Genomic DNA, 72,089 nt, shown 5'->3' with positions numbered 1-72,089 from the left:
AGTACCTCACCAAAAACACAATAGTAAAAGGTGATTTGTAGCAGTCGCTTACGCATGGACTCTAAATACAATATCTCTGGAAGATGGACACAAAACCAGACCCGACAGCCTTAAAGAAATGAACAATCCCAGTGGTGCTTGAAGCATTGAATATTCTCGATACCAACTCTCCAAAGTGTATGGGGAAATCGGTATTTAAAAGGGATTGTATCTCGGCTGATGATCTCGCAACCTGGAGAGCAAACGTCTCTTTTGCGGATGTCAAGGCGACCTGTTTTTGAAACAATAGCGCCTTCAGTCTACTCAACTTGTCATAGTTCACATTAACATCTCTGAACGTTTTTTTTTTTTAAAACGTATTTTAACACACAGCATTTATTTTTGTCATTACGTACATTTTTTTAGCTTGAGTTTTCATTTTCGTTTTTTGGCTTTTTTGGTTCAGTAGCAGCTTTTTTAGCGCTTGGGTTTCCTTACCTTCATCATACCTGTTACGGCAATAGGGAGGGTGTAGTGAATCCTAGTTTGTTTTAGCGGGATAACAGGAGTTAGCTTAGCCGTAGGCTTGTAAACTCGTGCCCCGGTCACCCAGTGACTTTTAACCTACTTAGCTTGCTCTGTCATAGTCCATTTAATTATTTATTTCCTTTAAAATGGCGGCCTTGTTTATAGTTAGGCCACTTGTTATGGGTTCTATTATCAGTGTCATTGCGCCAAGGCGTCAAGATCAAGCACGAAAGACAAACATACAGTAGGCATTCACACTTAGGGATTTTCCCTCTCTATACTTTCGAGGGATTGTTGATATTAATTGCCGTCCCAAGCATGCCCGTTATCTATTGTTATGAATAACACTTATGTCAGGGGATCTTGTAGATCTGTATAAATACAACACACTTTTAGACAGATAATCAGAGGGATTCCGACCAGAGGGCATCGCCACCATCGCTGATACCGATGCTGCAGTCATCTTGACACTGATCCAGTCTTCGTGTCCCTGCGGAGTCTGTGATAGAGACCTCATTCCAAGGTAACAAGGGTTGGGGGCTCCTCTCATGGACACGGTTTTGGCAGATTAGGTTTAACGAACCCAGCTCTTCCTTTTTAGGTAGGAGGTTAGACCTACTCTCCTTAGGGTATTAGGGCTTATTCCATCTTTTACATATACATATATTTCTTTCATATATTGCATAATGGTGGGGGTCTTTATAACAATGACTCTCCTCTTTACAATACTGTTGCTTGGTATATTCATTATCCTAATCATTGCAGTTCATGCAACTTATCACAAATTGCAGTTATGTTGAATAAAAACTATTATAACTTTACTGCATCTGTGTTATTGCCTTTGTTTATATGAGACATCATAAATCTGTGAGAAAAGGGTAATTTCCGTTTAACCACGACAACCCTGAGATATTGTATTTTTGAGTCCATGCGTAAGCGACTGCTACAAATCACCTTTTACTATTGTGTTTTTGGTGAGGTACTGCTAGTAAGCCTGTAAGGTTTGGACAACAGTTACAAATAGTTGTAGGAAGAGACTTAGGGGGTCATTCTGACCCTGGCGGTAAAAGGCTCTTACCACCGGTCAGAAGACCGCCATCATTCCGCCGCGGCCGCGGTAAACCGCCACGGTCATTCTGACCCACAATTGGCAAACCGCCAAAAACCCGACATCCACTGAAGCCCGCCTCATCAGCGGTCAGCGATAAACTGGAGATGACCAAACCTCCACCGTCACGCCAACACAAACACGCCCATGCCATTACGACCCACGAATCCACGCGGCGGTCTTTCAACCGCGGTATTCCATTGGCGGTACACACCGCCGCGCTCAAAATACACACACCTTTACAAAACACAGCCACATTGGACAATTCGAAATACACACACCTGATACACATACACACACCACACCCACACCCCCATCACCATATAAAACACACACCCACATCACCCACAAACCCCCACAAATCGAAATTCAGAGACAAGGCGCAATACACAGAGAGAGAGCACAGGGAACGCAAAGCACAACACACACAGGAACCCAACATCATCACCCACACCACATCTACGCACAAAACACCACACACCACCACACTCATCACCACAAACACCACCCCACACCTCATCCACACCACCCCATGGCACCCCAAAGACACCCCAGGTTCTCGGACCAAGAACTCAGGGTCATGGTGGAGGAAATAATCAGGGTAGAGCCCCAGCTCTTCGGCACACAGGTGCAGCACACCACAATAGCCAGGAAGGCGGAGCTATGGCAAAGGATCGTCAACAGGGTCAACGCTGTGGGACAGCATCCCAGAAATCGGGAAGACATCCGAAAGCGCTGGAACGACCTACGGGGGAAGGTGCAGTCGATGGTGTCAAGATACAACATCGCTGTGCAGAAGACTTGGCATTTAAATGGGAGATGTACTGGTCAGCCAAACAGACCACCTGGACATTCATCGAATGATAATTTTTTCGGTTCCGGTACACCTGCTCATCGTCTTTTGGGGGAACCAAAGCCACATGGGTACCATCAATGGCACCAATGATATTGGGAATGTGTCCAAGGGCATAGAAATCACCCTTCACTGTAGGCAAGTCACCCACCTCAGGGAAAATGATGTAGCTCTGCATGTATTTCATCAGGGCAGACAACACTCTGGACAACACCTTTGAAAACATAGGCTGAGACATCCCAGATGAAATGGCCACGGTAGTTTGAAATGATCCACTGGCAAAAAAATGCAGTACTGACAGCACCTGCACTAGAGGCGGAATCCCTGTGGGTTGGCGGATGGGTGACATCAGGTCTGGCTCCAGCTGGGCACACAGTTCCTGTATAGTGGCACGGTTGAGTCTGTAGGTGAGTATGACGTGTCTTTCTTCCATTGTCGACAGGTCCACCAGCGGTCTGTACACGGGAAGATTCCTCCGTCTCCTCGCAAGTCCCAGCGGACGATGCCTAGGAAGGACAACATGGAGCACAGAGTCAAGCAACCCACAGGTAAGTGCCCACAGCATGCCCAGTACACGAATCTCTCGGGATTGAATGATTAGTATGATTGTCGGTGCAAGACCTAGCCATGTGTGACGCAGTAGGAATGAAGCCATGTGGGCCCTTGAAATGGCGGCTGCCTGACCTGTGAAGTGTGACAATGTGAAGTGAGGTCATTGCGCAAGCGTGGCACACCGTGGCGGTAGGCGGTCGCAGTCCGCGGCGCAAAGCCGCATTGGACAACATTGAACCCTATGGGTTTCAGGAGCCAATGGCGGTGAGCGCCAGCGGTCGCGGTACGCACCGCTGCGGTACGCACCGCCGCGGCACGCACCGCCGCGGCCGTAACCGCCATTTTCTCTCTGCTTGATCACACGAGACCTGAGCATCCACAGGAGAGGACCTATACTGCAAGTGCTGCTGTGACCTCGGTCTGGAAGTGACAATGGCTGCTGCGACTGGGGAAAGGGCCCCGCCTTTAGTTCTGAGGAGTTGGAGAAGCTCGTGGACGGGGTCCTCCCCCAGTATGCGCTACTCTACGGGCCTCCAGACCAACAGGTGAGTACACGGGGGGCAATGCATAGTGCCCAATGCCTGGGCTGAGTGGGGAGGATGTACGATGGAGGGGAGGGCAGCGAATGACGAATGCATGGCACGACAGATGAGAGCATGTGCCACATGGCAAGGTTGGGGAGGGGGGGCCACTCACATCGAGCATGCAGAAAAGTGATGATGTTTCTCTTCCCCCCCTGTACATGTCACATAGGTCAGCGCCCATCAGAAGATTGAAATTTGGCGTGCCATCGCCAAGGACGTCCGGGCCCTGGGGGTCCACACCAGAAGGGGCACCCACTGCCGCAAGAGGTGGGAGGACATTTGCCGCGGGAGCAGGAAGACCGCGGAGGCTCTGCTAGGGATGGCCTCCCAACCTAGGAGGGGTGCCAGTCGTACCTTGACCCCCCTGATGTCCCGGATCCTGGCGGTGGCCTACCCCGATTTAGATGGGCGCTTGAGGACATCACAGCAGACACAAGGGGGTGAGTACCAGCAAATCCAGCTATTTTGCGCGCAGTGGAGGTGCCTGGGTGGGGGAGGAGGGCTGTGGGTATCCCTAGGACAAAGGGGATTTCTGTAGGATAGGCCCGTCCATGAGGTATGGTCCTGTGCCCCCGCCCCCCACCTCTGTAGGGTGCCTAGTAACGCGATTCATGGACCAGTGTATACTGTGTGGGCAGTTGTCGCCCATAGGCTTGTAGGGCATGTCCCAGTGAATGAGTAGTGTACCCCAAGTGCGCAGCGTAGTGCAGGGGGCTTCTGTGTCTGTCCTCTCCGCCAACGGTGTCCCCAATGCATGCACTCAACTTGTCTTTATGTTTTCCACTCCCCCCATTTTCTTTGTTTTTCTGTGAATGTGTGCATTAGCATCATCAGGCGGAGGAGAAGTGGCATCGGCGCAAGAGGGAGCTGCATCTCACATGGCCCCGGAGGGCCATGCAACGGACTCCGACATGACCAGTGAGACGGAGGGCGAGGGGGGCTCCACCACGGGGACCCGTGGAGACGTCAGCGACACCGACACGTCCTCGTAAGGGAGCTCCCTTGCGGTGGCGGCAACATCCGTGCCCACCGATCCTACAGGTACAGCCGCCACCCAGTGCACCAGCTCCGCCCTCCCAGCAGCCTCTCGGCCTTCGGCCCGTGCCCGCAAGGCCAGGAAGCCGGCCATCTCCTTCGCCCCAGGCACCTCAGGCCCTGCCCCAGTCACCCCTGCTGCCCTCAGTGAGGAGGTCATTGACCTCCTGAGGACCATCATTGTTGGGCAGTCTACCCTTTTGAATGCCATCCAGGGTGTGGAGAGGGAGGTGCATCAAAGCAATGCATACCTGGAGGGCCTTCATTCGGGTCAGGCTGCCCATCAACGATCGTTCAACGCTCTGGCCTCAGCACTGACGGCAGCGATTGTCCCTGTCTCCAGCCTCCCTCTTCTGACTCCCCCCACCCAGTCCCACTCCCCTGTTCCTCTGCCTATCCCATCCACACCTACAGACCAGCCTGCACACACCTCAAAACCCAAGGCCAGCTCATCCAGACATAAGCACCACAGGACACACAAGCATTCACCCAAGCAACATCCAGATGCAGACATGCCAACAGTCACTACCTCCTCTGTGTCCCCCACCTCCTCGTCTCCCTCCTCCCTCCCTGTGACGTCTCCACACACACCTGCAAGCACACCACCATCAGCCATTGCACCCATCACCAGCACACCCTCCAGACCAGTCCGCACACGTGCAGTCCCCACCCCCACTGCCATGTACACGTCCCCTGTGTCCTCTCCCAGTGTGTCTGTCACCCCCGCTTCCCAACCACACAAACGCAGGCAGGCACCCAAACAACAGCCATCCACCTCACGTCAGCCTCCTGCCCAAGCACCTGCACCCAAAGACAGCACACTTGACTCTCCTACAACCACATCCTCTTCCTCCACTCCCATACCCACTCCAGCCACCCTTCCCATGGCTCCAAAGAAAATTTTCCTCTCTAAAGTGGACCTCTTTTCCTCACCTGACCCACCCCCTCCATCCCGTAAGAGCTCCACAAACACCTCAGCCACCACCAGCCCAGCAACTCCCAAGAACGTCGTGCCTGGTTTTTGGAGTCCGCCCTTTCCTTGGGCTGGGACATCGTCCAGCAGCAAAGGCACAGCCAGCCCCCCCCCTGGGAAGAGGACCAAGAAACTGAAGGGCAGGCGCAACAGGCCTGATACTCCTACCCCCAAGGAGGGTAGCCTTGCACGTCACCTGCCACATCGGGTAAGGGAGCCAAGGGCCATGGACAGTCTGCCAAGGAGCGCAAGGGCAGCAAGGAGCAAAAGGCAGGGAGCAGCCGCCCTGGCCATGAGGGCCCCACCAGCCCCATTCCGGGGGTATCGAAGGAGAGCCAGGGCCCCAGGACTCCATCACAGGAGGGCCCCGCAACGGAAAGGTCCGATGCAGACTGAGCGGCAAGTATTGGCCAGGTGTGGTTCACTGGAAACACAAGACAGGCACCGCTGAACAGGGCCCCGCCGTGAGGAGCACCGCTGAACAGGGCCCCGCCGTGAGGAGCACTGCTGAACAGGGCCCCGCCGTGAGGAGCACCGCTGAACAGGGCCCCGCCGTGAGCAGAACTGCTGAACAGAGCCCCGCCGTGAGGAGCACCGCTGAACAGGGCCCCGCCGTGAGGAGCACCGCTGAACAGGGCCCCGCCGTGAGCAGAACCGCTGAACAGGGCCCCGCCGTGAGGAGCACCGCTGAACAGGGCCCCGCCGTGAGGAGCACCGCTGAACAGGGCCCCGCCGTGAGGAGCACCGCTGAACAGGGCCCCGCCGTGAGCAGAACCGCTGAACAGGGCCCTTCCTGTCAGGCACCGCTCCGCTGGGCCCTTCCTGTCAAGCACCGCTCCGCTGGGCCCTTCCTGTCAAGCACCGCTCCGCTGGACCCTTCCTGTCAAGCACCGCTCCGCTGGGCCCTTCCTGTCAAGCACCGCTCCGCTGGGCCCTTCATCTCAAGCACCGCTCCGCTGGGCCCTTCCTGTCAAGCACCGCTCCGCTGGGCTCTTCCTGTCAAGCACCGCTCCGCTGGGCCCTTCATCTCAAGCACCACTCCGCTGGGCCCTTCCTGTCAAGCACCGCTCCGCTGGGCCCTTCCTGTCAAGCACCGCTCCGCTGGGCCCTTCATCTCAAGCACTGCTCCGCTGGGCACCGCCGTCTCAAGCACCGCTCCGCTGGGCCCTTCATCTCAAGCACCGCTCCGCTGGGCCCTTCCTGTCAAGCACCGCTCCGCTGGGCCCTTCATCTCAAGCACCGCTCCGCTAGGCCCTTCATCTCAAGCACCGCTCCGCTGGGCCCTTCCTGTCAAGCACCGCTCCGCTGGGCCCTTCCTGTCAAGCACCGCTCCGCTGGGCCCTTCATTTCAAGCACCACTCCGCTGGGCACCGCCGTCTCAAGCACCGCTCCGCTGGGCCCTTCCTGTCAAGCACCGCTCCGCTGGGCACCGCCGTCTCAAGCACCGCTCCGCTGGGCCCTTCCTGTAAAGCACCGCTCCGCTGGGCACCGCCGTCTCAAGCACCGCTCCGCTGGGCCCTTCCTGTCAAGCACCGCTCCGCTGGGCCCTTCCTGTCAATGGACTCGATCTCGTGTGTGGGCTTTGCCCATGTGTTGCTGCACATTGGCCCACGGACATTTGGACTTTGAATGACTGGGCCAGACTTTTGCTACTTGTATGGATATAGTTCTAGATGTGTATTCATTCTTCATATATTGCTAAGGTCGCTATACTTTATTGTTGCAATAATATGGTTCTACTTTTACATTCATTGCCTTTTGTCTTAGTTTTTTTTGGGGGGGGGTTGGGGGTGTCACTCTGAATTTTTTATCTGCATAGGTGTGTAGGTATTTCGGTGGGGGTGGGTGTGTGGCGTATGTGTGTGCCCGTAACCTTTCCTCCTCCCCCCTCCCCTGTGTCGTAGGTGCAGTACTCACTGTTGTCGCCTGCGGCGAGGTTCGTGATCCTGGAAGAAGAACAGGAAGGCAATGGCTGGGAGGATGTGGAGTTCGGGTTCCATGCTGTTCCGATTCCGCATGGAGTGTGTCGAGGTAAGCGTTTTCCATTGGAGATGTCTGTTTCCGCCGTGTTTTTATCGGCGGGGCTCCCGCCCCGGAAAAGGTGGCGGATTGGTGAGTCGTGATAGGGTGGGCGGTACATTGTCTGCCGCCTGCCTGTTGGCGGTGACCGCCGCGCTGTTTGTTTGTACCGCCGTGGCGGTCGGAGTGTTAATGCGGCGGCCTGTGTTGGCGGTTCCCGCCAGGGTCAGAATTCATATTTTTAGGCCGCCAGCCTGTTGGCGGGTTGGCCGCCGCTTTAACACTGACCGCCAGGGTCAGAATGACCCCCTTAGTCACCTACAAACGAAAGTACTGTCATCCTGAGACCAGCAGTCTTGCTCAGAGCAAGAGTCCAAACTACGACAAATCCTGAAGTTCATGTGGACCTGATACACAGTCCTACTTAATTCGTGGGGACCGTACAACAATACAGTACTCAGGAGCAAGCAGTAAAAAGTCCATTTTGGAGCCAAAAGTCCATATTGCAGTTCTCTCAGGATGCATAGCAATCCACATCAGGTCCAATAACAGTGTAGGAGCAAAGAAGCAAAGAGGCAAGTAGGTTTTGGTGAGGAAAAGGTAGCATAGATGGCATGTGAAGGCACTGGAAAACATTAATGGAAAGCCTATGACTAGATTATTCTTGGTATTTTGCACTGGACCGAACTCTGAATCGGCTTTGTCAATTTATCCAGTCAACAGAGTGAATGAGAGTACACCTCTCTTAGGTCACTATGTTGTGTAGCCATTTTAGCTATAGTTTCACACACGTTATTTTAGCAAACTAAGCCTGCCGCTCTGCACTTTAATATAGATATGTTTTATTTTAGCTTCATTATATTATTTTAACAATAGCCACATTTGCGGTCTTGTTTTATTTTCTCTATCTAGCTGTTCTTTGCCTAAGTCAGCACTGCATTCTTAAAGAAGACATTTCTTTCAATCTGCTTTTCTCAAGGCTGCAGTGAGATAGGTTGCCGACAAAAGTGGTACGCTTTGTCTCCAAATTTCACAGAAACGTACAGACTCTTACGTGGGGATCCTTTCTTGGAACATCAGCCCTTTTATTATAAAAACACTACTTTGACCCATGTACATTAGAGGGAGATTCCAGCCAGATGACCACGACTGTATGCTGATTGCTGATCGCTTCGCTACAGCTGCTTATGTAGACTACAGGCCTCTTTCTCAGGTTTGAGGGATGATGTCTTCCCAGGAGAAACCTGAAGGGCAGAATTCGAGCTTAACATGCTGTGGTCCAACATAGCCTAGGTAGGAACTATCCTTAACAATCTTACTGACAATATGGTAACGTTATTTTTGTGTTTTACTCTCCTTGTCACAATTGTAATCTTGTTGTGCATTGTCATCCAAGTTATTGCAATACGTGTCTTATTTTCTAAGATATAGTTACTTCAATAAAAACCTTATTGAACTATACTCTGCCTCTGATTGTCCTTATATACGCGAGGCTAATATAACTGAGAGAAATGGATGAGATCTGAGTGACAACGGTTTCCCTGAGGGGTCATTTATGTCATGCGCCCGGTTGCCCCAATCATCCCTGCTCTTAGGTGGAGATGAGGCACTGCTAGTTAGCTGGAACAAAACCCGGATTAGGAAGACAGGTTTCACATGGTGCTGAATCAGACTTAGTGCCCTTCAGTACAGGTGATTCTGCCACCCGAATCCAGTAGTCTCATTAGGATAACGAGAACCTATGTGACATGGCACCACCAACGTTTGGTCAGGCACTAATTTTCAGGTCCTCCTGAGTATCTCTGTCTCACTACATGCAAAGACACCTCAGTACTATTTATGGAGATGTCTATGGTATTGAGGATTTTTCCTCCTCAGCTAAGTAGGGAGTACCTAACTAACGCTGTAGGTTGTTCAAGCTTGAACTCTAAAAGGATAATCCCCATTTGGTGTGCTTATCTCTTAATGAAATTTACCATTCAACATGGCGAACCCGCAACAGGTAGCAATTGCAGTTAATATTCGACCACCCCTCACGGCACATTTACTGGCACATGGCGTAACGGCCCAGGGGGGCCCAGTTGCATTTGTTGTTGAGGCTCATCCAGCCTATAAAACAGAAACTTTCTATTCTTGGATCACATTGCCAGCAGCTGATGGGAGCACAAATGCATTTCATCGCTTTACAACTGCAAACATACCTGCACAATATAGAGCATATGCAAATTTAGAAATACCTCTATCTTATCAAAATCATGATCATTGGCTTGATTGCGCCCTACCACATATAATCCTACATGTTAGGTTAGGTCCTTTAAGTAATGATGGTCCAACCTGGCCTTTATTGGCCACATATACACCGCACCCTGAAGCAGCAACTTTGACGGTAGCTGAGGTTCGCCGCTTATATGCTGAACTTAAGGCAATATACAGACTATTAGTACAGTTTGTAATGCAAACATAAAATACAAACCCAGCATGTGCTGCCCCGGCACAACCCCATGCAGCAACGCCAGCCATTAATCCTACGACTGTACATTTGATTATGGATACGGTACCCGCCAAAGGGGAAGAGATTCCATATTGGTTAGCTAAAAAAAATAAAATGCACTGTAAGCAGTATTTCCCAATACGGAACCTCAGGATAAGCATAGAATATTAACTATGTGCTTGCCATTTGGGATGGTTCCCACAGTAGATAACTGCAATACTTGGGGCCCGGTATTGGCCACGGTCTATACTACCGTACACGGTACACCAACACTTGCCAATCTATCAGAAGTGTTAAAACAAGATCCAGATGAAATTGGGGCTGCCCCGGCCCTGGACCTGGGGATGCAACTTATGGGCAATTTTACCATAGTATCTTCAAATATATTAAGAAACAGATGAGATCTCAGTGACCACGATTTTCCTGAGGAGTCATTTATGTCATGCACCCAGTTGCCCCAATCATCCCTGCTCTTGGGTGGAGATGAGGCACTGCTAGTTAGCCAGAACAAAACCTGGATTAGGCCGACAGATTAACCATGGTGCAGGATCAGACTCAGTTCCCCGCAGTAGAGGTGATTCTGCAGCCCGAATCCAGTAGTCTCATTAGGATAAGGAGAACCTATGCAAAAATTATATTAGTTGTGGATTTCTGTTCTTGAGACCTGGGGGAGGCGCATAAAGGCCTAGTCACTGGAGGGTCCATAAATAGTAGAAACATCATCTTTTCACCCCATTTTTCCAATATAATTTTTCAGCCCTCTGAAGTGGACTCCAGGTTGTCAAGAATGATTTGCACGTGGTTTGGTCCAAACTGGAATTGCATGGTGAGCAAAAAAAAATGATGGATTTATGCACAGATCTGTGACAGGAGGAATGTTTTACATTTTTTCAGCATTCTGTCCATCATCTGTTCTTTTTGCTAGCTTGTTTACTGCCAATGGTGTAGCTCAAGCAGGGGCATGTGGAAGATATAGGTAAGGATCAAGATTTTCCAGGGGGCTGCTGGGGCATCAGTTCAGCAAGATAAGATTAGCCATTAGGGTTAGTCAGTCAAGCGGCAGCTGCATGTTCCAATATGGTTGGGGCTTTGTGTGAAAAAATGTTACACTGCAGCACTCTTTTGGACAGCTCTCTAGCAGTGAGGGGCCACCTAGGCTGGGTGGCTACGTGTGCTGGCACATTTAACTACATCACACAAAAGTGCTTTGGAATAAAAGGTTGTAGACAGTGCCCAGTTTGAGTGAATTTGATAGTTATATCGGATACAGAAGAGAAAGAGGGGGAGATAGCGTCAGCGAAGGCATTGGAGCTGTGTACACCCTGATAAACTAAATGTAAGGCGGATGCAGCTTGAAAGAAAAAGAATAGGGCTAAGGACTGAAAACCCTCCAAAAATAAGGCACTGACAATCTGAGGACTATAAGTCTGATGTTCAATAAAGTAGAGATGTGGGCACTAGATAACAAGGAGCTAGATAAATGATCACTAAAAAGGGATACTGAGACGATCTTATTGAGTGCTGAAGAGAGAGCAGTGGAACAGAGTGAGAGAGTTGTAAACAGTAGTATAGGTGCAGGAAAAAGAAGATGGTTTAGGTATAGTAGAGTGGGCAGGAGTTAACACACATAGCTCACCATAGGGCCTCTGGTGGGGCCTCTGCATGAGATGTTCCATCAAGGTTAGGCAGCCGTGACAGATATGCCTATACAATTCCTGCAGGAGAAGTAGGAGATGTATTCTGTGATTCTGGCCACATGTCATTATGAAAAGCTTGTGGATTGAATTAACAAGCGCTTTGAAAGATGACAGTTGCTGGAAGAGGTGCAGGGAGACTGTGAGGTGCAGCTAGCTGGACTTTGTAGTTTAGAGCTAACTTGCAAAGAATAAACTCTTGACTGAAAAATCATCTGCTTCCTTGAATCTTTCCAACAGTGGAGACGATCAAGAGGGAACCACATGAGAGGTACAGGAATCCTTTTGTCTAAAAGATCACAACACAAAGTAAGAATTTATGAAGGAATCTCTTTGGGCATAAACAGTAGCCCATTTCAGATAAATTTTCAAATGACGAAAGCAGTGCATGCACCAATGACACGCACCACATTAAAATGCATCAGCGCTATATTTGGAGCACTCTGACCTCCCACGTCATGCTTAGACTGTGAGGCCATTGAATAGAATGTGTGTGGATTGATATAGCGAGCACTTTGAAAGGTGACAGTTGGTAGAAGCGATGCAGAGGGACTGTGAGGTGCAGCTATCGGGGCTCTGTAGTTTGGATCTAACTACAAAGAATAAACTATTTACTGAAGAATTATCGGCTTTCCTGAATCTCTCCAACAGTGGCGACCATCAAGAGGAACCACATGTGAGGATCAAGAATCCCATTTGCCTAAAAGACCAGAATGCAAAGTAAGAATTTATGAAGAAGGAAGTTTTGTGAGCGTAAGCGGTAGACTGTTTCAGATACATTTTCAAATGATCGAGACAGTGCATGCATTAGTGACATGCACCACATTAAAATGAATTAGTGCTTCATTGGGAACACCCGACCTCAAACTTAATGCTCAGACTGTGAGACCATTGAAGATCACTGGAACTTGTGCATTAAACCATATGAGAGTTCCATTGAAGGGGTGTGATTTTGCACTTAGCTGCCAATGTCATAACCATAAACTTGAAGGAGCAGTGGAATGCCAATTTGTTCTGCTACAGGAAGCAAAATGTTGTTTTGGGAAACAATAAAAAAACAATATTAACAGGCTTATTTACACAATATTATCTATTATAATGAACATCTGAAATATTTTAACATTGGCTAATGTCCTTCTAAGGAGATATTGACAACAGTATCCACCTTCATCATTTCCATTTATTACTTTTACACAAGACATCGCTGACTATATTATGTATTTTAGATTATCATTTTATTCTTATTAACACCAACGTGACAATAGAAAATGGAGGAATTCAATTTCCTCCATTTTTGCCCATTTCCAGGGAAAACATTGATCAATTACAATGTTTGTTTTGACATGTTCTTAGATTATGTGGAAGCACATGGAGGCGAAGACTGTGTCTATTAAATAAAATAATCTCTTGTTAAAAACACACTGGGTGGTGAAGATTTAATACAATTTAAATCGTTACCCACTAAAAAAATGCTGCTAATTTGAATGGTTTTTACTAAGCTGTAAAACAGCCACAGCTAAGATATGGCAAGAAAAGCAATACAGTGACGGAACAAAGGAGCAGGAAATAGATGAAAGCATAGAAGATTATGTAGCAGTTTTAAAAACCCTAGCAGCAACTTGCCAAGTTGAAATTCTAAATTATGAGCAGGTATTAATGTACCATATTTTGATAAGAACAAAAAAGATACAAAAAAGATTGTGGAATACTCTCAATTTAACTCTGGAGGGTGCAGTAGAGTTACCGAAGTGTAGCCTCATGAGACCTTGGAGAAAACTATGGATAGATACTGTCAGTCCTTTCAATGCACCAACTGGTAGGGGATCATATGCAGTTGTTCTTGTAGATCATTCCACATAGTTGAAGTTAGAACACTTAACAGTATTACATCTGATGTGTTAATTAGTTTTCTTGAGTCCATTTTTTGTCACAAAGGTCTTCCAGAGACTATTGTTTCTGACAACGACACACAATTCACAAATTCACCACAGCCAATTTGTCACTTATCTCAAGAGGTGTAGGATTCAGAAATAGAATATCTGTGGGACATCCTGAAGCTAACAGGTAACTATTTAATTGGGTTGATTCAGTTGGCTGGTGGTGGAGGACTGAATTAGAGGAAAGCAATACACGCTACTCTATTTTCATACAGAATCACACCTAAAAATGTGACAGAGTTCTTCCAGTTTTAAATACATGGGGGACATGATTCTGAATCCTTTCTTGCTCTTGATCGACCAAGAAAAAATAGGTATTTCTGGATCCTTGACTGGTGGTTTTCTTCTGTTTATGAGACTGTATATCAGAGACTTAATGAGTACAGAGAGAAGGTGTTGTTTGATTTGGTCTACAGAGGGACAAGTCTACTACCAAGGTGACACAGGTTGGTTGGTTACTTCATGTTAGACTACCTGAACCAAGGGTGGGTCTAGCCAGAAAGTGGTCCAAACTGGTAAGAGTAATTGAAGTGCTTAATGATGCTATGAGAGTGGAAGGAGGTATAGTGTGGAGCTTAAACAGAGTGTCAATGTGTACTAATCCTGAGCTTGAGCCTTTGTATAATATGGAGAGCGTGTCTGATGCTGATTTTTTGGATCCAAGAATATCTGACCAACCTAATTGTGGCTCGAGACTGTATAATGAAGGGAGAGAGAGACTTATGGAGGAACCAGTGAGTAAACCTTCAGGTATGACTGACAATGCTAATGGGACTTGGCTATGTGAATTAGGTGAAAGATTTAGGGCCAGATGTAGGTAGGTATAATTTTTCTACTTGCAATTTGCGAGTCATAGCGACTCACAAATTGCAACTCGCAAAACCAAATGCAGAAAGGTGTCTCAGACACCTTCTGCGACTCGCTATGGGGTCGCAAAGACCCACCTCATGAATATTAATGAGGTGGGTCGCCGTTTGCGACCCCATAGCGAGCCCATGGATTCACAGGGATGGTGACCTGCTGGAGACAGTAGACCTCCATGTCTGTGACTGCTTTTTTAATAAAGCAGGTTTTTTTCTATTTGCAGCCCATTTTTCTTAAAGGAAAACGAGCTGCAAAAAGAAAAACTTCCGAAACCATTTGGTTTCGGTTTTTTCAGAGTAGGCAGTGGTCCATAAAAAAAACTCTGAAAAAAACAGTTTTTTTGGCATTCACAAAGGGGAAGGGGTCCCATGGGGACCCCTTCCCTTTTGCGAATGAGTTACCACCCACTTCAAGTGGATGGTAACTGCGAGTTGGTTTGCGACCGCATTCGCGGTCACAAAGCAACTCAGCATGGCGATGCGGTCGCAAATAGGAAGGGAACACCCCTTCCTATTTGCGAGTCGCAGCCTCAAATTTGAGGTTGTGCATCGCGTTTGGCCTTTTGCACATCGCAAACTGCGTTTTCCGCAGTTTGCGACGTGCAAAAGGCTACCTACATCTGGCCCTTAGTGAGAGATGGAGCATGAGACATACATATCTTCCTAAAAAGTTAACTAACTTTACATTATGGGATGTTGTTATATTTTCCAAATATTATCCTCTATGGTTTTGGGGACCTCATTTACAAGGTTTTGGTACAGGGCAGTGCCACAAGGCTTCTTGCTGCACTGCCCTGAGTCAAAAGCAGGAAAGCGCTGTATGTATGAGATATGGCACATTTCTGTCCTTTCCCCCCTGCTGGTGCACAATGGGCAGCCATGCGCCAACACAGGAACCCTTGCAGCATGGTGCAAGGGTTTCTGGTTGCGGGGATGATTGTTTTTGTGCACACAAACAATCACAAGAGGTGCTTTCCTCTTTCTATGTATGCTGCAGATTTACAAAATCTAGTAAATCTGAGAATGTGTCAAATGCCATAGGTGTTACGTGGGAACACCCACAGTAAAAGTGACGTTCCAGCCACAAACAGGGGCTTGTAAATAAGCCCCTGAGTGTAGAAGATTCATTTTAAAAGTGATGTGTTACACCATTTATTGCTTTTGAGCTATGTGCTATTCTTATTATTACTTTTTTCTTTCCTTGTTAATTTTACTATTTGTAAACAAAGAAGGTTTGGGATGCCGGCTGCGTGTTATCCATAGAGTATGTAATGCTTAGTGTTCAGGTATGGAATGTTTGTGGATTGGAATAGTCAACGTTCTGAGATGTGACACTTGGTTTCAGAGCAGAGAGATCATGAATGCAGCAAACAAGGGTATGTAGTTTGGATCTAACTTCCATAAAATGAACACTTCACTGAAGAAATATTGGCATGCCTGAATCTTTACAACAATATCTATGCACAGGCCAAGTCTGGAGCCATTTGTAGAAGCTGATCCAAAATGTAGCTAGTGTCAGGTTGACCACATTAACAGCAAAAGCAGCAAAGAAATCTTGGTGACTGGACAGTGGTGGTGTAGACAACCATTACCAGTTACCCAGCATGGGTTCAAAATTTTGTGGTGTGCGATACATGGATGAAATGCTCTTTGAAGAGGATTTGGATTATGATGAGGTAGTGTATGTGTTAGAGGACGATGAGATGAATGTTTGGCTGACAAAAAGTTAGAAGGACTGCCTCTGGGTAGTCAGGTCAAGGAGAAAGGAGTTAACAAAATAAAGAGCATTGTTACTTTACAGGTTTCTGGCAAGCTACAGAACGAATGTAGACAAATGTCAGACTCAATCAAGAAAGGGTCACAGTACTCTGAAGGGTGCAAGGAGTAGCTGAGTGTGGGAAATGGTGGGCCCTGTGACATTCGGTGGTGAGAGGAGAGCAATTAAAAGTTTAAAGAGTGGTCTCTGTTTGGATGGGTGATAATTTGATGGACTACAAGGGTATATATGAGGCAGCAGGTAAAAAGGATAAATCAGACAGAACAGAAGACACAGAGCAAGATATGTCAACCACACATGGAGTGACGCAGCATAATATTTATACACATGAATGTTGTAAGGCGAGGACAAATTGATTATGGTGGTATTTCCTGGTTGAGGTCTAATGAGGATTTTGGGGAGAGAATGTCAGTGGACACTGATAAACAATGGAGGGAGGTAGAATAGGAATTGTGGCCCTGGTAGATGGCACCAATAAGACCACTGCAGTTGGTTGATACTGCCAGAGATTTACCAGTAAAATACATTCCCTCTCAAGATCACTACACCGAGTTTATGGTGAGCAGTTTTGAAAAAAGTCAGTTGCCACACAATGGAACCTGGTGGGCATTTATAAGGGGAAGATATACCAGGTTACAATGCAAATGTACACATGACTGCACAACATGTGGGGGCAAGCACTCTGTGATCCAATGCTTGTGGCAGTTGACTTTTGGATTGCAAATGATTACAGGTAATTAATGAAGGGAATACAGGTTTTACTACCACATCTAAACTGTGCTTGCAGAGTGGTAAGACCTTGTCCAGGTGTTTACATTTCAAAGTGTCAGGAGTGGTTTTGCCGCACCTCAGTTGAAAGAATACAGGCTTGAGAGACGACTACGGTTTAGATAGTCCTTTTGAAGATTTCCAGTGGTGTGACGTGCCAATACAACATGAATTGCCATGGCAGGTTCAGTTTTTTCACTTGCTGCTGGTTCCATGGGATATGTCCTTTTTGGGTCTACAGGTGGTGCTGGGATCCTTGGCACGATGAATGGTTAAACAACAGACTAAGTATAGACTTTTTGGATTTATTTCCATTGTTGTTTCCCATGCTTTTATGGATGAATCCCTAAGCAATCAGGAAGGCTGTTGTTAATGTTGATAAGTAAACTGTGGTGGCATTGGTGAACACACAGAAAGCAAAAGATGAGAAAGTGTTGAAGATAGCCTGTCTAGCCTGTGTAGAGGGGACAATAACAACAGATGTACTCTCTTTTTCACAATGGGAGGGATCCCATGGTTTAGTCCCAGGAGTAGAGAGAAAGAAAATCAAGACGTAACAAGACATCTGTAAGGGTGGGTATTGAGGGAGCTGGAATCAAACAAAAAGTCTTTGCCATCATGCATTAGGGAAGTTTACATACAAGCTTGGAGGGAATTTTGGGCAATGCAACAGCAGGGAAAGGTGTGACTCAGAGATAGTGGGAGAAGAGACATTACTCTACCAGTTGCTTCATTATGGGGCAGATTGGGAAGAGTTTGCCAGGGGTTACCATTTCCAGAAACTTGCTTAGAATGGTGCTTTATAGTATGCCACGTTGACAAGTAAGGTCGGATGTATGATTTTGGCAGGTTGGACTGGAGAGAGGGAAGAGAGCAGTGACAGAAGAATACCAATTTTGGCAGCCCTGCTAGTGGATATCTTATCTTCGCTACAAATGTGTTGCTTTTTTTTAGTCATGACAATGCTATTTTAGTTTTGTGTGGTGTGGATGTTTTTTGGCACATTAGGAATGAAAGGGGGGTTGTGTGTGAAGAAAATAAGTTATTGCTGAGCAAAGCTGTAAAACATTTTAGTTGAGAAAGAACAAGACATCGGTTGAGGAGGGGTTAAGGAGCTCTTTTGTGCAGTTCAGAAGACGAGATAAGGTGTCCACTTATGGCGTGGAACACATAGTTAGCAGTGAGGAAAGAGTTTCATGGTCGGATTTTCAACATTGTGCCTGTACTTTGTGGACACAATTTCAGGTGTTGTAGATTCTGTGTGAGGTTTTGTCTATGATGGGGTTCAATGCAAGAGATTTTGGGGAGCATTCCAATAGGACAGCAGCATAAATGGAAGCAACAAGCTTGGTTTGTCAGCAGAGAGGTTCAGGAAGCTAGGGATGTAGACGTCAAGGTGTTGACTGAGGTACATGCAGTTAGAGATGTTTTGAATACAGGTGAGTAGAATGTTTGTTATTTCTTTAATGGGTAGTGTATTTTGTTCTACTTGCTTCATAGTTGCATGGCAGAAATTTATCAGCTTTTACCATGATCTGGATTCTGAGGTACAAAGCTGTCTGGTAAGTCTTGAGGTATAAAGCTGATCCCCAATGTCCAGTAGGTCTTATCAGGGCTCATTTGCCAGCTTAATACAACACTGTACTGACTATGTTTATGGTGGACTTGCACCCCTGTGTAATTTTATTGGAAGCACAAGTTGACCCATTTTCTATTGCTTGTTACTGGGTTGTTGTTGTTCACTGTTCACACACTTATGATTCCTGGTACTACCTATGGATGATTAGAAAGAAGGATTGAAAAAGTCTGTTCCGGACAAAACACGAGTAGGCTATACAGTATATGGAATTTCATTGCAATCTGGAATCTACAGACTTTTCATTATTTATACTTTCGGTGAGTTTGGAAATAAACCCAGGCGTACCATATTGGACTATTTATTTTCGAAAGGAAGTGTTATTCTTTGCTTTCACTTCACCACTTCACCCTTCAGCATTCGCTGCTTTGGAGTGCTCAGGTGCAATCCTACGGTTGCAATTTGGTCAGACCTCAGCGGGGCTACGATATGTGACACCCACTAGGTAGCAGGATGCTGAGGCACTGTATGTAGCACTCAGTACAAATTGTGAACCTTTTCATAAAATAAATAAATATCACCGTGACTCATTAACCCTAAACGATTTCTCCAGGGAAGTGCAATTGAGATATTCCCTTGCCACCTTTCTTGTATCTGCTTATTTAAGCACGAACGGGTTAATTTGTTTTTTGGGAGAACATTACTGGATGGAGTTGAAGCTGATGATGGTACAGACTTTGGTTAAGCACTATGCGGTTAAATGGTCATAGGTGAAGGGGTCAGGGAATGGGGCACGAAGACACTTTGGCTAGGTTTCCCTGTTTGACAGAGCAAAACGTCAGTGGTCAACATCGTGGTATGCATAGTAGGGGTTGTTACCTGGTGAGCCACAGTAGACTGGTGATGGTTGATGCTGATCTGTGATCAAGGGGCTGCGATAGGTGGGGGCAAAAGGGAATGCAGCGGCGCCTTCACAGCAGGGTCGGACTCCAAGGTTGGTATATGTGATATGGGTCTTGTTGTGATAGAGTTGGTGAATTGGAGTGGGACTGTTACAAATTGTCATTGTATCAGTGAGGCAAAGTTTAGTCTTTAAGGAATTTGCTTAGGTTTATGCTTATTGTGTAGATTTGTTCTATTAAAGCAGCCTTTTACACTTCAGTAGTGGTAGAGTGATTAATTTGCAGTTAATATTGGCCTGACTGATGAGCATGTGTTTTTTCTAGATCTGACAGCGCTGGATCTCCATTCCTATTTAAAAACACTGCAAGCTTATTTGATTTTCTCATTTTCAGATCAATCGATCACATGATGGGTGATACTAGTCTTACAAACTGCAGCGAGGAACAAATTCTACATACTTTCACCTGGAGCATTACAAAGCTAATGATGACCTGGGTACAGGCATTCGAAAGAAAAGTTGTTGCTGCACAGAGAAGAAAAGTGAGTGATTAAAATAATGACAACGGTGAAGCAGGAAAGACCAGACATGCGACAGTCAGTAGTCATTGCTGCATCGAAGGGGTTTGGGGGGGGTGGCACAAGTCGTGTTATAGCACATCCTTGCTAGTACAAATGCTACAGACTAAGTATACCATGGCAAGCTTCTGATAAACTGTGAGTCGCTCATCCTTTTACCGTCAGCAATCCTCCATCACGTACATGGCAGACTCTGGTCGCCTGCCATAAATTAATTGGGAACAGCATATGCTTTGTCAAATTGAAGGCGTGCAATGTTCTTTAGGTGACATGACAACACCAGGGAAATCAGCAGAAGTGACTGACTGCACAGTGCGACCCAAACACAGCTGCAAGACGATCGCATGCCATCCTCCACCACGCTAGGTGACATGTGTGAGACAACACAAGCAAAACAGATCAACATCAGCTCCTGCGGAGCGGGCTGGGGTGGGTGTATGGGCATTCTTGGTGTTTAAAGACGAACGGGCTTATTTGATGGCTATTAACTTGATGAGGTTTATGAGAAATATGAGAAATATGAGAACACATACGTGAGAATAAGTGATTGCATGCACAAAGGCCAGTGGCATTAACATTCTAAAAATGGTCGAGTTTATGCCCCGATATGTTGAAGGGATTGTTTGGTTGTAAAGCCGGAGATTCGCAACATTGCAGGTTTGCAAAACCTAGTAAGCAAACACAAAGTACAAGTCGCCAATGTCTTTGCCACTCACAATGGACGCTTTGTGACTCATTAGGATTTTTTTTAAGGAAATGGGAATTTGAAATGGGCACCTCCTATTCTAGCAATTTACAAACCAATTTAATATCAGTTTTGGAGGCAAACTGTTAATTGAATATTGACTGCACACAGGAGGTGTAATCTATTTGCAAAACAGAAGCTGTCTGCGCTTTTCAGCTTCTGTTCGGTAAATGTGGGCTTCGGGGTGTGTGAATGCACTGATGGATGGCCTTTGTCTCTCCCACGCCTCTATCCCTGCATTCACAATCCTTTCAGTAGCATTAGCAAACAGAATCTTTCTTCATTAATATGATTGCTGAAGGATTGTGCAAATGTGCACATTAGTACCTATGTCCAAGAGTAAAAATATTCTTGAGACATGACAGACAGGGACTTCTGGGTCCCACTGGTGGTGGTAGAGAAATGTTGGCCCTCGTGTCGTGGGTATATCCTACTGTCACTCTGCAAACCGGGCCAAGTACAGTCAATTCCACATTTAACTCACAGGACAGTCCAGGGAGGCAGTGTGTGTGTGTGTGTGTTTGGGGGGGCGGTGGGAAGGTGGCATTGGGTGAGGGGGTGGAACAAGTGGGGCAAGAGCTTACACCAACAGACACAATAACGTCCATCAAAAAAATGGTGAGGTGCCCACTATGTAAATGTGATTATACTTCTTCGAGTCCGTTTTGTCTAAAGACGTGGGTTTGATCAAACAGAACTAACGTCAATATTAGTGTTGCTCCAAACCCAGTTTGTTTATTTGAGAAAGGCAAAAAGTACGCAGTAGAAATGTAGACACTCATAGGTCCAAAGGAATATGAATGAGGCCAGCCAACACGTGTTTCGCCCCACAGGCGCGTAGGCCAGGGCTTTCTGAAGGCATTTATAGTAAGTAGTGTTCTAAAGGTCATTGACAATCAATCATTTAGAAATTAGGTCAGCTGTTAGCCCGTTTTTTATTGGTGTTGAAAATACGGTGAGAAGGTATTGCTATCCGTCGCCTGCAATAATGTTAGAAAAGGAGGCCTCTACATTTCTACTGCATACGTTTTGCCTTTCTCAAATAAATAAACTAGATTTGGAGCAACACTAATATTGACGTTAGTCCTGTTTGATCAAACCCACATGTTTTTAGACAAAACGTACTCGAAGAAGTATAATCACATTTACATAGTGGGCACCTCACCATTTTTTTGACTTACGTTTTCCCATGGAGGACTAGGGTCCAATGTCCTCTGGTGAAGTTCCTACGCCTTATAAATATCAATAGGCATTCATACACAGGGAGTTTTGTGGTTTCTTTGGACCCCCCTCTTTAGTAACAATAACGTCCATGTCCATCACAGTTTTTCTGTTTTAGTAAAAATAAGTACTTTAATTATGCATCTGACTGAATACAACACAATCCAATTATGCTTAATCACATAGGGTTGAATCCTGGATGCTTTCTTTAGGTGGCACTACACCCTCCATCTCCAATATTCTCTCCATGCTTTGGTGGTATCTAAATGGCATATTCCCAGTACTTACAGGCCGAGGCACAAATTAGGCACAGGTGCAGATTATCAAACTTCACTGGGGGTTAGAAGCACAAATCAGTCATTCAGTCTTACTCTTGTTTTACTTCAGGTACAAAATCTCAGGTCTGCGTGCTTGTCTTCTTTCAACCAAGTGTCTGCCTGTGTGCTCCACTAGAGGGGAATCCACATGGTGCATGTACACTGTTCCTTGCAGGTTATGCAGTAAGACAAGTTCAGCTCATGCACCCAGTAACCACTTCCTGATATCCCTGAATGGTTGCTATATGGGTGTGAGTGTCATGGAGGCAGCCTCTTTGACTGGTCAAGCTCACAGCAGCAACTTGCAGGTACAGCTCCTAGGCTGAACAGGCTCACAGTAGCAAAGGTAGTTGCAGCTTCCCAGGCCAGTAGGATTCACAGTGATCCTTTGAGGCCAATCAGGCTTTCAGCTTCCCAGGGCAATAAGATTCACAGTGGCAAGGTGCAGTGGCAGCTGCACACAATGATTACTGCAATGGACAGATAAATTGCAATGAATGATTTATGCAGTCTTTTGGAATGTTCTCAGGTAGGAACTGTAGAGAGGCCAGGAGAGCACCTCGCAATGTGTCTAACTTCTGGCTTCACTCTCTGATGGTGTCTGCTTTCTCTGGGATCGCCACACATCGGGAACATGCAGAGTGTTTTTTCATTGCTAGGTTGTACAGCACACTCCTTCCACCTCTCAGCAGGCAGGCTGCTAGGCATCTAGAAACCAGGTAGAGCCCAGGCTCTGTGTAGTTCTCTCTCAAGTGTCCTTCTTAACCTGCTCTCCATTCACAGCTTTTGTGTAAAGCAATGCTTCTCACATCAGGTAGCATGGGGCTCTCCCCAAGCAGGAGCACCCACCATTTGGGCACAATGAGTTGTGAGATCTCTGCATCTGGCTGTCTGTCATCATCCTTTCTAAAGATGTAATCACGGACAGACAAAGAGCCAAGCCTAACCTAGAAACATCCTCACCTTGAGCAACAGAAACTCAAGTTCCACTCTTTATCACTACAATCCGCTAAATGCCAGGGTTCAGCAAGAATTCATTTGCAGCCTCATGCTGGCAAAGTCTTCATAAAAGTTATAAGGTTAGTACTCTGTCCATCCTCCTTACTTCAGTGACTGGACCTTTACCCTCCATTTATAATAAATGCAAGCTGTACACTTCCACTGTCTTGAGAAGCTTTCCTCCATCTTGATCCATGCTGAACCAGGGCATCGAAAAAGATCCTACTGATTTAAGTACTGAGACTCACTCACACAGAGTCCTACTACTATTCATGCATCCCAGGCTCACTTAACACGCACAGGCACTTGACATATATACTTGATTTGAGTGCAAGGTTCTGGGGTACATATAGCAGTGGAACTTTACACGAGAGGTATCAGTATTTAACACTCTCATTGACACAGATAAAAAGGTCTGGCCATGCTATAAATCAAAAACATGGGAGACTGTCCCATTGCTTTCTGCATTGTACATGAGGCTGTTCTTGGTGCAGCCCACCATTTCAAAGAGCAGGTCCTGGACCTGCGTTGTGGGTGACTGGCCAAGATCTCTGTAAACAGGTTAGATTAGCATGATGACAGGGTCAAAATAAAAGTTAGGAAACTAGTTTCACATGCATTCAGCACTCAATGCAGAGGACCATGCTCGTATTTCATGCAGGGTGCATTCCCTTCCCAAAAGGTCAAAAACCAGTTGCTGTACAAAAACAGCAGCCGCTTTGCAGCCTTGAGGGGAACAACAGAAGATACAGAGGGCTATTGAGGAGGAGTAAAACAATAAAGGTAAAGAAATAAGGTATTGTGTGAACTGATATGAAAGTGAGAGTGTTGTAACAACTGCTGCTGCTAGACACTTCTTTTCTAGTCTCATGAGTATTTAAAGAGCTCTACCTTTTGTGACCTGGAAGTGTCAGTATGACCTAGCAGGCCTGTAGTGGTTGGAATATGTGCAATTAGCAAAGCCCTGGAAGTGCCTGTCTGTGTGTGTAGTATCCACCATCCTGCCCTCCATCTTCTCTATGTATGAAGTTTCCTGAGCCTTTTCTGCTGAGCTTTTCTTGGAGATCTGACAACTTATAATAATCTCACCTGTCTACCATTTAAATGTTGCCAAAAAAGAATAATAAGATCTGTGGAACATGCTGCTATACCAGCACACATGCAGATTAAGTGGCAGGCTGATGGCAGCAACCTAAACAGTGAGGTTTATCCACATCACCCACATGATGTTTTATGATTTTATGCAATGGGTACTTGCATGAAAGGGTATAGAAGTAGAGGTTGGCATATTGGTAACACATCTTGACCATGCAGCCTACATCTCATTTTGATGTCATGACATGGGGGAAGAGAGCAAATATCACTAAAAACCAGGCACTGCAAAATATGAAAAATTGTGATAACTTAGCAAGACCAGTAATAAAATGAAGAGCTCTGAAATGCAGGTAACATTACAAATGTGTACTTTGGTAGTGAAAAATGTGTTAATCTGTGCCACAATATTCTTGGGAGTCTGCGGCTTCTACAGGAGGATGAGTAGAGGAAAGAGAGATGCCTGCTTGATGTGATACTTGGGTTAAGATGTGGAGGTTGATGCCTTACAACAAGCAAAACTGCTTTACACTTTTCACTTCTAATTTAAGACATGGTAATTCTGTTGATAATATTTTGATTATGATATTCTGATCACATGCCTGCTAAGCATTTTTAATGTTTCTCACTTGTGTTTCTACTTTTTATAATGTATTTTGCACTACTTTGCCAGGGATATGCAATTTAGAGATGCAGGCTTTGAAGCAGTACACCCCTGTAGCTTTAGATCCCTTCTGGGCAAACAGCAGGAGCAAATAATATGGATCAAACTTTAGAGTCTTAACAACCTGTCCCCACTCCTATTTCTTTCCCTGACATTGCGATAAGGAAAGACCAATGATGAGAAGCCCAAAATATATTTTGAAGTTGTTTGAAACTTCCATTTGGTATATCAATGAGTACTCCTTTCTCTAATTATTCTGTGAACCTCAGTAGGCGTTTAATTAATCTATTCATTATGGTAATTTTAATTGAAGATTTTTATTTAATATGTTTAGGGTGTTTAAACTTAATGAATTATATAATTTAAAAATGTAGTTATTACATTTTAAGTATGTGCTATGGGGTATATTGTGGGAATTGATGTGCAGTGCAGTGCAGTGTTTGCACTTAAATTATAATTAAACAAAAGGCTAAACATATCAATTATAAAAAGAGTAAATTATTTTCTCTGGTTGTGAATGTATCTAAATTGTATCAGTGGTCTGCTGTTTAAGGCCTGAGGTTGTGTAAAGTTTAATATTCGCTTCCTTCTCATTTCAGATTACCAGCCATAAGGGTTTATTCACCAAGGTGTATATTAATAGATTCATAGTAAGCTATCACATCAGAGGTGGAGCCTATAACACAGAATTAACAAATGTAGAGTTTCTACTAGTAACATTTCATACACAGTTGGATATGGGAAAGTAAAGGGGACATTTTTTAAAGTATTTTATTCTTTAAAACAATAATCACATATTTTAGGTAAAGATGTAAATGCAAATTAATTTAAAATATCTTTCTTTAACCTAGAATGATCAAAACATTTTACAGAACATAAATACATCAATTAAATACTTATTTCATAATTGAAATAAAGTATTTAATGTATATTTTTTTTAAAATAAGATTCAAAACATCTCACCCTCAATAACGTTTCTCATTACATTTAATATTTACAATTATTTTTATATATGCATTCAATTATTTGAATCATGTTTATTGTTTTAATAAAACTGGAAAAGTGTAATTTATTTCTAGGTTTGTTACATGTGAACATAATAAAATAATTAATTATTTTATATATATATATATATATACAGTATATGTATATATATATATGTCACCAAATGGCCGCATACCAAACTGCGTGCTCTTACTGCCGGTGCTGATGTAGGAGTTAGCGGCCAAACTTCCATAAAATTCTTCAACAAAATTTTGACATCGCACTCCAGGAAGTCCTTTTATCAGCTTTTTATTTGAAAGAAAAAGTGCTTCCACCACCGACACGTTTTGGCCAACAAAGGTCTTGATCACAGGTAGCCATTGTCTCTATCTACCACACTTTATAAAGTCCTCTCTTTCTATCCTAGTTGTTACATTCTGGGTCATGTGGTTTTTCAATGTTATTTTACTGCTTTTAATTTCACTTTTCACCAATTTTCATAATTCTTAGTACTTTTAACATTTCATAATACTTATCACATCCCTTATATAGCATTTGTTAAACATTTTTTAACCTTTAACATTTCAAATCTCTCACCATATATGACTTAAATGCCGTATTTTTCCACATTATTTTCATTATCATTTTACTTTACATTTTGTTATCCTTTTTCTCTCTTTTTGGACTGCTTTTTTTATTATTATTTCATCGTTAAAGTGAGAGGGAATTCAAAAACCAATTATATATGTCCAAGATACCACCTGTTGACATAAATACCTTTCCCTAACTTACTCACTTTATATCCTCATATACAATGAATAACACACAAAAGCAAATACCTTTTTAAGCTTTGCTCTTAATTTAAAACAAGTAGAATCAATTTTTTTATGGCAAATTTCTATATAAGTGTGGGAACAGACGACAATATTGTTACCATATATCCCCAGTGTAGTTTACAAATTGTGATTTTCCTTTTTCTAAGCACCAAAATATACAATTTATAAATTTATTTATTTTCACTTTCACTCGCTATCAATTTATATATATCTTAAAGAGATTATTGAATAGTCTTTCCAGTTGTTTCTTCCTTCTACTTATTCTCCACTTGTTTCCTCATAAGTGTACAAAAAGTTCTCCAGTGGCAATCAAACCAAATGGAATTTTAGACCTTAATTTAATAATATATCTGGATTCCAAACAAAGTAATTTCAATGTTCTATTGCCCCCACTTTCATTGTCGGGGACATGAGCTACTCCAAAATACCACATTGCCTGCCAGTGTGTTTCATGACACTGCCTTTGATGTTTCACCATTGCATTACTCAAATCATTGTTGTTAACAGCTGTGACATGCTCTAGTATTTGTTTTTTTCAATGTACAGATTGTACTTCCTACATATTTTAAACCACACCCACATTTCAATACATATACCAAATAAGTTGTCTCACATGTAATTTTATGGTTGATCTTCAATATGTTTCCCATGGTATCTTTTACTATTTTTCTGTTCTCACCGATTTGACAGGCCTTACATTTCAGACACTTGAAAAATCCCATATTATCTTTATTCAACCATTTTTGCGGTACTTCTTCAACAAAGTGACTTTTCACAAGTTGATCTTTTGTAGAAGGTGCTTTCTTATAGGTAATCTTTGGTCCTGTTCCTACCAAGGATACAATGTCTGAGTCATTGCATTGTAAATTTCAATGTTTCTTCAAAATCTTTGAAATGTCATTATGTTCTTTATTGTATGTCATTATCATTCTTATATCGTGATCTTCTTTTATCTGAGAATGTATTTGTACTTTCTTTATGAAGGTATGTTCTCTACATGTTTTTTGTGCTTTCATCATCCCCACTCTGATATGTTGTTGTTTATATCCACTTCTCTCAAATCGATTTTTTATCTCCTCACATTGTTCTAACATTACAGTATCTTCTGAGCAGTTTCATCTTACTCTTAAAAATTCACCATAAGGTATACTTTTCAATAAACTTTATGGATGAAAGTTCATACCTATTTGTTTTGTGTGTGAATTTTAAGTCAATCTCATTAGTATTCAAGATCTCAAAATATTCCTGAAATTCACTGTCTGTTCCCTTCCAAATAATGAACAAATCATCAATAAATCTTAGCCATAATAGTATTTTCTCCATATATTGGTTGTTATCCTCTCTCCAAGCCACTTCCCTCTCCCACCAACCTCTGGGACATGTGGTTGAAAAGAGAAAAGTTAAATTACATGCAGTAAAATAACATTGAAAAACCACATGTCCCAGAATGCAACAACTAGGATAGAAAGAGAGGACTATATAAAGTGTGGTAGATAGAGACAATGGCTGCCTGTCATCAAGACCTTTATTGATCTAAACGCGTTGGGTGGTGTAAGCACTTTTTCTTTCAAATAAAAAGCTGATAAAAGGACTTCCTGGAGCGCGAAGTTCAAATTTCGTTGAAGAGATATACATATATATATAAAACAATACAAATATATACATGCACATATATGATTTAACTGTCAAAACAATTGTATGTATTTAACATTATTTCCTATGCAGTGTAATTTTCCTGTTTCAGTTGTTTTTATGGCAGTGTGTTGCAGTACCAGTGAGTACCATTGGTTGGCTGTATATGATGCTTGCCTTAGGTCAAAGCTGGGCTGGAGTATATTTACATTTGCTTTGACACCTGTAAGGCTGTAGTAACTTTAGAGGTGGTCAATGCTCTTACTCTAATGTGGGTGTGTGCTTGTCTTAGTATGTCACTCTCTAAACCCTCTCCTTATATTTTCCTAGATCCCCTCCCCTTTAATAGGAAAGCATTCCCATTTTCTAGACACTGCCCCTTGTCCCACCTACATTTACTTGAAAATGTATACCAAAGCATTCACCGATCTTCTTTACTATGGCAGCAATAAAAAAAAGAGAGGGCACAGGCCTCCGCCCGTAAGTTTGTGAATAGGATTTAGTAGTATGTGACTTTTACTGCAGTCCAACTTTACTTACTACAAAATGCAGTTCATTTAGTTGGAGGAGACAGGATGGAAAAATCAATGGAGGGGTTGGCAGAAATGAAGTCAGGTTTTTTGTAGTGGCCTGTCAATCAGGGTCAAGAGCTGCAGCACAATCCAATGCTCTCCAGGGAGTGACTGTTGACTTCCCAATATTGTTTGTAGTGTTTGTAGAACTTAGATCCTAATTTAGAATATGTAGGACAGCCTTCCAGTCCATCAGGTCAACAAAGATATATTCTCCACTGACTTGACAGCAGTTCGACTGCCATATTTAGAGATCTCCACTAGGGAGGTGGAGATCTCTTCAACTTCAGCAGAGCCGCTGCTCTATCTCCATTGAAGACACAAGCTTTGCTGAGTGAGAGCTATTGGCAATGCACTTACACTGCAAATGTCACTATTGAAAGCAAAAAAGAAATGTTCCTGACACTCTGGGAGTTTTTTCTCTTCATGTGTAACTCATTTCTTTGGTTTCCTGTTTTTAGCCACCTGAATTTTCTGAAGCTCTTAGTGCCTATCCCGGTGTTGAGGTTTTGCAAGTTTTGAAGACTCTGGATCCTTTATCATCATTGTTAACAATACCCCACACCCAGAAATCGTTATTGGGGTACAAATACTCAAGAAAAAATAGCATTGCAATGTAGAACAAGAAGGTTTCAACATTTGTTCTGGTTGCTGAATGTCATTAGGCAAAATAGAACGGTATACTTCTTATGTAAATAAAATTGGACTTTTAGCATTTGCTGCTTCTCCGCAAGGGTTAGTGAAGAAGCGATTGAAAAGAATAGTGTTTTGACTTTCTACATCACTGGCAAAACACACATGTTTCAGTTTAGATGATACAAGTGCGAGGCCTGTTATTCAGGCTCATGGAGCTTTCAGAATGTATTCCCCCCGCAGATCTTCGACCGCACTATTGGATGCCTAGTGATTTTTTGCAAAAATAATTCCTTAGTCTTGGTGGACAGATGCTGCACATCGGGGATTAACTACTTTGTCACTGTGGTGACATCATTACGGATACTGGGGATGGATGCTTAGAATTTTTTTATTTAGCAACCAGACTACTTGCTAAAAACAAATGCATACTTTTCTCTCCAGTCATGAGTCTATCTGTAAAGGTCAGTGCCTTCAAGAGTCAGTTTGTTAGAAACCTGTAAAGTACATATATAAATATAAATATTTAAATAGTTTTATTGTTGATTTGTGGTTGCATTAAACAAACAGCTAAAAGTGTAAAGTATATTTTGATTTTGAATTTTAGTCATGTGGCTCTCACACGCGAAAGTCTGTGTCATGTACTTATACTGCTTCTGTCATTCTGGAAGCTGCTGGTCTCCCAAATTTAGGGCCAGTATTATTAACAGCTTGTGCCGGTGCGAAGTCCTCAAAAGTGCAGCAAACTTGTGCTAAGTGTTGATTTGTTGGGCACTTGAAAGTTGCCTAGAAATAAACAATGTAGCGCTTTGCGTTGCTCTGTGCTACTTTTTTTCAAGGGAGGTCCAGTTAGTGGAACATGTGCATTTCTATGCACCCATCCATGTTGTTTATACAAAGCCCTATCTAGAAGAGTTGGCTCTTGCCAAAAATTATGCCTTCTTGCAGCAGCCATAAATTAGATTTTTTTTTTCACCAAACTTTTACATCACACATAGAAAGAGGAAAGCCTTTTTTTAAGTATGTCTGAGCACAGTATGTTTTTTACTGGACGGGCACTCTTTCAGTACAATATATATGTTAGACCTCATACACACTTTTACACCATGCAAGGTATGTGCATGGCAGAAGAAAGCTTGAAAGTGCAAAAGCACTTGAGACGAGAGCAGCAGCAACTTATCATAGTGGATATGGTGCTATCCTACTCTCTTCTTCTCACACAAAGAAGCATAGCAACTTTGGTGGCTGTGCTGTATTGCATAAGATATTAGTTAATCTGCCCAGGTTTACAGTGTATTGAAGGGTATTGTTCAGCTGTTTCAGCTCTCACCTAAGTGGCTACAGCTGCTTCAGGGGCACAGTGTCCATTGTGGCAGGTCCTCCAGGCCATGGCAGCATGGTGGAACTGCCATCCCAAAATCTGAGTACTGGAAAGAGGTAGTACGTTTCCACTATTCACATTTACAGTTAGCCTGACATACTGTGAATTTATCTCAGGTTGTCATGACCATTGATATGTTTTTTTTTTGCAGGGTCAGTTTGCTTCACATGGTAGTCTTGCACAGTAGTCTCACCACCAAAAATGGTCGAAGGTCAGCCATCCTAAATTGATCAGGTGGCTCGCCACCATTTCCAGTAGTGTTCTGGCTCCCAAGACCCTAATATTGATGGTAGAACTGACGACACTTTAGTAACAGAGCTTTTGCTGTTTGCAGAATTATGAGGAGGATGGTAGGACATCTATCTTATTTTAGTGGACATTCAATCACTTTCCCATTGTAGCACCCATGGCTTTACAGTGTGTGTTGTTGAGGAACTATATTGGGGATTCACTTTATGCCTCTGTTGGAAGGAGATTCTTTTACTTCAAGTTCATTTGCAGGTACAAATAAAGCCAAGGCCCTGGTCAGGGAAAGAAAGAGAAAGGCAATGAAAGAGAGAAAGACTGAGATTATAATTCCTGTGTGCCAGGGGCAGACTTACTTCTAAACCTCATCCAGGGGCCTCTTTTCTGCTGATCACGCAATGGGCTCTATTGGTCTTGTCTTGACTAGGCAGGATGCTAACCCACCTTCATGCTAAAATGTTGGACTAGTAGATGTTCTCATATACATGAGGAATTCAAAATCTCCTAGCTATCCTAACGGAAATTTTCAATTCTGTTAAGGGCACTGAGGCGAGGATTGTTTTATAATCTTTACTTTGCTTAATATAAATTTTAACACAACCATTTTAACAGCAACTTCAATATAAACCAATATTGCCAGACGTCCTTGGGATTTAACAAAAATCAATAACCAATCAGAGTAATGCAGTCCCAATATAGTCTATTGTTAGTGTCCATGCTGCCTCTTTTCTTCATGTGAATCACGCTACCATTCATTGCTCACAAATCCTGTTTGGAATCATCATTTCCTATAAAGGTATAGAAAGCAAGATAATTTGAACAGAGTCTCTCAAGAGAACTAGCAACTCACATCAGTACAAACAATAATGAGCAAAAGATCAGACATAGACAATCAGTATAGACAAGTCAGAATAATCAACTATTTACTTCTAAATGGAGAGGGAAGAGACCGTGGATTTCTCATGGGGTGGGATAATCCTAGCTTCCATGTCCTTAACAAAATTGAAACTTTTCGTTATGATAGCTAGGAGATTTTTCATTCTATGTCAGGACCAGAGGTGAGGATTATGCTAGGTTAAAGCTTGCTCACCACTAATTATGCTACATTCACCACTGGCTTGAAATAGAACCTCTTAAAAGTGGAGTCCAAAGGCTGGTTCGCTGCATTCATGATGTACTCCAAGTGGTCACCCAGGTGAAAAGCCTTTGAGGCCATGTCCCTCTCGCTGAGAGTGTCCTGTACACTCCCACACTGATATCTTTCTCCTGCATAGCCCAATGCACATATCAGGTGATTGTAGGTGAAGATACCGCACTATGTAGGATTCGTAGAGCAATCAGGAGTTGTCTCCTCGCCAGTAGGCGGAGTTCCTAAGTCATATCCTCCTATGCTTTCAAGCACTGTACCACACACAGTGTAGAGGAATCAGAAAATGCTGGTATGAGATGATGTGAGTGTGGGACTTGGTCAGTCTGCTGACCATGAAGGAAACCCCATGTGTGGAAAATACTCTATGTGTACCATCCAGGGCCCGAATGTCGGAGATCCTGTAACAAGATATCAGGCACAGCAACATGGCTAATTTGGCTGAAAGTTCTTTCCACAAAGGTACTCTGTTAGGTTTACAGGAGAGAAATATTTTAGGGACTTGGTGAATGTCCCAGAGAGATGAGTACCGAGGCTCCAGAAGCCAGGAAAGCTGTATGCCCCTTAACAATTTCCATACAAAAGGATGGTCTCCAACTGGGGAGCTGTTAATGAGGGCATGACCAGCCAATATGGTGGAGTCAAAGGTGTTAATAGATTGTTAGACCATACCCCCAGATGACAGGTCAGAAAAGAAGTTGATAATCAGGAATATATCTGATGCCATGGGACCCAAGCCCATCCTTCTTTCCCAAGCTGATCTGTACCGCTTGACAGTGCTGTCTGACGAAGCCTTGGACAAGAGGATCTCAGCTTGTCACAAAAGTGGATTCTCCACCATTGTCTGTAATCCACCACACTATCAGATGCAGGGAACTCTCCATCACCAATTGTTGTGGCACCTATTTTGGATCAAGGAGGAGAGACTGAAATAGGAGAAGAAGGATTGGAGAATCCCAAGAGAGTTCCATCAGAACTAGGAACCAAACTTGCAACCTTCAAAATAGTGTCAGCAAGACCACCTCCGCCAGTTGCCGCCACACTTGGGCTGAAACCATTGTGATCAAGCCCTATTCCTGAGTCCAATTCTGGAGGAATGCATCCCTCACTAACGCCATGGGATCCAGCTGAAGAATGGGGCTACTTGATGGTCCTGATGGGAAGTGAACAGGTCTACTGAGAAAGGGCCTCATCTGTCTGAGATCATCGAGAACCCCCCGCATCTAGCTTCCAGAGGCGCACTTTGTGGAGATTGCAGGACTGCCAGTCTGCCACCTGATTCACTTGACCTGGAAGATACTCACCCATGACAGATACATGCTAGTCCAGACAGTGCTGCTATAAGTCTTTCACCAAGTTTGACAGGTCTTTTGACCTGGTCTCCCCCAAGATGGTTGATGTAGCGCTGATATATTGTGCATCTTGAGGAGGACACAAGTCTGAATCCCGTCTGTGGTCCAGCACCAAACTACAAAGGACCCTTCAAGGAGTTCCAGGCAGTTCATGCACAACTTCTGTTCTGTAGTGGCCAGCTTCCTCCTGTGGAAAATTCCCCACATAATTCATCCCGGCGTGATCTTCTGGCTTTGCTGGCTTCTTTCTTGATAACCAGATCAAGAGTTGATCCAAATATCACTCTCCCATTTCAGGTCTCCATGTGGGGGATCCACAATTGAATTTTCTCTCTTGCTTCCTCTGACTAGGGCACTATCTTAGAGTATGTGAGGCCCTTCTGCAAGTGATTGGCTTTGAGGCGTTGCAATGCACGATAGTGCAGAGGTCCCAGGAAGACTGCCTCACTGGAGGATGATAGCAATCCACTGGACAAGCTATCTGTTGGAGAGAAGTCTAAGGTCTGGATAGGGCTTTCTTCAGTTAGTGACAAATATTTGCTATCTTCAGGGACCAAATACTCAGTGTGGCTTTTGAGGAGTCTATCACGAAGCTGAGGAACTCGATAGGAAGGGTTTAAGGAGATATTTGCCTTCATTTATCACAAACCCAAGACCCTTCAGGAGGTTCACTTCCATCTGCAACTGCGTAGATAACTTCTTGGGTCATTGGCTCATAATGAGCATGTTGTGTAAGTAAATTATGCTCTACCACTGGTTTGAGGACCTTTGTGAAGCACCAGGGTACCGAAGGCAGTCCGAATGGAAGGGTGGTGAACTCAAAGGCGTGTTCCTGCTGGAGAAACTGAAGGAAACACGTGGGGTGGAAATATCAGAATAGTCAAGTAAGCGTTCTCCAGGTCCAGATGCACCATCTAATCTAATGGCTTGAGGACATATCATAAAAGATGTTTTCCTTCCATCTTGAAGTGGCAGTACACCCGCCACTCATTGAACTCTCAAAGGTTTATTTTAGGAAGTTGGCCTCCCCATAGTTGAGCAAATGGCCCCTTTTTTGAGGAGGGCCTCAACCTACTTGTCTATGAGATCGTTCTCTCTCATGGAAAGGTTATAGGTCATGGGCATGCCAGTTGCCTTGGCGAGCCATAGAACTAGAGCTGAAAACCCTGGACAGTCTGAAAAATCCATGCATCCGTCATGAGACATGCCCACCTGTGGAAAAATGTCACCAGACGGCCCCCAACCTTTTTGTTGGGAAGAAGGGAGAACACTCACCATTGTTGGAGGAGTTGGAGACCTGTCCCCTGGAGCCGCCTATACCATGGAATTGCTTGCAGCTGGGGGGATAGAAGGTTGTAAAATGGGACTGGTTTTGATACTGCCCACACCTGGAGACTTGTCCCCAGGAGGAGAGTTGGGAGGGCACCTGAGCTGAGCTGCTCCGGCCATGCCCAGTTCCCTGGAAAGCCATGGATTAAATATACTTTTGATGGACGTTTGTGGACGTTTGGATCTTGTTGAGAAACAGGAAGGTCGCCACAGTCTTTTCCAGCTCCTTGATGGAGGGAACACTAAAGAGGCCCACCTGGGCCATCAATCCCCCCTCTGAGGATGCAGAATCACCCAATTTAGGGTCCACTTTGATGCGCAATGAACAGCGACCCTCTGTGGAAACGGCACAGTTAGCATTCCCTTAAAATATGATGGCTCTCCAGGCCCAGCCTGACTTGACTTCCAGAAAGATCAGCGAGCCAGATTCCTTGGCCTCCTCTGCCATGTACAGGATCTTTGTCACAGGACCCATTACGTCTAGGAGCTTGTCACTATCTTGGGGTCTCTGATGAATTTAGCCAGAAAAGTGGCCATTCATGCATCATTTTCAGGGGTAAGTGCTACCTTCCATTCCAAAGAGGGCCAGGGGCATTCTGCACAGAGACGGCGCCATGCCTTCTTCTCAAGAGGCTTGCACAGGAGGCCTGCAATGTTATTTTGCCACCCTAGTAGATGGGACATATTACGCTAAACCGGGGTGGACTATATTGGGGTCCAGCATGTCTGACAGTGCCTCAGAGGGGGGCTAGTTAGAAGTGTCACTTTCGGTGGGAGAGCAACAAGGTCTCAAGGGATCTGCATCGTCTTCGGAGTCCCCATGGGAGTTGTCACCCTCTCCCATGTCCAGGGTAATAAGTTGGAGGAAATCCAAAAATCCCTCAGCTGACCCGAAGGTCCCACAGGGTACTGAGTCTGTTCTAGGAAGGCCCATTTGAGGTGCCTGAAGGCGTCCTGGTCCATCACTGGACGTTTTCTTTTTGGCCCTGGGAGCTTCGGTTGCGGGGCAGTCTGTGAGATAAAGGACATTGTACATCCATCCAGCACCTATCTATTGAGGCATTGCTTCTCCGGGGCAATAGCTTCTGCGACCGCAAAACTTGGTAGTGAAGACCCAAACTAACTCAAATTAGATGTAAATATATATGAAAGTTGTCCTGAGTGAATGCTGGGGCAGTGGCATAGAAAGGGTGTCATGGGCCCTAATATAAGTGGGTCCCTCGCCCTTGTGGGAAAGGTCACTTGTGCACTCATTATAGCTAGTCCCCACCAAATTATGGATTTCTGAGTTCTTCCTTCTACTGGTCCTTGCTCTCTTTCCCCATTTCCATTTCCATCTCTCACATCTCATGTCTTTTCTCCCTTTCACTTTCTCCCTCACCTATCCACTTCTAGTCTCTGTTTACTGCTCTATTTTGTGTTTATGTTAACATTTTCTTATTTTCTTGCTCAAACTTTATATTCTACTCTATTTGTTTCTCCTTTCCTTACTTTCACCCTTCTTTATCATTGTCTCTCTTCTATTGACGTACTGTTCTTCTTCCTCCCTCAAACTCCCATAAAATTTCCTATATGCTGTAGCGTATTTCCCCATCCTCTCTTATATCTAAATCTTGTCCATGATTTTGGCTTATCTCTTTCCTCCCAGTACTTTTCAATTTCCTTATTTCTGAAACCTGACACGATCTCCTCCCTACCCCCTTTTTCTGCTTTCTCCCTAATCTTTATCTGCTTTGCACTTTCTGTCTTTCTCATGTCTTTGATAGTTTTTCTCCTATCGTTCCTCTTGATTTCTCCCTTATCCTCTACTGCCTATTTCCTCGTTGAACTGCCTATTATACCTCTATAGTTCATCTTCTTTTTTCTTTCTTGCTGTGCATGCTCCATTGATTCTTACGTCTACCTCGCTCCTTTTGCTTTATATCTCCTTTCTCCCTGCCATGTCCTGTTTCTTTGTATTATTTTTGTCCTTCCCGTTTTTTATACTTTCTTTTCCTCCCATCCCTTCTTTTTAGGTTGAGTCTTCCAAACAACACAAGCTGGCTGGTTGTGAAAGACCTAGTTTGGCTTACCAAGAACTTGTGTGTCACTCACGTTTGCTAGCTTACTATTCAATGGTTATGTGTCCCACCCTATCCATCTTGTGTTTATCCCTCCCCTTGAGCATAGCCTTTTTACCATCTCTCTGACCGACTGGCTTTCACACTACCACTGCTCACTTGTAGGGAACTTTTTTCTTTTTTGCTTAAGCATTCCATGAGAGTGTATGTATTTTCCAGCTCTCTCCTTCAACTCCCTCTTGTACTTCTCCTCGTAGCTCATTTCCTGCCCCCACCCATTGTGTTGCTGTCTTTCGCATCTGGCATCTATCTTTTGTGCTACTTTTTTTTATTACTTACTGAGCCATCTAAAATATGGATATGAAAAAATCTATGCTTGCTTCATTTTGTAGGCTTCCATGAATGGTGATGCATCCCCGCACACATCATCAGACATGTACGTGCCTACAAAATGATCCAACCTCTGTGCAGTCATGTCATTACACTTTTTTGTGCTTATTTTTTTATTTTGCCCATGCTGCACGGGATACAAGAGGGATTGGCAAAGCCAATAGGTCCAAAAGGCATGGCCTATTGTTTTTCCCTAAGCTTGTTTCGATTCTCTCTATTGTTCTTATCGTTTTTTCTCATAAATATCATCTTCTCAACATGCCTTCCCATTTCTACCCTCCCATTCTCTCTCTATACTCATATCTCACTTATCCGTTGCTCTTTCTGCTCATATTTCCTTCCTCGCATCCCATCTGTGTCTCTTGCCGTTATTTTTGTAGTTCCTATCTTTTCTACTGTTTTCTACTGTCCTGCCTTGTTTTTTCCATTCCTTCCTCTCTCTATTCTGTTTTGTTGGTCCCCTCTGCCAATTTTCTCTTCCTGTCTATTTCCACCTTTGTTCGCTCTCTTTCCTATTGCACTGGTCCATTTTTTCACCCACCTGATCACCGTCAACTTTTTTTCTCTCTCATATCACCACCATAATTTTTCAATTGCCTTACTAGCTGGTCTTGCCTTTATATCACCTCCTGACCTGTTTACTTTCTAGGCTCTACCACCTCCTCCCTTCTTACTATCCTCGTCCTCGTTATCTCTACTGCCTTGCTTTCTTTTTTGTCCTTTATATCCTTACTCTTGTTGCCCTTTGATAGTTCCATTCATCTCCTTCTCTCTGTCTTCAGTCATCTTAATCATGAGGCCCCCGATGAAGTGTCAACACTGAACCAGATACCAAGGAGGTACGTGCAAAAAACATTCTGAGCGAGAGTGACAGCCTGTTATATAAACTGCAGTTGCTGCAGAGCACACAGCCTCCCCCCTCACCACTAGGCCCTTCTGCCACAGCACTGGCTGCTTCGGGGATATCCATGCCCCAGTGTTGAAGGAGTGATGGTCTTGACTTGGTACAGTGAAAACTGAAATAGAAATCTGTGAGCCAGAATTCAGGCATACTGTGTCATTCCTCAAAATGGAAGATCACAGACCCAATAAGTCTTGGTCAGAGCTTGGAGCACAAAGGATGTCCCCAGCTGATACATATTTAAATGAAGTTTCAATCACCCTAAGGGATAGATAGACCAGGCAGGTACATAGTTATCAATGGGGGCGCCTGCACTCAGTGTCAAAGGGCCCACTGCGACTGATTTATAGCTGTTTTTAACTAGTGAACAAGATTGGGGGGAGGGCCTTTTCCTTACCAGCATTAGGGTTCATGGCACACTTACTACACCACTGTGTAAAAGTGGATTACTTACATTAGCTTAGAGATTCACTTATGTCAGTGTCGCATTCATAGTTGAGGTTATCACCATGTAAAACGTTGTAGATCATGATTTAGTAGTAATTTTCAAATTAGGACACATCTCAATTTCTTATTCTAAAATGTACGATTGCGTAACGGCTACAAAGTATGCAGAATATTTGCAGTCGAAAGTTTCACATGAATGTGTTAAAGTGTGAACCTTCTCAACATTGCCTTAGTGAGCCTAGTTTGGTGCTGCACAGAAAGAAGTGCAAACAAATAAACCATGCTGCCATGACACATGTTGTGCATGTTTAGCTAAAACGGAATCAAAGATATTTCTCAAACATGGCAATGTATTTAGTCCTAAACATGGAAATTATCTTCCATTGAAAGAACCTACACCTACGATTATTTACAAAAAGGCATGTCCAAAAATATCTGGACGTTACATTTCTGTTCATAAGTTTTAAAACCTGGAGGCAATGCATACATAATGCATTGTACTGCATTGTTTATCGTTTTTAAAGCAAGCTATTAGCCTACTAGGCTCAGCAAACATCAAACATTGGCAAAGTCAATATGTGTTGCTTTGCCGTTGCCGATGCCGTCGGACGGCCAGCTTGTAATACTGTCTTTTGTAAGGTTTACTATAGTTATACCATTCCAAAATAGCCACCACATTGCACATTTGTGGCATCACATTACACGTAACTGCAACAGGTGGCCACATTTGAATGGAATAACTATAACAAGCAATAGACAAATAGAATTCCAACCAATGTGGAAGCTATCTTGGGATTCCATTTTTCTAGAACTTATTAAAGACTTTCAAGATGGCTGTGATGTGACACATTGTGGTGGCCATGTTGGAATGATATAACAACTTTAAAAAATGTGAAAAGCAGACTACCAACGTAGCCACCTGAGGGGATTGAGTTTGCCAAAGCGTGTGCTGTAATTTTACGAGCACTGACAAAAACAATAGCGATAGTGGGCAACAATGGGCAAAACCTACCCATGTGGAAGAGCACATATAGGTTAGCGGAGGAAAAGCAAGGGGAGAGAAAGAAGCGAGGTGGCAACACAAGACGGGGTAACAAGCGACAATGGGGAAGGGACATGATGACGCAGAGAACAAGCAATCAGATAGAAGAGAGTGAACAGTTGCTCTAGAGAAAAAGCAAAGACTGACACACAGGGGAAAGAGGGAGGAAAAGCTAGATGTGACGAGAGGAAAGAAGAAGAGTGTTAGAAGTCAAATGCTGTAGAAAATGCAAAAGGAAAATAGCTCCCTGATGTAAGCAGTGGAAAGTTACAACTCCCAATTTTTTGGGGGCAGGACAGACACAAGAACAGGGACGAAAGCCATTGAGTCAGAAGTAGGGAATTGGAATGGACAAAAAGCCATCTAAATATGAGCAAAGTGCTGACCCAAACCCTAATCCATGTATTGGTTTAAGTAAGTATTAGTGCTTGTGACACACAGCTAAAGCTGTCTGTAACGAGACCAAAATAAAACAGACAACAAACAGGTCCAAATAGTAATACAGAGGTAGCACAGAATTCAGTGACCATCAAAACAGCACGTTGAAAGGTGGGGTATTGTAAGAATATGACATGGGAGTTTTGATTTAAATTAGTAAGTCAAATATTTCCACTATGTACAAGAGTATTCCTTTTGCATTTGTGGATTTCAGACTGCTTTGTAAATAGGTTCATGGTTCATGGGTTTCATGCCTTTGTACAACGAAGAATGCATGTGCTACAATCTGTCATTTTCAGCAAACTTGGTTGTAAATATAACTATCAACCATCTTCTGACCTCAAAATTGTCACACAAAGGATGAAGGCAACTTTGTACACAAGAACACAACTAAGAAACATTTTAAAAAAGAGCTTGCATAGGCCAACAAAGCATTAGCACAGACAAAGGCTAGCACAACATTCTCGTACTGTAAAAACCTTACTGACTCCCTAGAATGTTTCATAAACAAACCCTGTCCTGGTTTACACATCCATACCAAGACAGACCAAGGGCATGGACACAGCTATCACTTGCTACATACCTGCAAGAGTACTCTGGCACTAAAATCAAAACATTGACATTCTTGCAGAAATCAGCAAGGGCTTGGAAGATTGAGGACAACTGTGGGGAAACTACTGAGTTGTTTCCCTAGAAGACTATGACTTTTGTAGGCTAGGGCTTAATGAATAGCAGACCAGCTCAGGTCAGGGAATGGGGTTTCCAGATTATGCCAGGCAGCAGTGCTATTTAAACATCCTCAAGGCAAGTGGCAGATGCCAGGCAACTTTCCATTTTGCACTGGTGTTTTGCTTGACATTGAGTTTCTTTAATGCTCCTGTCCCTCAGCTGTGCTATTTTCTCCCTCTACGGTTCTCTCTGTTATGTGATCCTTGCCTGTTTGACTAATTTTGCTCATTTTACAGCATTTTGGTTTTGTTGTATTGGTGTGTTCTTTATGTGTTCCTTACATTTTGCAGCCGATCCATAGATTATTGCTTGATTGCTGACTTAACGGCTGTACTCCTGCTTAGTTTAGGTTCACTGTGGTCTGCCATCTTGAAGCTAGTGAGAATACTACTGTGTTGGTATACCGTCATTAAAAACTTTTCATGATGACAACTGATAATACATTATTACTAATGCCTCTCCTTTACCAGAGAATACACATTTATAACCTTGCTGTAACACACGATGTAATTAACAACTTAATGAGTGGTGCCTAAGGAGATCATAGGGTGCTGCTTTTTTTTTTTTTTTTTTTTAATTTGTTAAGTGCTAACGTTAATCATAAAGGTATCTTGGAGATATTTACTTCAGACTGGCATAAGAGAAACAGAGCAAAGTATTCAACCCTTCCTTAGTTCTAATTACATACAGGGAAGTCACCGGATTTTCAGATCCTTCCTAAACTTAAAAACGGCGGTGGTACCCCTTAAGGAACTGAGACTTGGTGGAAACTACTAAGGAGGCTCTGCTGCCAATAGCGACTTGCTTGAATATGGGCTTAGTTCTCAAAACTTTGATCACCGTAGATGATTTTTTGGTTGGTACAGCTGAAAACGCTGAGTTGGGAGGAGAGCTGTGGATAACAGTGAGTCACACCAACAAGGGGTAAATGGATTTAAAAATGACAGGTGACCAGTGTAATGAGGCCACAGCAGGTGTTATGAAATGTGATCTTTCAGTTTAAGGACAAGGCTGGCTGATAAATTCTGGGTTAATTGTAATTTTCTCAGTGCTTTAGCTGGCCAAGAGCGATAGACAGCACTACAGTAGTCCAGTCTAATGGCAGTAAAGGCATTTAAAATCTGAACCTTATGTGCGAACAAAAAAAGATGAAAGAAATGCTTTAGCACATGTAGCTGGAAATAACAAGAGCTGACTAAAAGTGTTTATCTGAGGTAAATGAAGGCCCGTTTTAACCTTTACTCCCAAGTTCTTAGTACATGATACTGTCAAAAATTGCTCACATAAGCATTCTGCCAAAAAGGTAACTCCCCTACTGAGGAAGATCTGAATTGAAGTAGGAAGTCTGTGTTCCATCATTTTGTTTAAACGGGTGATTTCATATCCATGCACCGACTGATATATTTCGTAGTGATCATTTTATAAATTCTGGAGAACTCCTTGAATTTCGTACAAGGAGCTTAGGAAATGACCAGGTGAGCAGTAGTAAAGATCCTTGCTGGGATTCTTAAAGGCCAGTTGTAAGACTCCTGTGCATTTCTAACTGGAAAACAGTAAGCTTTAAGAATAGAGCTCCAGGGTGAATTTGTAACATTATGGAATCGTTTTAGACAAGTACTTTTGACGTGCTGTATTGAAAATTGCTATGCAAATAACATCTGAGTTGCCATAGACTTCTGATTTCCCATAAGAAACTCTTAGGATGAATTCACATGGCTTCCTCTCCCACTTTCTCCAATTCACAGGCCAGCCCACGTTCCATCCACGTGGTAAAGGAAGATTGGTGTTGCAGCATGATATCAGAAGCCTGAACAAAGTGAGGACGGAGACCTTTGGCCATGCACAAAACATGCAGTCTTTGCCCCTGTTTTCTCAGGCTCCCAGCTGGCTAAGAAAGAAGTGGCAAAAGGGGGTTATCCGGGGTGACAAATGTAACCATCTCTTCCAACACTGAACATTCCTTAACGTCCCTTATTTGATGGTGTATGTTTGGGTTTTGACGGCTATTTTATGTTTCACCAGAGGCTCTCCCTAAGCAAAACTCATTCTTTCCTTCTAGAACCCCCGTGTTTTTTAACGTCCAAGAATACAATTAAGGCACACATTTAGTGAAGTATTACATGGGTGCTTGTGTAAGGCACTGCGATACAAAGATAGAGTACATTTACTAAACATTTATTCAGGCCCGCGTGTGCAGCGCTAAATTGTATCAGTGCTAACTTTAGTTAATGTGTGTGGCCGACCTCTGTCCTCTTTGTACACATTAGCCAATATATCTCAACATGCAACGATAATATTAGTTAACATACCCCTATGTCTTTTGTAGATGATGGACAAGTCTTATAGAAATACAGCCGAGTCGGTGTTCCTTTCAAAGCACGCTTCTGAGCTGAGTGCGCGCGAGGGGCATCAGTACTAAAACGAAATAACTAAGAACATACAATTGCGTGCTTTCTTCTTATTGTTCTCTGCATTTGAATAAACCCAGAAGGCCGCAGCAATTAAAGCTAAGGCTATTGGAGTGAATGGAAACCGCTACGATGTTTTCTTCACATACGTTTTGAAAGCTAGAAAAACAAATCCTTACAAACTCAATTAAGATCTAGGACAATTGTCTCAGGGTATTTATAGACATTGTGACGTTTTTGCAGCCACCGATCTCAGTTTAATCGAAACATTATGTTTCAGTTGAGCCTGTCTCTCCAAATGTTCACGGTAAACTGTAGATTTTAGAAATCTAAGCTGCTCCCATAATTTTATTTACTCGAATGCTCAATTGCTCTACAAACCCTTTGTAGAGGACGGGATATGTTCGGATGCTCCCTGTGAGGCCCATTAAACACTAGAGCCGTTATCGACTAGGCTGAAATATGTATTGTTAGCAAAAAACACGTGCCTTGATGTAAACTTGCTGCATGCTGTTTACTGCTGGCTGCTAGGGTGTTATATACCTGCTTATGAATAGTGGCGGCTGGCGGCATTCGAAAGTGGTGGTGCCAAAGACTTTAGAAGCAGGCATTGTCAAAACCAATAGGTCTCACCGATACAAGAGCTCTTGGCTTTGGTAGTGTGTTTTGTCATGTTCACTAGTGGGGCTGCTGTTCAGCATGGCTAAATGTGTCAGAGAGAGTTGTAGAATGGGGTGGAATAGGGTGGAGTGGATTGGAGTGGACTGAGATAGTGGGTTGGATTGGAGTGGGGGTGGGATAGATTAAAATGGGGTGAGGTGAATGGGATTGGGGTGGATTCAAGTCAGATGAATTCAATTGGATGGGGTGAATTGGACTAGAGTGGGGTGGATTGGACTAGAGTGGGGTGGGTGGATTTGAGTGAGATTTGGTGGATTGGATTGGATTGGGGTGGAGGGGCTGGATGGACTGGAGCAATAGGGTGGTGGACTGACCTGGGATGAGGTGAGGGGGACTGAGGGCGGGGTGGTTTGGGTTGGATTGGAGTGGGGCAGATTAGATTGGACTGGAGTGGGGGTGGATGGATTTGAATTGATTGGAGTGGGGTGGGGTGGGGGCTGGATAGATTGGAGTGGGGTGGGGTAGAGCGAACTAGGATGAGATGGGATGGGTGAGGTGGATTGGAATAGAGTGGGTGGATTGGAGTAGAGCATGGTAGATTGGAGTGAGTGTGGATTAGAATGTGATGGGGTAGATTGGGATGGATTGGCTTGTAGTGGGGTGGATTGAAATGTGGTGGGATGGATTGGATTGGAGTAGGGTGTGGTTGAATGGATTGGATTGGGGTGGTTTGGAGTGGAGTGGATTGCATTCTGGTGGGGTGGATTTGAGTGTGGTGGATTAAAGTAGATTTGATTGGATTGGAGTGGGGTGTATTGGAGGGGGTAGGCTGGATGGATTGGATTGGATGGAGAAGGGCTGAACTGGGATGGGGTCAATTGGGATTGAGTGGGGTGGAGTGGCCTGGGGTAGATTAGAGCTGGGTGGATGGGGTGGTGTGGAGTGGAATGAAATGGGGTGGGGTGGATTGTGGTGAGGTGGAAAGGAGTGGGTGGATTGGATTAGGGGATATTGGATTGAAGTGGATTGCACTGAGGGGAGAAAGACTCAATTGGCGTGGGGTGAAATGGACTGGAGTGGGATGCACTGAGTGGGGTGGATCAGATTGCACTGTATCGGATTGGGGTGGGGTGAAGTTGATTGGATTGGAGTGAGGTGGAATGGATTGAGTGGGGTGGACTGGACTGAGTGGGGTAGTGGGGTGGGGTGGATTAAGGTGGGGTGGATGACATTGAGAGTGGTGGATTTGTTAGGGGTGGATTGCATGGGGTGGGGTGGATTGGTTTCAGGTGGGGTAGGTTGGATAGGAGTGGAGTGGATTGTGGTTGATTGGAGTGGGGTGGATTGGATTGTATGGGGTAGATTGGATTGGTGTGGGGTGGATTGATTATAGAGGGGTGTACTGGATTTAGATGGGGTAGATCAAGGTGGATTGGTGTGGGGTGGCTTGGACAAGAGCAGAGTAGATTAGTGTAGACTGGTGTGGGATAGATAAAAGTGGATTGGATTGGATTGGATTGGAGTGAGGTGGATTGGGTAGAAGTGGACTTGAATGCAGTGGAAAGGATTTGATTGGAGTTGGATGGGTTGGATTGGAATAGGGTGGATTGGAGTGGGGTGGGATGAACTGGAGTAGGGTGACATGGATTGGGGTGGGTCAGACTGGACTGGAGTGGATTGGACTGGACTGGGGTGGGGTGAATTGGAGTGGAGTGGATTGGAGTGTGATGAATTGGACTGGGGTGAGGTGGATTGGATTGGAGTGGGGTAGATTGGACTTGGCTGAATTGGGGTTGATTGGATTGGTGTGGGGTGGACTGGATTGTAGTGGGTTGATTATGGTGGATTGGAGGGAGTAGATTGGATTGCAGTGAGGTGGATTGGATTGGAGTGGGGCAGATTGTTCTGGATTGGAGTGGGTTGATTGGGATTGGAGTGGGGTAGGTTGTTTTGGATTAGTGTGGGGCCGATTGGAGTAGAGCAGATCACGGTGGGGCAGACTGAAATGCATTGGAGTGGTATAGATTGTCTTGGATTGAAGTGGGACAGATTGGAGTGAGGCAGGTTGCTCTCGATCAGAGTGGAACATACTGGAGTGGGACCGATTGTTTTGGATTGGAGCTGGGCAGACCGATCCCGCATGTTGTTTTGGATTGGATTTAGGCAGAGTGGAGTGGAGCATTTTGTTTGGGATTGGAGTGGGGCAGATTGTTGTGGGCTAGAGTGGAACAGATTGCAATGGGGCAGACTGGAGTGTGACAGATTCTTTTGGATTGGAGTGGGGCAGACTGGAGTGGGGCAATTTTGGATTGGAGTGGGACAGATTGTATTTGGGTGGATTGGACTGGGGTGAATTGGGTTGGTGTGGGGTGGATTGGATTAGAGTGGGGCATATTGTTTCAGTTTGGAATGGGGCAGATTGGAGTGGGGCGGATTGGAGTGAGAGAGATTGTTTTGGATTGAAGTGGGGTGGATTTGAGTGGGACAGATTGGAGTGAGGTGGATTCTTTTGGATTAAAGTGAGACAAATGGGAGGGGGTGGATTGCAGTAGGACAAATTTGGAATAAAGTGGGACAGATTTGAGAGAGGTGGACTAGAGTGGGGCAGATTGTTTTGTATTGAAGTAAGGCAGATTGTTTTGGATTGGAGTGTAGCAGATTATAGTTGGGCAGATTGCTTTGGATTGGGGCAGATTGGAGAGGTGCAATTTGGAGTAGGGTAGATGGGAGTGGGGCATATTATTTTGGAATGGAGTGGGGCATAATGTTTTCGATTGGAATTGGAGTGGGACAGATTGCTTTGGAGTGGGGTAGATTACTTTTGATTAGGGTTGGGTGAATTGACGTCAAGCAGGTTAGATTGAGGTGGTTCGGGAAGACTGGAGTGAGGTGAGTTGGAGTGGATTGGATTGGGATGAGTGATTTGGATTGGAATGGACTGGTGTGGGGTAAAGTGGGGTGGATTGTAGTTGGTGGATTGGGGTATACTTCATGATCATGTGTTAAAGCATCATTTCAGAAATGACATATAATAACAAAACAATGTTACTTGAACAAGTTGTCATCTTTGAGATAAGTGCCCAGGAGCAGAAACAGAGGAACACATGACTGGAAAGTGACAAAAGAAAGCTTGACAAAATAAAAGAAAGTTAGCTTTAAAAAATAAAACTTTGCAACTTTGTTTGCTGGGCACGTTTTTGCCAGATAGAATCCTTCTGTTTGCAGGGCACTAGGAGTTAAAAAGAACAAAATAGTACCTTGATCACGTCTAGAGCTGCGGATGGACACTAATTACATTGAATCAATCAGTGCTTGGTCCCTGCTCCACACCAAGGAACTCAAATTATGCTAGGCTTGCCCTGACGAATTATGAGGCTGTAAAGAAGAGCCCCACGCAAACCATCAAATGGTGAGCGACAGGCATTAAGCCCTTAACTGTACACAACATAGTCTTGCAAGCAAGACACATGCGCTACCACATGTACTCGCTGGCTAAACCCTAAAAAGAAAATTCAATGCAATTGGGTTGGAAAATGCACGTCTTTACTGTGTTTTTGAGCATGTTTAATCCACAAACATAAAACACATGTAATATAAACAATAACTAAATTGCTGATGTATTCCATTAATGTTTTAAAGTTAAAATGTTTAACTTGAAAACATTAATCAAATTCATTTCAGCAATTTAGTTACTGTTCATATTGCCTAAATATATATTTTTTTAAATGGATGTTTGCTTACCCATTAGCCGCACGTCTTGTGGTCCTCTGTGTTCTTCTCCCAGCGTCTGAGTGCGGGGTCCCAAACCCAACTACCCTAACAAATCCAGGAGCTGCTCCAGTGCTGCTAACCAGCATGATGGAAGTGGAATGGCTAAGCATTCATTTAGACACTGAGGGCCTGTACCTGCTCTCCACCCAGATGGCTAAAACAACTCGGGTTGGAGAGAGTGACGGGGAAATGGATCCCGTCGATGAAGGTGAAGGACCGGAGGCGGCAGAATGGTGCCCCAGGGGGACTACAGGGAATCATGCGTTGCCAACGTAGGGGGAGGCACGCAGGCAAAGAGGTGACCAGAGAGCCAGAAGTGGATGCTGCAGGAGAGGAGGGGGAAGACGCCATCAGAGAGGAGGAGAGAGATGCGATCAGAGAGCAGGAGGAGAGCGCGGCTGGAGAGCATGAGGAGAACGCGGCTGGAGAGCTGGAGGAGAGCGGGGCCAGAAGGCAGGCCGGAAAGGAGGAAACAGAGAACAGGGCAGTAAGGGAGGAGACAAATGTATCAGTCAACGAGGAAGAAAGGGGACACGCTGGAAGAACCAACCAAATGGAGGAACAACAAGGTTTTTAAGAGTCAGGACCTAGAAGCCCGCCACATCCCAGGAGGGACGTGGCTATCCAAGGTATGTGCCCAATTGCAGGCTTTGGCATCCTCACAATTGAGACGAGGAAAAAAGAAGTCGGGAGAGACAGAGAAGTCACGGGGAATACCTACACCTAATACATAGGCTTGAGCAATGGGAGGTACAATTGCAAGCACCCGAAAACCTCACTGGGGACACATGCTGGCTGGTGCACAGAATGAATCACAGTGCATGCAGTCACCCTTATTCTTTGTGCACTAGTATCCACCCTCCTCACTGGATATCCAACCCCACCTTATTATTATTATTATTACAATTATTATTATTATTATTATTTTTCTATTAATAGTTTGTCTAGTTTCTATATAAGAAATACGTCACCTACCGATCAATAGACTTAACTGTCATTGGTCCTCTCTTTCTTATTTCCCACACGACCGAGCGCTTATTTTCCCCCGACAAACGGAACCACCTGGGAAAAGAGACAAGAAGGAGAACAAAGTGACGGACTAAACTAAAAGTGTGACCCATTAGAGTCAAGACAATAAATAGCTTCAATAAATATTATTGTCACCCCATCCATGTTTTGTTATTTGTCCTAAACATTTCTAAAAGTCAACTGGCACAAATAGGAACCTCCTTGGAAATCCTCTTACATAGATGTTTAAAGTTGGGCTTCCTGTCACAAGAAAGCAGGCCAAAGAGACATGAACACCTTCAACTGAAGTAGCCACCACTCCTCCCTGCTGCCAATCAGAAGCAATGTCCCCGCCCTCACACTAATCTTGAGCTAGCAGTTGAAAAAATAAAATGGTAATGAACTCATTATACTTGTAGAAGGCTGGCCCTCTATGTAGTGTGCAAAACTAGGCACACAGCAGGGGGTCTAGACCACCGCACATTGGTTTACAGAGGTAAAAACTAGACCACCTAATGCTCTAATTTTTATGGTAGCTTGGTTGAGCAGTTAGAGAAGTGCAAAGCATTTGTTGTACTCACAGTATCAATAAATGAAGACATAAGCTCAAAATAATAACGCAAGACCAATTTGCAAAACTAATTCAGATTTTAATATACATTGTAAGACCAAGATCATCAAAATTGGGTATTTTTTAAGTTATGAATTTTTGACGTTTAACCCCTTCTGTGCTGCAAACTTGACGGTTACGTCCCGCGGCAAAGTGCTCCTGTGCCGAGGACGTAACCATTACGTCTTAGGCACTGAGCCCGGAGGGAGCGCTAGTGCTCCCTCTGTGGGGTTCCCCCCTAACCCCCCAAGGTGGGGATGGAAGGGGAAGACCTTCCTCTTCCACCCCCAACCCCCCGTAATGAAGTCAGCGCACGATCACGCGCTGACCTCATTACCCCATTGCGGTCGCACTGGAAGCCATTTGCTTCCAGTGCAATTCACGGAGAAACAGGTGAGTTTCTCCTTCGGCGGGTGGTGGGTTTGGGCCAAAGAGGCACCGGGGGAAAGGAAAGGCTTTTCCTTTCCCCCGGTGTCTCTTTGAGCATTCCTGCTGCCCGATCGCATTGCGATCGGGCAGCAGAAATGTCCACTAGACGCCAGGGATTTAAAAAAAATATATATTTGTAAACTTTTCAATCAGGGAGCGGCCCCTTGGGCAAAGGTCGCTCCCTTTTGGGGGCATCTTGTATTGTGGCCATTTCTGCCCCCCTTGGGGGCAGATCAGCCTATTATTTTTAGGCCGATCTGCCCCCAAGGGGGGCAGAACCCACTAGACACCAGGGATTTTTCTTTTTTGTTCTAGAAAATGTTTACATGTTTGGGAGCGGCCCCTTGGGCAAGGGTCACTCCCTTTTGGGGGTATGTTTATTTTGGCCATTTCTGCCCCCCTTGGGGGCAGATGGGCCTATTTCTTTTAGGCCCATCTGCCCCAAGGGGGGCAGAAGCCACGTAGGCACCAGCGATAGTGTGTGTGTGTGGTTTGTTTTTTGTTTGGGGGTGGGCCCTTGGGGACCAGGTATTTTCTGCCCTCCTTGGGGCAGATAGGCCTATTTTTTTGTAGGCCCATCTGCCCCTATGGCAGAATCCACTTAGGCACCAATTTCTAAATGCTTGATGGTGGGATGTTTGTCAACTGACAAAGTATTTGCATTTGTGATAATTGTTTTCCTCCTTTTTGTTCTAGTTCAAAGCTTTTGCTTTCTTTGCTGTGGCTCCTTGCGGTGTTGACAGTGGTTGACCTGCGATTTGCATAGTTGCATGTTTTAGGTAAGTAAAAACAATTTACTCCAAAGGAGTATTGTTGCCATGCATGAATGACATGTTTGTAGGTGGTGTACTAAATGCAGGATTGTGTGAAATTGTCCTTAGATTTGTGCACAATGATATTTGTGTTGTCTAATTTCTAATTTGCTTTTCTTTCTTTCTTTTTAGTGGGATATCATTGGTGATTGCTGTGTCTGTGCAGAGTAGTTGCTGGTGATTCAAGCTTTTTCAGGCAAGTGAGCGGTATAGTTTTTGAGTTTATAACTCTTAATAATAAAGCTACACTTTATTACTTATCTTACACAGTGCTGGTTGTTGGTGGTGCATTCGTCCAGTTCATTTTAGTAGGAAAGATCATGGCTAGCCGCAGGTTGACCGCTCAGCAGGTGGTTGGTATGCTTTTTGAGTCATTGTCTGATCATGATTATGAGACGGACTCTGTATCTGAGGCAGAGGAGGAAGTGAGGGATTCTGGCAGTGAAGCTTCTGCCGGAGAGGAATCTTCTGATGAGGAAGCCACACTCAGTGCAGATGAAGGGCCTGTTTCAGAGGAGGACACTGATGTGCCATTAGTGCAGCAACCTGGGGCTGAAAGGTTTCCCGTTAGAAGACCTGAACTCTGGGTTGCCCCAAACATGAAGCAGCCAGAGTTGCCTGCCTTTACTGGCCTCCCAGGGTGTGGAGTCAATACTGAGAACTTTTTGCCTGTCAATTTCTTTGAGTTATTTGTGGATGATGTGTTTTTGGAAGAGATTGTTGAGCAGACTAATTTGTATGTGGAGCAGTATTTGAGAGACAACGCTGCTAGACTTAGGCCGCACTCTAGAGCTGCCCAGTGGATTCCCACAAATTTGGAGGAGATGAAAAGGTTTTTAGGTTTGACTCTTTTGATGGGGATGATAAGGAAGCCGTCACTGGCTTCTTATTGGTCTACTAGTCCCTTGATGGCAACAGCTATATTTCCTGCAACAATGGGTCGTAATAGGTATTTGCTTCTTCTTAGGATGCTGCATTTTATTGACAATGCATTAGCCTTGCCACGAGATCACCCTGATTCTGACCGTCTTTTTAAGATCAGGCCTGTCCTTGATCATTTTGTAGATCGGTTTTCAGAGGTCTATGTTCCAGGCAAAAAAATAGCTGTGTACGAGTCTTTGGTCCTCTTCAAGGGTCGTTTGGTTTTTAGGCAGTACATTCCTAGCAAGAGGGCATGATGTGGAATTAAATTGTATATGCTGTCTGAAAGTAGTACAGGATATGTGTATAATTTCCATGTCTACACTGGTAGGGATTCCAGTATTGACCCCCCTGGTTGTCCTCCCACTTTTGGAGTTACTGAGAAAATTGTGTGGGAACTTGGTAGACGACTGTTCAACAAAGGTCACCATTTGTATGTAGATAACTTTTACACTGGAGTGCAGTTGTTCAAGGAACTGTTTAGAGTGGACACTGTTGCTTGTGGCACAATTCGTTGTAACCGGAAAGGCTAACCAAGGGAGCTTGTCTGTAAAAAACTTGAGAGGGGACAGTGCAGTGCCTTGCGGAACGATGAGCTGCTAGCTTTGAAGTATTCAGACAGGAGGGATGTCTACATGCTAAGTACCATCCATGATGAGAGTACTTACCCCGTGACTGTTTGGGCCCAGGTTGCTGAAGTGCGCAAACCTGTGTGCATTTTAGATTATAATAAGCACATGGGAGGTGTAGATAGAGTTGATCAGAGGTTGGAGCCTTATACTGCTATTCGTAAGTCTTACGTTTGGTATAAGAAGTTAGCAATTCACCTCTTCCACTTAGCAACTTTTAATGCTTTTATTGTGTTTAAGGACAGGTCTCTAGAGTCAAAGATGACATTTGTGAAATTTCAGGAGTCAGTGATAGAGAGCCTTATTGTGGTGGAACAGGCCAGAGTTCCTAGAGAAGCAGTGGTGGAGGATGTGGCTAGATTGAAAGATCGCCACTTTGCTGAGCACATTCCTCCCACACCCAAAAAAGACTTTCCAGCTAAGAAATGTAGAGTGTGTTTTCGAAGAGGTATCCGGAGGGAGACTCAAATGTACTGCCCAGATTGTCCTTCAAAGCCTGGGCTGTGTGTGGGTGGTTGTTTTAAGAAGTACCACACCCAGAAGAATTAGTGGGAACAACCATGAGTGTAAACTCATGTGTGTTTTTGTATTTTCATGTGTTCAGTTTCATGGTTAGCATTTCTGTCATGTTCTTAGTTAGAGCTTTTGTGTTTGTAGTTTTGTAATGATTTCTAATTAGTTAGGGGTTTCTTTGTTTAAAAAAAAAAAAGGGATGCCATTGTGTGTGGAGTGGGGCTTGGCTGAGGGTGTGCATAGTGTACATATTGATTTGCTGTTGGCTACTCCAACACACTGCCAGCCAAACACCAGTCCACACACTGCCATCAGCTGGTGTGATTACTGTATCAGGCATGTGGGCGTATGTAAGTGATGGGCCCTTGAGTGGCTCTGTCTGTCGATGGGAGTGTTGTAATGTGCTGGGCCCATGGCTGGCGGTGTGAATGGTCTTGTGCGTGTCATGTATGAAAGGTGTGTGATTGGACTGTAAAGCGGTTGGTACCTTGTTGCGGCTTTACAGCTCACGAGCTGTGAGTCATTGGTTCAGTTTTTTGCCTTTCAGTTATTAACAGTGCATTTCATTTTTGTGAAATCTCTTGTTAATAAAATTTGATCCACTGAACCATCACTCACCCTCGTGCCAAATTCAACCAGTATGTGTGGTAAAAATGACAAAACCTGCTCTTCTGTAATCAGGCGTCGCAGCACACCTGTGACACGCTAGGTGCCTCGGATGGGACCCCGATGATGAAGCATGCCACCAACTTGGTTGGTGGGTGAGGGGTCTTTTTCACATAACCTAAGTGCGTTTCCTTTCACAATTTTAGTGTTTGGCACATCACAGACGTATGTGGACACATCAAAATGATATATTACAAAACTACCTGTGTTTGGGGGGGACGGGGCACCTATGCTTTTGGTACCGGGTGCGGCCTTCATCTAGGGAAACCTACCAAACGCAGACATTTTTTAAAACTAGACACCCCAAGGAGTCCAGGGAGGTGTGGCTTGTGTGGATCCCCCAACATTTTCTTTCCCAGACTCCTCTGCAAACCTCAAAATTTGCTTAAAAAAGCATATTTTCCTGACTTTCGTTTGTACGATCACCACTCCAGCACAAAATTCCTACTCCCCAGCGTTCCCCTCAGTCTCCCAAGTAAAATGGCAACTCACTTGTGTTGGTCCCCAAAGCAGAGTCAGCCTAAAGATGCATAAAAGAAGAATCTGTCCTTATCAACTCGCTGTGCTATCCCCTCTATCTCTACAAGTTTTGGGCCTTATTCTGTTGCAGGCACCTGGCCCACCCACACAAGTGAGGAATTATTTTTACTGGGAGACTTGGGGGAACGCTGGGTGGAAGAAAATGTGTGGCTCCTCTCAGATTCCAGAACTTTCTGTCACCAAAATGTGAGGAAAATGTGTTTTTTTACCCAAATTTTGAGGTTTGCAAAGGATTCTGGGTAACAGAACCTGGTCAGAGCCCCACAAATCACCGAATCTTGGATTCCCATAGGTCTCTAGTTTTCAAAAATGCACAGGTTTGGTAGGTTTCCCTAGGTGCTGGCTGAGCTAGAGGCAAAAATCTACAGGTAGGCACTTTCAAAAAAACACCTCTGTTTTCTGTGAAAAAATGGGATGTGTCCACATTGTGTTTTGGGGCATTTGCTGTCGCGGGCGCTAGGCCTACCCACACAAGTGAGGTATCACTTTTATCAGGAGACTTCGGGGAACGCTGGGTGGAAGGAAATTTGTGGCTCTTCTCAGATTCCAGAACTTTTTGTCACCGAAATGTGAGGAAAATGTTTTTTTTTTGCCAAATTTTGAGGTTTGCTAAGGAGTCTGGGTAACAGAACGTGGTCAGAGCCCCACAAGTCACCCCATCTTGGATTCCCCTAGGTCCCTAGTTTTCAAAAACTGCACAGGTGTGGTAGGTTTCCGTAGGTGCCGGCTGAGCTAGAGGCCAAAATCTACAGGTAGGCACTTTGCAAAAAACACCTCTGTTTTCTGTCAAAAAATGGGATATGTCCACGTTGTGCTTTGGGGCATTTCCTGTCGCGGGCAGTAGGCCTACCCACACAAGTGAAGTATAATTTTTATCGGGAGACTTGGGGGAACACTGGGTGGAAGGAAATTTTTGGCTCCTCTAAGATTCCATAACTTTCTGTCACCGAAATGTGAGGAAAATAAGTTTTTTTAGCCAAATATTGAGGTTTGCAAAGGATTCTGGGTAACAGAACCTGGTCAGAGCCCCACAAGTCACCCCATCTTGGATTCCCCTAGGTCTCTAGTTTTAACAAATGCACAGGTTTGGTAGGTTTCCCTAGGTTCCAGCTGAGCTAGAGGCCAAAATCTACAGGTAGGCACTTTGCAAAAAACACCTCTGTTTTCTGGGAAAAAATGGGATGCGTCCACGTTGTGTTTTGGGGCATTTCCTGTCGCGGGCGCTAGGCCTACCCACACAAGTGAGGTATCAATTTTATCGGGAGACTTAGGGGAACGATGGGTGGAAGGAAATTTGTGGCTCTTCTCAGATTCCTGAACTTTCAGTCACCGAAATGTGGGGAAAATGTGTTTATTTAGCCAAATTTTGAGGTTTGCAAAGGATTCTGGGTAACAGAACCTGGTCAGAGTCCCACAAGTCACCCCATCTTGGAGTCCCCTTGGTCTCTAGTTTTAAAAAATGCACAGGTGTGGTAGGTTTCCCTAGGTGCTGGCTGAGCTAGAGGTCAAAATCTACAGGTAGGCACTTTGCAAAAAACACCTCTGTTTTCTGTGAAAAAATGGGATGTGTCCACATTGTGCTTTGTGGCATTTCCTGTCGCGGGCGCTAGGCCTACCCACACAAGTGAAGTATAATTTTTATCGGGAGACTTGGGGGAACGCTGGGTGGAAGGAAATTTGTGGCTCCTCTCAGATTCCAGAACTTTCTGTCACCGAAATGTGAGGAAAATGAGTTTTTTTAGCCAAATTGAGAGGTTTGCAAAGGATTCTGGGTAACAGAACCTGGTCGGAGCCCCACAAGACACCCCATCTTGGATTCCCCTAGGTCTCTAGTTTTCAAAAATGCACAGGTTTGGTAGGTTTTCCTAGGTGCCGGCTGAGCTAGAGGCCAAAATCTACAGGTAGGCACTTTGCAAAAACACCTCTGTTTTCTGTGAAAAAATGGGATGTGTCCATGTTGTGTTTTGGGGTATTTCCTGTCGCAGGTGCTAGGCCTACCCACACAAGTGAGGTATAATTTTTTATCGGGAGACTTGGGGGAACTATGGGTGGAAGGAAATTTGTGGCTCCTCTCAGATTCCATAACTTTCTGTCACCGAAATGTGGGGAAAATGTGTTTATTTAGCCAAATTTTGAGGTTTGCAAAGGATTCTGGGTAACAGAACCTGGTCAGAGCCCCACAAGTCACCCCATCTTGGATTCCCCTAGGTCTCTAGTTTTCAAAAATGCACAGGTTTGGTAGGTTTTCCTAGGTGCCGGCTGAGCTAGAGGCCAAAATCTACAGGTAGGCACTTTGCAAAAACACCTCTGTTTTCTGTGAAAAAATGGGATGTGTCCACGTTGTGTTTTGGGGCATTTCCTGTCGCGGGCGCTAGGCCTACCCACACAAGTGAGGTATCAATTTTATCGGGAGACTTGGGGGAACGCTAGGTGGAAGGAAATTTGTGGCTCCTCTCAGATTCCAGAACTTTCTGTCACTGAAATGTGAGGAAAATGTGTTTTTTTACCCAAATTTTGAGGTTTGCAAAGGATTCTGGGTAACAGAACCTGGTCAGAGCCCCACAAGACACCGAATCTTGAATTCCCATAGGTCTCTAGTTTAAAAAAATGCACAGGTTTGGTAGGTTTCCCTAGGTGCTGGCTGAGCTAGAGGCAAAAATCTACAGGTAGGCACTTTGCAAAAAACACCTCTGCTTTCTGTGAAAAAATGGGATGTGTCCACGTTGTGCTTTGGGGCATTTCCTGTCGCGGGTGCTAGGCCTACCCACACAAGTGAGGTATCATTTTTATCGGGAGACTTGGGGGAACACTGTGTGGAAGGAAATTTGTGGCTCCTCTCAGATTCCATAACTTTCTGTCACCGAAATGTGAGGAAAATGTGTTTTTTTAGCCAAATTCTGAGGTTTGCAAAGGATTCTGGGTAACAGAACCTGGTCAGAGCCACACAAGTCACCCCATCTTGGAGTCCCCTTGGTCTCTAGTTTTCAAAAATGCACAGGTTTGGTAGGTTTCCCTAGGTGCTGGCTGAGCTAGAGGCCAAAATCTACAGGTAGGCACTTTGCAAAAAACACCTCTGTTTTCTGTGAAAACATGGGATGTGTGCACGTTGTGCTTTGGGGCATTTCCTGTTGCGGGCACTAGGCCTACCCATACAAGTGAGGTATCGTTTTTTATCGGGAGACTTGGGGGAACGCTGGGTGGAAGGAAATTTGTAGCTCCTCTCAGATTCCAGAACTTTCTGTCACCGAAATGTGAGGAAAATGTGTTTTTTTAGCCAAATTTTGAGGTTTGCAAAGGATTCCGGGTAACAGAACCTGGTCAGGGCCCCACAAGTCACCCCATCTTGGATTCCCCTAGGTCCCTAGTTTTCAAAAACTGCACAGGTGTGGTAGGTTTCCGTAGGTGCCGGCTGAGCTAGAGGCCAAAATCTACAGGTAGGCACTTTGCAAAAAACACCTCTGTTTTCTGTCAAAAAATGGGATATGTCCACGTTGTGCTTTGGGGCATTTCCTGTCGCGGGCAGTAGGCCTACCCACACAAGTGAAGTATAATTTTTATCGGGAGACTTGGGGGAACACTGGGTGGAAGGAAATTTTTGGCTCCTCTAAGATTCCATAACTTTCTGTCACCGAAATGTGAGGAAAATAAGTTTTTTTAGCCAAATATTGAGGTTTGCAAAGGATTCTGGGTAACAGAACCTGGTCAGAGCCCCACAAGTCACCCCATCTTGGATTCCCCTAGGTCTCTAGTTTTAACAAATGCACAGGTTTGGTAGGTTTCCCTAGGTGCCGGCTGAGCTAGAGGCCAAAATCTACAGGTAGGCACTTTGCAAAAAACACCTCTGTTTTCTGTGAAAAAATGGGATGTGTCCACGTTGTGTTTTGGGGCATTTCCTGTCGCGGGGGCTAGGCCTACCCACACAAGTGAGGTATCAATTTTATCGGGAGACTTAGGGGAACGATGGGTGGAAGGAAATTTGTGGCTCTTCTCAGATTCCTGAACTTTCAGTCACCGAAATGTGGGGAAAATGTGTTTATTTAGCCAAATTTTGAGGTTTGCAAAGGATTCTGGGTAACAGAACCTGGTCAGAGTCCCACAAGTCACCCCATCTTGGAGTCCCCTTGGTCTCTAGTTTTAAAAAATTCACAGGTGTGGTAGGTTTCCCTAGGTGCTGGCTGAGCTAGAGGTCAAAATCTACAGGTAGGCACTTTGCAAAAAACACCTCTGTTTTCTGTGAAAAAATGGGATGTGTCCACATTGTGCTTTGTGGCATTTCCTGTCGCGGGCGCTAGGCCTACCCACACAAGTGAAGTATAATTTTTATCGGGAGACTTGGGGGAACGCTGGGTGGAAGGAAATTTGTGGCTCCTCTCAGATTCCAGAACTTTCTGTCACCGAAATGTGAGGAAAATGAGTTTTTTTAGCCAAATTGAGAGGTTTGCAAAGGATTCTGGGTAACAGAACCTGGTCGGAGCCCCACAAGACACCCCATCTTGGATTCCCCTAGGTCTCTAGTTTTAAAAAATGCACAGGTTTGGTAGGTTTTCCTAGGTGCCGGCTGAGCTAGAGGCCAAAATCTACAGGTAGGCACTTTGCAAAAACACCTCTGTTTTCTGTGAAAAAATGGGATGTGTCCATGTTGTGTTTTGGGGTATTTCCTGTCGCAGGTGCTAGGCCTACCCACACAAGTGAGGTATCATTTTTTATCGGGAGACTTGGGGGAACTATGGGTGGAAGGAAATTTGTGGCTCCTCTCAGATTCCATAACTTTCTGTCACCGAAATGTGGGGAAAATGTGTTTATTTAGCCAAATTTTGAGGTTTGCAAAGGATTCTGGGTAACAGAACCTGGTCAGAGCCCCACAAGTCACCCCATCTTGGATTCCCCTAGGTCTCTAGTTTTCAAAAATGCACAGGTTTGGTAGGTTTTCCTAGGTGCCGGCTGAGCTAGAGGCCAAAATCTACAGGTAGGCACTTTGCAAAAACACCTCTGTTTTCTGTGAAAAAATGGGATGTGTCCACGTTGTGTTTTTTGGCATTTCCTGTCACGGGCGCTAGGCCTACCCACACAAGTGAGGTATCAATTTTATCGGGAGACTTGGGGGAACGCTAGGTGGAAGGAAATTTGTGGCTCCTCTCAGATTCCAGAACTTTCTGTCACTGAAATGTGAGGAAAATGTGTTTTTTTACCCAAATTTTGAGGTTTGCAAAGGATTCTGGGTAACAGAACCTGGTCAGAGCCCCACAAGACACCGAATCTTGAATTCCCATAGGTCTCTAGTTTTAAAAAATGCACAGGTTTGGTAGGTTTCCCTAGGTGCTGGCTGAGCTAGAGGCAAAAATCTACAGGTAGGCACTTTGCAAAAAACACCTCTGCTTTCTGTGAAAAAATGGGATGTGTCCACGTTGTGCTTTGGGGCATTTCCTGTCGCGGGTGCTAGGCCTACCCACACAAGTGAGGTATCATTTTTATCGGGAGACTTGGGGGAACACTGTGTGGAAGGAAATGTGTGGCTCCTGTCAGATTCCATAACTTTCTGTCACCGAAATGTGAGGAAAATGTATTTTTTTAGCCAACTTTTGAGGTTTGCAAAGGATTCTGGGTAACAGAACCTGGTCAGAGCCACACAAGTCACCCCATCTTGGAGTCCCCTTGGTCTCTAGTTTTCAAAAATGCACAGGTTTGGTAGGTTTCCCTAGGTGCTGGCTGAGCTAGAGGCCAAAGTCTACAGGTAGGCACTTTGCTAAAAACACCTCTGTTTTGTGTGAAAAAATGGGATGTGTCCACGTTGTGTTTTGGGGCATTTCCTGTCGCGGGCGCTAGGCCTACCCACACAAGTGAGGTATCAATTTTATCGGGAGACTTGGGGGAACGCTAGGTGGAAGGAAATTTGTGGCTCCTCTCAGATTCCAGAACTTTCTGTCACTGAAATGTGAGGAAAATGTGTTTTTTTACCCAAATTTTGAGGTTTGCAAAGGATTCTGGGTAACAGAACCTGGTCAGAGCCCCACAAGACACCGAATCTTGAATTCCCATAGGTCTCTAGTTTTAAAAAATGCACAGGTTTGGTAGGTTTCCCTAGGTGCTGGCTGAGCTAGAGGCAAAAATCTACAGGTAGGCACTTTGCAAAAAACACCTCTGCTTTCTGTGAAAAAATGGGATGTGTCCACGTTGTGCTTTGGGGCATTTCCTGTCGCGGGTGCTAGGCCTACCCGCACAAGTGAGGTATCATTTTTATCGGGAGACTTGGGGGAACACTGTGTGGAAGGAAATTTGTGGCTCCTCTCAGATTCCATAACTTTCTGTCACCGAAATGTGAGGAAAATGTGTTTTTTTAGCCAAATTTTGAGGTTTGCAAAGGATTCTGGGTAACAGAACCTGGTCAGAGCCACACAAGTCACCCCATCTTGGAGTCCCCTTGGTCTCTAGTTTTCAAAAATGCACAGGTTTGGTAGGTTTCCCTAGGTGCTGGCTGAGCTAGAGGCCAAAATCTACAGGTAGGCACTTTGCAAAAAACACCTCTGTTTTCTGTGAAAACATGGGATGTGTGCACGTTGTGCTTTGGGGCATTTCCTGTTGCGGGCACTAGGCCTACCCACACAAGTGAGGTATCGTTTTTTATCGGGAGACTTGGGGGAACGCTGGGTGGAAGGAAATTTGTAGCTCCTCTCAGATTCCAGAACTTTCTGTCACCGAAATGTGAGGAAAATGTGTTTTTTTAGCCAAATTTTGAGGTTTGCAAAGGATTCTGGGTAACAGAACCTGGTCAGGGCCCCACAAGTCACCCCATCTTGGATTCCCCTATGTCTCTAGTTTTCAAAAATGCACAGGTTTGGTAGGTTCCCCTAGGTGCTGGCTGAGCTAGAGGCCAAAGTCTACAGGTAGGCACTTTGCTAAAAACACCTCTGTTTTGTGTGAAAAAATGGGATGTGTCCACGTTGTGTTTTGGGGCATTTCCTGTCGCGGGCGCTAGGCCTACCCACACAAGTGAGGTATCATTTTTATCAGGAGACTTGGGGGAACCCTGGGTGGAAGGAAATTTGTGGCTCCTCTCAGATTCCAGACCTTTCTGTCACCGAAATGTGAGGAAAATGAGATTTTTAGCCAAATTGAGAGGTTTGCAAAGGATTCTGGGTAACAGAACCTGGACAGAGCCCCACAAGTCACCCCATCTTGGATTCCCCTAGGTCTCTAGTTTTCACAAATGCACAGGTTTGGTAGGTTTCTCTAGGTGCCAGCTGAGCTAGAGGCCAAAATCTTCAGGTAGGCACTTTGCTAAAAACACCTCTGTTTTGTGTGAAAAAATGGGATGTGTCCACGTTGTGTTTTGGGGCATTTCCTGTCGCGGGCGCTAGGCCTACCCACACAAGTGAGGTATCATTTTTATCAGGAGACTTGGGGGAACCCTGGGTGGAAGGAAATTTGTGGCTCCTCCCAGATTCCAGAACTTTCTGTCACCGAAATGTGAGGAAAATGAGTTTTTTTAGCCAAATTTTGAGGTTTGCTAAGGAGTCTGGGTAACAGAACGTAGTCAGAGCCCCACAAGTCACCCCATCTTGGATTCCCCTAGGTCCCTAGTTTTCAAAAATGCACAGGTGTGGTAGGTTTCCCTAGGTGCCGGCTGAGCTAGAGGCCAAAATCTACAGGTAGGCACTTTGCTAAAAACACCTCTGTTTTCTGTAAAAAAATTGGATATTTTCACGTTGTGCTTTGGGGCATTTCCTGTCGCGGGCGCTAGGCCTACCCACACAAGTGAAGTATAATTTTTATCGGGAGACTTGGGGGAACGCTGGGTGGAAGGAAATTTGTGGCTCCTCTCAGATTCCAGAACTTTCTGTCACCGAAATGTGAGGAAAATGAGTTTTTTTAGCCAAATTGAGAGGTTTGCAAAGGATTCTGGGTATCAGAACCTGGATAGAGCCCCACAGGTCACCCCATCTTGGATTCTCCTAGGTCTCTAGTTTTCGAAAATGCACAGGTTTGGTAGGTTTCCCTAGGTGCCGGCTGAGCTAGAGGCCAAAATCTACAGGTAGGCACTTTGCAAAAACACCTCTGTTTTCTGTGAAAAAATGGGATGTGTCCACGTTGTGTTTTGGGGCATTTCCTGTCGCGGGCGCTAGGCCTACCCACACAAGTGAGGTATCAATTTTATCGGGAGACTTGGGGGAACGCTGGGTTTGAAGGAAATTTTTGGCTCCTCTCAGATTCCAGAACTTTCTGTCACTGAAATGGGAGGAAAATGTGTTTTTTTACCCAAATTTTGAGGTTTGCAAAGGATTCTGGGTAACAGAACCTCGTCAGAGCCCCACAAGTCACTGAATCTTAGATTCCCAGAGGTGTCTAGTTTTAAAAAATGCACAGGTTTGGTAGGTTTCCCTAGGTGCTGGCTGAGCTAGAAGCAAAAATCTACAGGTAGGCACTTTGCAAAAAACACCTCTGTTTTCTGTGAAAAAATGGGATGTGTCCACGTTGTGATTTGGGGCATTTCCTGTCGCGGGTGCTAGGCCTACCCACACAAGTGAGGTATCATTTTTATCGGGAGACTTGGGGGAACACTGTGTGGAAGGAAATTTGTGGCTCCTCTCAGATTCCATAACTTTCTGTCACCGAAATGTGAGGAAAAAGTGTTTTTATAGCCAAATTTTGAGGTTTGCAAAGGATTCTGGGTAATAGAACCTGGTCAGAGCCCCACAAGTCACCCAATCTTGGATTCCCCTAGGTCTCTAGTTTTCAAAAATGCACAGGTTTGGTAGGTTTCCCTAGGTGCCGGCTGAGCTAGAGGCCAAAATCTACAGGTAGGCACTTTGCTAAAAACACCTCTGTTTTCTGTGAAAAAATGGGATGTGTCCACGTTGTGTTTTGGGGCATTTCCTGTCGCGGGCGCTAGGCCTACCCACACAAGTGAGGTATCACTTTTATCAGGAGACTTCGGGGAACACTGGGTGGAAGGAAATTTGTGGCTCTTCTCAGATTCCAGAACTTTTTGTCACCGAAATGTGAGGAAAATGAGTTTTTTTTTAGCCAAATTTTGAGGTTTGCTAAGGAGTCTGGGTAACAGAACGTGGTCAGAGCCCCACATGTCACCCCATCTTGGATTCCCCTAGGTCCCTAGTTTTAAAAAATGCACAGGTGTGGTAGGTTTCCCTAGTTGCCGGCTGAGATAGAGGCCAAAATCTACAGCTAGGCACTTTGCTAAAAACACCTCTGTTTTTCTGTGAAAAAATGGGATGTGTCCACGTTGTGTTTTGGGGCATTTCCTGTCGCGGGCGCTAGGCCTACCCACACAAGTGAGGTATCACTTTTATCAGGAGACTTCGGGGAACGCTGGGTGGAAGGAAATTTGTGGCTCTTCTCAGATTCCAGAACTTTTTGTCACCGAAATGTGAGGAAAATATTTTTTTTTTAGCCAAATTTTGAGGTTTGCTAAGGAGTCTGGGTAACAGAACGTGGTCAGAGCCCCACAAGTCACCCCATCTTGGATTCCCCTAGGTCCCTAGTTTTAAAAAATGCACAGGTGTGGTAGGTTTCCATAGGTGCCGGCTGAGCTAGAGGCCAAAATCTACAGGTAGGCACTTAGCAAAAACACCTCTGTTTTCTGTCAAAAAATGGGATATGTCCACGTTGTGGTTTGGGGCATTTCCTGTCGCGGGCGCTAGGCCTACCCACACAAGTGAAGTATAATTTTTATCGGGAGACTTGGGGGAAAACTGGGTGGAAGGAAATTTTTGGCTCCTCTAAGATTCCATAACTTTCTGTCACCGAAATGTGAGGAAAATAAGTTTTTTTAGCCAAATTTTGAGGTTTGCAAAGGATTCTGGGTAACAGAACCTGGTCAGAGCCCCACAAGTCACCCCATCTTGGATTCCCCTAGGTCTCTAGTTTTAATAAATGCACAGGTTTGGTAGGTTTCCCTAGGTGCCGGCTGAGCTAGAGGCCAAAATCTACAGGTAGGCACTTTGCAAGAAACACCTCTGTTTTCTGTGAAAAAATGGGATGTGTGCACGTTGTGTTTTGGGGCATTTCCTGTCGCGGGCGCTAGGCCTACCCACACAAGTGAGGTATCAATTTTATCGGGAGACTTGGGGGAACACTGGGTGGAAGGAAATTTGTGGCTCCTCTCAGATTCCTGAACTTTCAGTCACCGAAATTTGAGGAAAATGTGTTTTATTAGCCACATTTTGAGGTTTGCAAAGGATTCTGGGTAACAGAACCTGGTCAGAGTCCCACAAGTCACCCCATCTTGGAGTCCCCTAGATCTCTAGTTTTCAAAAATGCACAGGTTTGGTAGGTTTCCCTAGGTGCTGGCTGAGCTAGAGGCCAAAATCTACAGTTAGGCACTTTGCAAAAAACACCGCTGTTTTCTGTGAAAAAATGGGATGTGTCCACGTTGTGCTTTGGGGCATTTCCTGTCGCGGGCGCTAGGCCTACCCACACAAGTGAGGTATCATTTTTATCAGGAGACTTGGGGGAACCCTGGGTGGAAGGAAATTTGTGGCTCCTCCCAGATTCCAGAACTTTCTGTCACCGAAATGTGAGGAAAATGAGTTTTTTTAGCCAAATTTTGAGGTTTGCTAAGGAGTCTGGGTAACAGAACGTGGTCAGAGCCCCACAAGTCACCCCATCTTGGATTCCCCTAGGTCCCTAGTTTTCAAAAATGCAGAGGTGTGGTAGGTTTCCCTAGATGCCGGCTGAGCTAGAGGCCAAAATCTACAGGTAGGCACTTTGCAAAAACACCTCTGTTTTCTGTGAAAAAATGGGATGTGTCCACGTTGTGTTTTGGGGCATTTCCTGTCGCGGGTGCTAGGCCTACTCACACAAGTGAAGTATAATTTTTATCGGGAGACTTGGGGGAACGCTGGGTGGAAGGAAATTTGTGGCTCCTCTCAGATTCCAGAACTTTCTGTCACCGAAATGTGAGGAAAATGAGTTTTTTTAGCCAAATTGAGAGGTTTGCAAAGGATTCTGGGTAACAGAACCTGGACAGAGCCCCACAGGTCACCCCATCTTGGATTCCCCTAGGTCTCTAGTTTTCGAAAATGCACAGGTTTGGTAGGTTTCCCTAGGTGCCGGCTGAGCTAGAGGCCAAAATCTACAGGTAGGCACTTTGCAAAAACACCTCTGTTTTCTGTGAAAAAATGGGATGTGTCCACGTTGTGTTTTGGGGCATTTCCTGTCGCGGGCGCTAGGCCTACCCACACAAGTGAGGTACAATTTTTTATCGGGAGACTTGGGGGAACGATGGGTGGAAGGAAATTTGTGGCTCCTCTCAGATTCCAGAACTTTCTGTCACCGAAATGTGAGGAAAATGAGTTTTTTTAGCCAAATTGAGAGGTTTGCAAAGGTTTCTGGGTAACAGAACCTGGACAGAGCCCCACAGGTCACCCCATCTTGGATTCCCCTAGGTCTCTAGTTTTCGAAAATGCACAGGTTTGGTAGGTTTCCCTAGGTGCCGGCTGAGCTAGAGGCCAAAATCTACAGGTAGGCACTTTGCAAAAACACCTCTGTTTTCTGTGAAAAAATGGGATGTGTCCACGTTGTGTTTTGGGGCATTTCCTGTCGCGGGCGCTAGGCCTACCCACACAAGTGAGGTATCAATTTTATCGGGAGACTTGGGGAAACACTGGGTGGAAGGAAATTTGTGGCTCCTCTCAGATTCCTGAACTTTCAGTCACCGAAATTTGAGGAAAATGTGTTTTATTAGCCAAATTTCGAGGTTTGCAAAGGATTCTGGGTAACAGAACCTGGTCAGAGTCCCACAAGTCACCCCATCTTGGAGTCCCCTACATCTCTAGGTTTCAAAAATGCACAGGTTTGGTAGGTTTCCCTAGGTGCTGGCTGAGCTAGAGGCCAAAATCTACAGTTAGGCACTTTGCAAAAAACACCTCTGTTTTCTGTGAAAAAATGGGATGTGTCCACGTTGTGCTTTGGGGCATTTCCTGTCGCGGGCACTAGGCCTACCCACACAAGTGAGGTATCATTTTTTATCGGGAGACTTGGGGAAACACTGGGTGGAAGGATATTGGTGGCTCCTCTCAGATTCCATAACTTTCTGTCACCGAAATGTGAGGAAAATGTGTTTTTTTAGCCAACTTTTGAGGTTTGCAAAGGATTCTGGGTAACAGAACGTGGTCAGAGCCCCACAAGTCACCCCATCTTGGATTCCCCTATGTCTCTAGTTTAAAAAAATGCACAGGTTTGGTAGGTTTCCCTAGGTGCTGGCTGAGCTAGAGGCCAAAATCTACAGATAGGCACTTTGCTAAAAACACCTCTGTTTTCTGTGAAAAAATGGGATGTGTCCACGTTTTGTTTTGGGGCATTTCCTGTCGCGGGCGCTAGGCCTACCCACACAAGTGAGGTATCACTTTTATCAGGAGACTTCGGGGAACGCTGGGTGGAAGGAAATTTGTGGCTCTTCTCAGATTCCAGAACTTTTTGTCACCGAAATGTGAGGAAAATGTTTTCTTTTAGCCAAATTTTGAGGTTTGCTAAGAAGTCTGGGTAACAGAACGTGGTCAGAGCCCCCAATTCACCCCATCTTGGATTCCCCTAGGTCCCTAGTTTAAAAAAACTGCACAGGTGTGTTAGGTTTCCATAGGTGACGGCTGAGCTAGAGGCCAAAATCTACAGGTAGGCACTTTGCAAAAAACACCTCTGTTTTCTGTCAAAAAATGGGATATGTCCACGTTGTAGTTTGGGGCATTTCCTGTCGCGGGCGCTAGGCCTACCCACACAAGTGAAGTATAATTTTTATCAGGAGACTTGGGGGAAAACTGGGTGGAAGGAAATTTTTGGCTCCTTAAGATTCCATAACTTTCTGTCACCGAAATGTGAGGAAAATAAGTTTTTTTAGCCAAATTTTGAGGTTTGCAAATGATTCTGGGTAACAGAACCTGGTCAGAGTCCCACAAGTCACCCCATCTTGGAGTCCCCTATGTCTCTAGTTTTCAAAAATGCACAGGTTTGGTAGGTTTCCCAAGGTGCTGGCTGAGCTAGAGGCCAAAATCTACAGGTAGGCACTTTGCTAAAAACACCTCTGTTTTGTGTGAAAAAATGGGATGTGTCCACGTTGTGTTTTGGGGCATCTCCTGTCGCGGGCGCTAGGCCTACCCACACAAGTGAGGTATCATTTTTATCGGGAGACTTGGGGGAACCCTGGGTGGAAGGAAATTTGTGGCTCCTCCCAGATTCCAGAACTTTCTGTCACCGAAATGTGAGGAAAATGAGTCTTTTTAGCCAAATTTTGAGGTTTGCTAAGGAGTCTGGGTAACAGAACGTGGTCAGAGCCCCACAAGTCACCCCATCTTGGATTCCCCTAGGTCCCTAGTTTAAAAAAATGCACAGGTGTGGCAGGTTTCCCTAGGTGCCGGCTGACCTAGAGGCCAAAATCTACAGGTAGGCACTTTGCAAAAAACACCTCTGTTTTCTGTGAAAAAATGGGATGTGTCCATGTTGTGTTTTGGGGTATTTCGTGTCGCAGGTGCTAGGCCTACCCACACAAGTGAGGTATCATTTTTTATCGGGAGACTTGGGGGAACGATGGGTGGAAGGAAAAATGTGGCTCCTCTCAGATTCCATAACTTTCTGTCACCGAAATGTGAGGAAAATGTGTTTTTTTAATGCAAATTTTGAGGTTTGCAAAGGATTCTGGGTAACAGAACCTGGTCAGAGCCCCACAAGTCACCCCATCTTGGATTCCCCTAGGTCTCTAGTTTTCAAAAATGCACAAGTTTGGTAAGTTTCCCTAGGTGCCGGCTGAGCTAGAGGCCAAAATCTACAGGTAGGCACTTTGCAAAAAACACCTCTGTTTTCTTTGAAAAAATGGGATGTGTCCACGTTGTGTTTTGGGGCATTTCCTGTTGCGGGCGCTAGGCCTACCCACACAAGTGAGGTATCGCTTTTATTGGGAGACTTGGGGGAACACTGGGTGGAAGGAAATTTGTGGCTGCTCTCAGAATCCAGAACTTTTTGTCACAGAAATGTGAGGAAAAATCTGTTTTTAAGCCATATTTTGAGGTTTGTTAAGGAGTCTGGGTAACAGAACCTGGTCAGAGCCCCACAAGTCACCCCATCTTGGATTCCCCTAGGTCTCTAGTTTTCAAAAATGCACAGGTGTGGTAGGTTTCCCTAGGTGCCGGCTGAGCTAAAGGCCAAAATCTACAGGTAGGCACTTTGCAAAAAACACCTGTTTTGTCTAAAAAAAAATGGGTTGTGTCCACGTTGTGCTTTGGGGCATTCCATGTCGCGGGCGCTAGGCCTACCCACACAAGTGAATTATCATTTTTATCGGGAGACTTGGGGGAACACTGGGTGGAAGGAAATTTGTGGCTCCTCTAAGATTCCATAACTTTCTGTCACCGAAATGTGAGGAAAATAAGTTTTCTTAGCCAAATTTTGAGGTTTGCAAAGGATTCTGGGTAACAGAACCTGGTCAGAGCCCCGCAAGTCACCCCATCTTGGATTCCCCTAGGTCTCTAGTTTTGAAAAATGCACAGGTTTGGTAGGTTTCCCTAGGTTCCAGCTGAGCTAGAGGCCAAAATCTACAGGTAGGCACTTTGCAAAAAACACCTCTGTTTTCTGGGAAAAAATGGGATGCGTCCACGTTGTGTTTTGGGGCATTTCCTGTCGCGGGCGCTAGGCCTACCCACACAAGTGAGGTATCATTTTTATCGGGAGACTTGGGGGAACACTGGGTGGAATGAAATTTGTGGCTCCTCTCAGATTCCTGAACTTTCTGTCACCGAAATTTGAGGAAAATGTGTTTTATTAGCCAAATTTTGAGGTTTGCAAAGTATTCTGGGTAACAGAACCTGGTCAGAGTCCCACAAGTCACCGCATCTTGGAGTCCCCTAGGTCTCTAGTTTTCAAAAATGCACAGGTTTGGTAGGTTTCCCTAGGTGCTGGCTGAGCTAGAGGCCAAAATCTACAGGTGGGCACTTTGCAAAAAACACCTCTGTTTTCTGTGAAAAAATGGGATGTGTCCATGTTGTGCTTTGGGGCATTTCCTGTCGCGGGCACTAGGCCTACCCACACAAGTGAGGTATCATTTTTTATCAGGAGACTTGGGGGAACGCTGGGTGGAAGGAAATTTGTGGCTCCTCTCAGATTCCATAACTTTCTGTCACCGAAATGTGAGGAAAATGTGTTTTTTTAGCCAAATTTTGAGGTTTGCAAAGGATTCTGGGTAACAGAACCTGGTCAGAGCCACACAAGTCACCCCATCTTGGATTCCCGTATGTCTCTAGTTTTAAAAAATGCACAGGTTTGGTAGGTTTCCCTAGGTGCTGGCTGAGCTAGAGGCCAAAATCTACAGGTAGGCACTTTGCTAAAAACACCTCTGTTTTGTGTGAAAAAATGGGATGTGTCCACGTTGTGTTTTGGGGCATTTCCTGTCGCGGGCGCTAGGCCTACCCACACAAGTGAGGTATCATTTTTATCGGGAGACTTGGGGGAACGATGGGTGAAAGGAAATTTGTGGCTGCTCTCAGAATCCAGAACTTTCTGTCACCGAAATGTGAGGAAAATGAGTTTTGTTTGCCAAATTTTGAGGTTTGCTAAGGAGTCTGGGTAACAGAACGTGGTCAGAGCCCCACAAGTCACCCCATCTTGGATTCCCCTAGGTCCCTAGTTTTCAAAAATGCACAGGTGTGGTAGGTTTCCCTAGGTGCCGGCTGAGCTAGAGGCCAAAATCTACAGGTAGGCACTTTGCAAAAAACACCTCTGTTTTCTGTCAAAAAATTGGATATGTTCACGTTGTGCTTTGGGGCATTTCCTGTCGCAGGCGCTAGGCCTACCCACACAAGTGAAGTATAATTTTTATCGGGAGACTTGGGGGAACGCTGGTTGGAAGGAAATTTGTGGCTTCTCTCAGGTTCCAGAACTTTCTGTCACCGAAATGTGAGGAAAATGAGTTTTTTTAGCCAAATTGAGAGGTTTGCAAAGGATTCTGGGTAACAGAACCTGGACAGAGCCCCACAGGTCACCCCATCTTGGATTCCCCTAGGTCTCTAGTTTAAAAAAATTCACAGGTTTGGTAGGTTTCCCTAGGTTCCGGCTGAGTTAGAGGCCAAAATCTACAGGGGGGCACTTTGCAAAAAACATATGTTTTCTGTGAAAAAATGGGATGTGTCCATCTTGTGTTTTGGGGCATTTCCTGTCGCAGGTGCTAGGCCTACCCACACAAGTGAGGTATCATTTTTATCGGGAGACTTGGGGGAACACTGGGTGGAAGGAAATTTGTGGCTCCTCTCAGATTCCTGAACTTTCAGTCACCGAAATTTGAGGAAAATGTGTTTTATTAGCCAAATTTTGAGGTTTGCAAAGGATTCTGGGTAACCGAACCTGGTCAGTGTCCCACAAGTCACCCCATCTTGGAGTCCCCTAGGTCTCTAGCTTTCAAAAATGCACAGGTTTGGTGTGGTTTCCCTGGGTGCTGGCTGAGCTAAAGGCCAAAATCTACAGGTAGGCACTTTGCAAAAAACACCTTTGTTTTCTGTGAAAAAATGGGATGTGTCCACGTTGTGCTTTGGGGCATTTCCTGTCGCGGGCCCTAGGCCTACCCACACAAGTGACGTATCATTTTTTATCGGGAGACTTGGGGGAACGCTGGGTGGAAGGAAATTTGTGGCTCCCCCCAGATTCCAGAACTTTCTGTCACCGAAATGTGAGGAAAATGAGTTTTTTTAGCCAAATTTTGAGGTTTGCTAAGGAGTCTGGGTAACAGAACGTGGTCAGAGCCCCACAAGTCACCCCATCTTGGATTCCCCTATGTCTCTAGTTTTCAAAAATGCACAGGTTTGGTAGGTTTCCCTAGGTGCCGGCTGAGCTAGAGGCCAAAATCTACAGGTAGGCAGTTTGCTAAAAACACCTCTGTTTTGTGTGAAAAAATGGGATGTGTCCACGTTGTGTTTTGGGGCATTTCCTGTTGCGGGCGCTAGGCCTTACACACAAGTGAGGTATCATTTTTATCGGGAGACTTGGGGGAACACTGGGTGGAATGAAATTTGTGGCTCCTCTGAGATTCCTGAACTTTCTGTCACTGAAACTTGAGGAAAATGTGTTTTATTAGCCAAAGTTTGAGGTTTGCAAAGTATTCTGGGTAACAGAACCTGGTCAGAGTCCCACAAGTCACCCCATCTTGGAGTCCCCTAGGTCTCTAGTTTTAAAAAATGCACAGGTTTGGTAGGTTTCCCTGAGTGCTGGCTGAGCTAGAGGCCAAAATCTACAGGTAGGCCCTTTGCAAAAAACACCTCTGTTTTCTGTGAAAAAATGGGATGTGTCCACGTTGTGCTTTGGGCATTTCCTGTCGCGGGCACTAGGCCTACCCACACAAGTGACGTATCATTTTTTATCGGGAGACTTGGGGGAACGCTGGGTGGAAGGAAATTTGTGGCTCCCTCCAGATTCCAGAACTTTATGTCACCGAAATGTGAGGAAAATGAGTTTTTTTAGCCAAATTTTGAGGTTTGCTAAGGAGTCTGGGTAACAGAACGTGGTCAGAGCCCCACAAGTCACCCCATCTTGGATTCCCCTAGGTCTCTAGTTTTCAAAAATGCACAGGTTTGGTAGGTTTCCCTAGGTGCCGGCTGAGCTAGAGGCCAAAATCTACAGGTAGGCACTTTGCTAAAAACACCTCTGTTTTCTGTGAAAAAATGGGATGTGTCCACGTTGTGTTTTGGGGCATTTCCTGTCGCGGGCGCTAGGCCTACCCACACAAGTGAGGTATCATTTTTATCGGGAGACTTGGGGGAACGCTGGGTGGAAGGAAATTTGTGGCTCCTCCCAGATTCCA

The sequence above is a fragment of the Pleurodeles waltl genome, chromosome 7, assembly GCF_031143425.1.
Source record: "Pleurodeles waltl isolate 20211129_DDA chromosome 7, aPleWal1.hap1.20221129, whole genome shotgun sequence".
NCBI classification, from domain to species: Eukaryota; Metazoa; Chordata; class Amphibia; order Caudata; family Salamandridae; genus Pleurodeles; species Pleurodeles waltl.
The sequence above is the reverse complement of the archived record's forward strand: the minus strand, read 5'-3'. Positions refer to the sequence as shown.